The sequence below is a fragment of the Apus apus genome, chromosome 6 (assembly GCF_020740795.1).
Source record: "Apus apus isolate bApuApu2 chromosome 6, bApuApu2.pri.cur, whole genome shotgun sequence".
Lineage (NCBI taxonomy): Eukaryota > Metazoa > Chordata > Aves > Apodiformes > Apodidae > Apus > Apus apus.
This window is the reverse complement of record NC_067287.1, coordinates 15,318,866-15,385,545: the sequence shown is the minus strand read 5'-3', so window position 1 is coordinate 15,385,545 and position 66,680 is coordinate 15,318,866. Positions and strand designations below refer to the sequence as shown.

The 66,680-nt window shown below is 39.1% G+C and overlaps 1 protein-coding gene across 2 annotated transcripts; it reads right to left on the bottom strand.

Moving 5' to 3' along the window:
* Positions 1-21,174: 21,174 nt before the first annotated feature.
* XRCC5 (X-ray repair cross complementing 5) lies at positions 21,175-66,278 on the bottom strand. Of its 2 annotated transcripts, XM_051623875.1 has the most exons (21): positions 66,220-66,278; positions 65,727-65,840; positions 64,976-65,159; positions 63,635-63,683; positions 62,045-62,167; positions 59,029-59,220; positions 55,995-56,109; positions 54,187-54,325; positions 52,304-52,416; positions 50,173-50,235; positions 49,354-49,491; positions 47,884-47,974; positions 46,567-46,700; positions 42,833-43,029; positions 38,595-38,688; positions 37,415-37,484; positions 30,948-31,057; positions 30,327-30,423; positions 28,129-28,196; positions 23,438-23,509; positions 21,175-22,644 (listed from the first exon to the last, which is right to left on the bottom strand). In XM_051623875.1, the coding sequence occupies exons 1-21, from the start codon at positions 66,235-66,237 to the stop codon at positions 22,630-22,632; spliced, it is 2,196 nt and encodes a 731-aa protein (XP_051479835.1). In that variant the 5' UTR covers positions 66,238-66,278; the 3' UTR covers positions 21,175-22,629. The 2 variants fall into 2 exon arrangements, with proteins under 2 accessions (XP_051479835.1, XP_051479834.1); XM_051623874.1 differs by lacking the exon at positions 21,175-22,644 and having other exon boundaries at positions 22,719-23,509.
* Positions 66,279-66,680: the final 402 nt, after the last annotated feature.

Sequence of the window (66,680 nt, the reverse complement as noted above, 5' to 3'; positions counted from 1 at the left end):
TAATGGATCATTTTCAAGGCTATGAGCAGAGGAAAAGGAGGGTAAATCACTAAATTCTCACTTTCACATACAACCCACATGTTTGTCCTTTCCATTCAGATAAGGTTTCATGGTGGTGAAAAATACCAGATCTGGAGTAGTTCCTGTTTGCAGCTCATGGTGTGACCCTGGAAGCTACACCTGTCCTCAATCTCCAGTAACCACCTCTACGAGCTGAGCAATGCTTAAGGCTATTTCAACCTGCCTTTATACGTATTTAATGTAGGCATCTACAGCTCACCCAACTTTATACATCTAAAGGTCACTTGTCAAATTCTAAGCTGCCTTAGTAATCATCAGAGAAAAACAGGTACCTCCTAGGAATTATTCATCCAAATTGTATTCAGCATCAAGCTGCCTACACAGTTGTCTAGTATGATGTGAGATGCTTGACTGGCCTCCAGTGTCTCAGATTTAAATGAACACCCATCTCTAAAGTTAGGAAAAGAGCACCCACCCCTCATTTGCATGTACTGGGTAGCCAGCAGTAGAGTCAGTCATCTGTCCCCTGACTTTACAATCAGAGGAAGTAAATTAGGCTGTTTAGGCTAAATAGATGTGGTCCCCAAAATGCTGGTTTCTTCACTTATCTTACTGAAAAAGGGAGAAAGGGATTTGTGAGGTTCTCCTATCATCCACAGTCAGTATGAGATTCCCACCACCAAACATCTTAGCCCTGCAGTTAATTATGCTGAGCTAGAGCTTATTACATCTCATTACATCATTACATCTGTTGCTGTCTCCTATTCTCAACTTTTGTTCTGAATTTGCAAAAAAGGATTAAGTCATTCAGGGTGTCCAATTCAGGGGATTTTTTAAAGTGGAAGCCCAAAATAATACTGTTCAACTTTCCCTAAAAGTAAAAAACCACTTTCTAGGCAAATTTAGGGCCCTCAAGTTACTACTACCTCCTGAAAATTCAGGCCTGAATTTCTAAATTCTAAGGGGAAATCCAGCATTTTTTAAACAGCAAACAGCAGGGCTGTGAATGAAGACTGGCAAAAGGCTATCTCTGAACAGCAAGGCAGCTAGTCACTGTCACCATTTGTGACTCGTGATGCTGCAGAGAAGTCTTATTACTGTGTGTTATGTACCAGAAACATCTTTCAGAGCTTTGAGGGATTGTTTTGTTTTCTGGTTTAAAGACTAGAGCGGGGGGTGGAAACGCTAAGAAAACAGAAAAGGGAAGGTAGAGAGAGGCTAAATACCCAGGCAGAATGAAGCAAGTATAGCCACCATAGTCAGCAAGCTGGCCTGATGGAAAGCATAGCCTCATGCTGAAGGACAGTCCCTGGATTAGAAATCATCCCTGAACATGTTTAACTAAGGCATCTGCCTGACTGTCAAAGCAAACAAGAAGAAGCACACCGGGGTGTGTTGAGGCTTTAAAATGGTATTTGTAAGGTTGAAGGAGATCAGGGACTGAATAAACCAAAGCTGTTGGTGCCCATTATATATTCTAAAGCAACAGATCTATGAAAGGGAATCATTCATGACCCTGCACAACAACCAACTGATGTTTCACAAGGAGAGCTCCACACCCAGGAGACATTCCTTTCTCAGCAACCCAAACAGCAGTGCTCCTCTCCTATCACTTGCAGCCTGTCCCTGTCTCCCCTTCTGGAAAGCCAAGTCTTAATATAGCCACATGTCACTGGCTTCACATCAGCACTCCATCCCCACCAGCAAATGAGGCCATGGCTCTGAGCTCACAAGCACAGGAACAATGGTGGGATCACTCCTATACTTTGCACAGACATCAAAGTGGACAAGCAATCCTGTTCCTTGTCCTCCGTTTGATTTGAACCCATCATGTTACACTAAATCTACAGCCCAGGAGGCATTTGGTACATTCACAGTATATTTCTAAGCTCACTGTTTTGAAACACAAGTAAAAAAATCCTATCCCTTTACCTATTAAAAAACAAAAAAAATCCACTGTTGCCTTTGGCATTTCTCTCCACAGTTCTTCCACACTTCCTCTGGGCTTGTGGTGGTGGTGGTACTTGTTGCTGGTACTGAGATGCCCGAGATTAAGGAACTGTCTAGCATTTTGATTTAATCAGATAGGAGAAAAAAACGTGTTCCAAAGTCTATTAATAACTGGCAGTCAGCTCCCTCCTTCCTTCCCTAAATTCCCACAGAAGGAGGTTCACAGGCAGATCCCTGCAAGCACAAACTAGCAGCCTGACTGGATCAATAACATCCATGGAGCCAGAGATTTGCAATGAATTCTGGGTAATTAATCTGCCAGGGTAAGTCTATCTTAATTAAGAAAAGCTAAGCTGTTCTTTACCAAACCTTTTCTTAATAAAGCAGCAGTACTGGTTTGGCTAAGGATTTTACTCTAAGTTTTAATGGGTTTTGTGTTCCTATTCAATGTTTTGAAAGCAACCATGCATGCAGTGATAGAGTTTTCAAGCAGCAGTCAGAGTTTTAAACTCTTTACTTTGCCTGCTTGACACCAAATTAAAGATGAATGATCTATTGCTCCTGACCTGTGTTAACTCCTGAACTATGAAGGGTACTCTCATGGAGACAGCCTGGGCCAAAAGCATGTTGAAGGCTATGCTAACAACTTAGCAAGATAATTCCAGTGCCTGGGAGTGTTTCCTGGGCATCCATTCATGATGGAGGACATGTCTCAAACCACTTTGGTAGGGCATCTTCAGAAAGACTCCTCATAAAATGGCACTATGTCCCAGCAAAGACCTGGTCAGCTGCGAGCAAAATCCTCCTGCAGCAATTTGCACACCAAATTATGAGGGCCTAAGAAGGAGTGTTCTTTTTGTTTCTCCAAAGCAAGACAATGGTTTTCCTCTGTGAAACATGTGACAGTTAATGACATTTCCATCTTGACACAACACAAAGAGCCAGGAGACCTGACAGGTCAGGACAGGATGTTTCTGGAGGCACTGGGTAAGTGGCAAAGAAACTCCAGAGATTCCCAAAGGGAACTTCAATCTCATCAGCCCTGCTCATCTTTGCAGGTCAAACTCTCCTCACCTGTCTGAAGCCAAGGAGGGCCTACATATTTATTGGCAAAAATTAGCATTTTCCTTAATGGTAACCTGGATACAGGGTAATGATGGTGAAGACTCATGAAAATCATTTCACCCGTGCTATGGGGACAGCATGATGGCAGCTAGATTAAAGATGTCCTTTATAAACAGTCACAGAGCAAGAGACCATGATAATGAATGAGTTAATTACACCAGCATTTGAAGCTAATACTACACATCTGCCACTTTGATTAATTAAAAACTCTGACAGACAACAATGAGGCTCTTCTCAGGTCTGAAAGCAATTAATTGCCAAAGTCCTCAATAAATCTAACAGCATCACTGACTGAACTGGCAGAAGAGACCACTTCCTACAGCCCCAGAACAGAGGCAGTAAATCAGATTATGGAGTTTGAAGCATCCCCAACACAATACATTTATCTTTTGATGTAACACTGGGAGCTGGGGCCCAGCAAGTTTAACCTCTTGTTTAACCTCTTTGTCTCTCCCCTTTCTTTTCTCTCAAGATCAGAGGAAGGGGCAGTCTCAGTAAAGGACATGAACTACTGAGAAAATTATTAAGGAAACATTGGCCCTTTTTGTCCTTCATCCAGACTCTATGAGCTGTAATGAATGGGTTAAATTTTTGTTCTCCACAGACCAGCTGTAACCTGTCCTGATGAAACAGGATTTTGGAAATGCAATGGGGAGACTAACTCTTCCAATACTTTCCCTGTTCATCATTCAAAGAATGACAAAAAGCAACACCAGCTGCCCAGAAAGGGGTTGCAAATCAAGTTCCCCTATGGGCAGGTCAAGGAAAGACTGTGAGAAACCAGACACAGATCATGAGGGTTCAGGAGCAAAGGCAGGGCATGAGGAACAGAAGATTAAGCTGATCAAAGGGCATTCTACTGTGAGAAATCCTAGACTCCAGAACCGCTTTTCACGGTAGGCAGAAGGTGAAAGCCCCAGTGCACAACCATTTAAAGAGAGGAAAATGTTAATGTACTGCAGGGAAAATTGGCCACAGCCCGCAGGTAGGGCAGAACTAGTGCCTTTCACTTTTTGCCCTCTGTCTACACTGAACATGAGTCTTGCAAACTAAGCCCAGATGGGATACAATGGGATTTTGAGGGAACACTATGAAAGACCACTTTAGTTTGCAGCAAACAGGGCTAGAGGACACCAAACCATCTTCAAAGCCAGTGCAGCTTAAACATGTATTTTGGAGACTCTGCACTACAACGTGCTGCATTTTCAGAGAGATGGGGGAAAAAAAAGCCTTTCCTTCAATTTTTATCCTACTTATGCATTGTTAAGCAGCATTTCCATTTCACCTTGAACAGTTACAATTGAGAAACTAAAGCTCCTTCATTCTACAGATCCGAGGCAATGATTAATAACAATTATCAGCAGTGATTAGTTAATACGACCATAATACAACAATCCCACTGCCTGTCAGTCAATTGCAGGCATTAGCTCATTGAAGCATGACAGCTCTTCTCATTAAAACACTGCCTGGCTCCTGAGGACACGAGGAGAATCCTCTCTGCAGCAGCAACCTCAGCCGAGTGTGATGCTAACTGCAACTCCCCATGCCGGAATGGGGCAAGAAACACTGAGTTTAGAAATCTTGAAGTCAACACAGAGATCACTGCTCTATCATCACATTAGAAATAGGGTAACTACACCCTGCTTGTATGGCTCTTCCTTATTGTTGAGTTTTTAGTTCAGTATTCGCAAAGGAACCGTTTATGAAAGGGCAAAACAGGGTAAATAAGCAGAGGACAACAAAAAGGGTTTATTTACAGGGCTCCTGGTTCTTCAAGTGTTGCAAACGGGTTCGCTATGAAGAGGAGCTTTTAACGTGCACATATAGTAAACAACAGACCCCTTTTCCAGTTACAGAGGAAGAGGAAACTAGTCAAGGAAAGCAGTGGACCTGAAATGGGGATGGTAGGAAGGCGCTTTCCAACAGATCAAGTGGCCATTTGCAAGTACTAATAACCCTTTGTCTCCATCTAAACAAATGAGAGTGAGAGACAGATGCCACATACATGCCTAGATTTCCCAGGAGAAGAATGGAAGAGAAATTAGGACAGAGCAGATGTTCAAGAATTAAAATTTTTGAAGAGTAACCCAAACACACAAGGAGCTGTTACTGCTCAGATGAGCCCCAGCTCAAGATATGCCTGTACCACACAATACAGAAGCATGCAGATGTGCCCTAGGCATCTCCAAACAGCCAACTAGGTCAGAGTCATGCCAGTATCTCTTCATAGCATCACACTCCCCTGAGCCCAAAGGGCGAGAGGAGATAATGCAGCACGTCCCTGCAGATCAGTTGATGTGACAGATAGGTACAGACATGTACATCCACTGCAGAGTGAATCCATCATTCAACCTAAGATCTGGGTCAGATTTTCTGACTCTACCTGCAACTCAAGACTCCACAAAAAAACAGAGGGACAAAGATGGGAGGGTGTGTGGGGGGGTATGGTGTGGTTTTTTTCACGTTTTTGCTTTCTATCCCTTTTAAGTATCACACTTTTCACCTATCTTACTCTCCAAAAGTCCCTTCCCTGTTTCTCAGCCCCAAAAAGACTGCACATTCAGGAAAGGAACTGAGAAGCCACTCTCCAAAGACAGAGGCTTTCTTGTCCCAGTTTCTGGTTTAAGCCCATTTCACATATTGACTTATAATGCTTAAGCCATAAGTCCCTCCAAAAAATCAGCTTATAAGAAATAAGTTTTCTAAACAAAATTAAAACCTTGCAGCATACTGCAAGAACCATCATTCCAAGCTCCCTGCAGTATTTGGCCATTGCTAAGTAAGATGAGAATGTGGGTATAACTTTAGCTTCAAATTGCTTTCTTACTGCTATCAGTTCAAGTTAAGCCCCAATGTTATTTTTATCCACTGTAAAGTCCAGGTGTTAAAGAAGCACTTGGTGTAAGATGCCACACTGCAGAACACGTGTCATACTGAATTAGCAATACTCTACTACACTTCTGTCCTATTCCTCCACAGACAGACAGGTAGTAGCAGTGTAATCTGAAAAACAAAAAAACATGATCACTTTCTCACTCCTATTTTATAAGCCAACTAATACCTCCACTTACATAGCATAATTGTCATGGACAATCAAGAGAAGCGCTAATTAGACTGGCACATTAGACACTTGTTAATTACATTCTCAGTTCTCAATGTCAGGAAAGTCTCTCGTTTGTACCTTTAGAAGCTGTAAAGCGAGGAACAACGCTTCTCTGATGCTGTGTAGTTCTTGCATTGGCTAATGAGCTACTGCAGTGTAGCTGCCTTGTTTTTGTTGGAGACTAATGTATGCATCTGGATATGCAGATGGACTGATTTTATCCATAAGAATATATAAAATAAGCATCTCTCTGCTGTAGTCAACGAAACTGTACAGGTATGTAAACAAGGAAAATTGAAATAAAAATGCAAGGCATCATTCCTGGCATTTTAGTCATGAGCCAAGATCACAGATGGTTTCAAAGTACTCATACATCTCTGGAGCTGAACATTCAGTTTGGTCCAGGTCAGCTGATAAGAACTCAGTTCAGGAGACAAAAACACCAGGGAGGGAGGGAGGGAGGTTTGAGGGAGTTAGAGCTAATATTTTTTATTCAGGCTCAATTTTAACTTGAACTGATTTTCCCCTCACCCATATATGTGGTACATCTTTTAGTATCTTTCTCTCTAATAAAATTATTACATTTTTCTTGCACCTCTCCACCCCATGCACTTAACACTGCATTTTCACACCTCTTTCACAGGGGGCCTCTGAGCCACATACTCCTGAAGCAAAAATGAAAGGATGGCTGTCCAAGAAAATGTAAGAGATGTGTTGAATGTACCAAAAGACTCAAGAACTGACCAGTAAGTTGCTCTCAAACAAGGGAGCACTGAAAGGAGGAAAAATCTAGGACTAGAGTTAAGTTGATGGAGTTAAGCTTTTTTCAGTGATGACCAGTGATAGGAGAAGGAGTAATGGATACAAATTGGAGCATAGGAGGTTTAAGGTGAATATCAGAAAAATTTTTTTTACTGTGAGAGTGACAGAGCACTGGAACAGGCTGCCCAGAGAGGTTGTGGAGTCTCCTTCTCTGGAGACATTCAAAACCCGCCTGGACGCCTTCCTGTGTGATGTACTCTAGGTGACCCTGCTCTGGCGGGGGGGTTGGACTAGATGATCTCTCGAGGTCCCTTCCAACCCCTATGATTCTATGATTCTATGATAGAGTCAACATCCCTCTTGCACAAAACTGAACAAAGCACCGGGTGTCTCAGCAATGGCAAACAAGCTCATCTGCTGAGCAGCACTGAAAACTGCAGTTAAAGTTCCGCTCAAAGCTCTGCTCACACCACTGACCTGAACCACTTGCCCCTACGGGTAGAGGAAAAACTCGCAGCAAAACTAAAAGTAGAACCCAGAAGCCCTAATCACAAATATCACCAATTAACTATCAGGACATAAAATATGGCTCCTAGCACATAAGTTCTTTGATCTGCTTTCATGTGCTTTGATTCAGCAGGCAGAGACAACACCAACTCCCATGACACGCTCCCACACCAGTGTTTCCACCAGCCAAGCCGTGGCAGACAGCAAAGAGCATGCAACCAACCTCTTGCACTGAAGTACTTGTGTCTGGAACCTTTTTGCAAGTTCCTTTGGAATTAAGCATAAATACATTATTAGATACCTTTGATAGTTTTGGAAATGTTCTTCTAAACACTGAAAAAAGCAATCAAGTGAGGGCAGGCCTAGTTGAAAGGGTGTATGTGTGTTCCCTTTGGAGCGAGGATCACAGGCTGCTGCCTGAGACAGCAAACCCCAGCATGCTGGGCTACAGGAGTCACCAGGGAGCAGCTGCACACTGAAATGCCCTGAGCCAAAAGCAATAGGGGCTTTCTGTACTACTTGCTTTTTAACTGCTGCATCTTTCCTGAAAGAAAAGGGCCACACACATGTTGGCTTCTGCTAACACATCAATCCACTTAACTACCTTGAACAAAAGTGAGAAGGTTTTTCTTTCTGCATTGATAACGTGGGGGAAAAGTTGCCCTTTCCCCAAGTTCAGAAGTTTGCATCAGCCTCAGCCAATCCATGCCAGTGAAGGGGATGAAAGTATTACTCTAACTTACACAAGAGATCAGAGGTAAAAGAAAACACCTAACTGCTCACATCCATCTTCCATGTTCTAGCATGCAAGCAAAAGTTTGTGCACAGCCATGGATTTCTAACCTCAGAAGCAGCAACTGATAATTTGTTCTGACTCTTCTCACACCCATTAGCTCCTTTGGCTAATCATGGATTTCCCAGGAAGCTACTCATAGCACTGATATCAAGGCTTCAGGACATGGGAAAAATCCATCCATTTCCTCATAGTTTTGATCTAAACTGTAAGGAAACTGGATCCCTCCAGATCTGCTGCCATTGCTGCTTTTAATTATGGAACCTGAAGCACATAACTTGTATTTCAAAATTAGGGCAAAAAGATCACTATGAGTCCACCAAAGTGCAGTGAGCTCCTCACAAGAAACATGGTGTTGATTAAAAACAGATTGTCTAGGTTTCAAGCACTGTCTGCAAAGTGAATCAGAACTTAAAGGTGTTACTACAGACCAATGCATGTGATTAAAATCAGCATTTCTCTGGCTGTGTCAACTGTCTCTCAGTTACAGCCTATATTTAACAAGAGAGGCAGCAAAACATGCTTACTTTCAAAGTGCATTTCATGAGATTTTGCCATCCCATCCACACTACAGGTGCTCAGACAGCAGCAACAAGATGAGTTGGTAAAAATGTTTGGCTTGTATTAATCTCAAAAATTAAATTGGAGAGTTATTGAAGGCTGGATTGTGACAGGACAGGACAATACTAGTCTCAACATAGGCACACTTTGGACCCACAGAGACACATTCTGATACCAAGAACAGCAGGGGTATTTTTTGAGTCATTCAGAATCTGCCTTGTAGCACCTCGTCACACTCAGCCTCCCACGCCTTCTCCACCATTTGTCCAACCCTGAAGTGCAGGGAAAAGTTTGGATTTTTGCAACATTTGCACCCCTGAAGGCACAGGGCTTTTCTCTGAGAAACCAGCACTGAAAAGCATTTGCTGGTAGAGCAAAGCCCACTGCTGAACACCATGACTCCAGAGACGGACCAGTTTCTTGCCTTTTACATTCCAAATGGAGCTTAAAAAGCCCCTTGGGGCTTTTGTCACCACATTTGATGATGGGCCAGGTATGACTCTGGACCAATGGCACACAGGAAGACATGTCACCAATGTCGCCTCCCTACTGGCTTTGACTTGCCCAGCTCAGGTGTGCAGAGTCAGTCCACAAAGGTCCATGGCAGGGATATGACTTCTGCTTGCCAGCCGTAGAGCCCTACCTGAAGGCTCCATCTTCACTCCTCTGACAGGCACAGCTGGAGTAAACAGATGCCCTAGATAACAGTACTGAAGTTACACCTGGATTGTACAGATACTCAGTTGTTGCTTGTACCACTGAGTTGTGCACAAGCTGAGCTCATGCCAACAAAAAAGGACAGTCCTACATAAAGTTTTCTTAGACAACACCACCACCTTGCTCACTACTTGGTCAACCAAGTGCAGGTGCTCTCTTAGTTGCACTACACAAATTCAGACATAGCTCCTTTCAGGCAACACAGTGACCACTCCAAAAGCACCAGTAGCATGGGGTCAGCTCAATGATATCTCTTCTGTGGAGCAGGTGGAATCAGTATCCCATGAGCTGGCTGAAGCTTTTGCTTCAGGATCAAGATCCTAAGTTGGCTTCTCTGCAGCCTGCACTAGCTTTTGTTTTCAATAGCTTACATGGGTTATGCTTTTTCCTTCCTCCTGCTGATCTACAGATCAATATGAACCTCTTTATTCATCTAATTATAGCTGCAGGGGGCTCCTCACAGCTCGAGTCCATTTGTCTCCCTGTGATGTTAATACAATCAGGCACAAAGATCACTTCATTAAAAGATCATCTATGCTTGATCTTATTTGAGCTATAAAAATCACTTCATTGTCATACAAACCGTACAGCAAAAACTGCAAAGCTGGACAACTTGCTTTAGTCCAGGGAGCAGAGTTTAACTCCAAAGGGAAGCTGGAAGAAGAGCAGTCACCAAGAAAATGCAGCACTTCCACCATGATTCAGATGGAGCTACAGGCACCACAATCTAAGCCCCAGTTAGCTTTCTACTCCAGGCCCCAACTCAGCCAGTATCTTGGCACTATTTAAGTACTAATTTAAGACACTACTACTTGCCTTATGCTTGAGTTGGTGGGACAGGAATGTAAACATCCCTCAAAGCCAGCCAGCTTGGTTCAAGTCAGCAGCAGAAGTGATTGAACTAGCCTGGCTGGCACTGCAAAGCAATGAGCTAGGTTCTACCTCCCACGTCCCTTCTACAACAGAGCTGCAGGTGGGAAGGATGACCCTCCAGCAAAAAAAACAGTCCTGCAACAAGGCAGCAGCAGCAGCAGCAGTCTTCAGCCACCTCAGCCAACTCCAGAAAGGACACCCAACCCCTGCCCAAGGGGACTCATCCACTGCATAGATAAACAGGCACTCTGCAATCAGGCATTGGGGGGGATATGTGGAATACATTTGTCCTGGTTTGAGCCAGGATGAAGGCAATTTTCTTTTTACTGATTTTTTTTTTTTTTCTCCAGTGAACTCTCTTTTAAGCAGCACACTTGCTGAAACTAGCAGCAAATTTTCCAGCTGGTGGGCTGATAACACCCAAATGTTTATAGATACTGCTGAGAGATCAAGGCCACTTTGCTTGTTGAATTGGCTGCTTTGGACACTAAAGGAGCAGAAGAGCCGTATCTGCAACCCTCCTACAGAGAGGGGCAGACTAGACAGATGGCAAAATTAGCCAAAGAGAGTACTCCATCCCATAATATACTTGGCACTCTGTATAAATTCAGGATCATAGAAGTTCAACCCTTCTTCCCTTGTTCTGTCCATGGCCAGCATTCAGGGAGAACTCCATCTATCCACCTCCTTTGTTCCCTAGGCCTCATAACTCTCCCCTCAGCTCCTGTCTGCTCTGCCACTCTCTCCAGCAGCTCTGGGACTTTTCGGAACAGCTCCCAGCTCAGGAGATGCTGTGGGAGTTGCTGGGGGTGGGTGGACATAATAGGCATTTTGCATATTCCTGCACATATTTGTATATATTTGTACGTATTTTATCATTAGTATTTCACTAAAGCTGTCTAGTTTTCAATCCAGAAAGTCTCTCTCCTTATTCTCTCTCTCCTCTCCCTACCTGGGTGGAAAGGGGAAGGGATGGAGAGCATTGTTGTCATGGGTTTAATTGCCAATCCTGAGTCAAACCGAGACAACGCTGAACATAAGATGCCAAGTACCTGTGGTAAAACCCAGAGCAGTAAAATGATGTATTCTTTTTCCAGTCCACCTCCTCCACCTCCCTACTACATATCCCTCCTGAAATGCAAAATGCAGAGTTTGCCTATCTACAGAGCAGACAAACGCTGTCCTCATAGTGAAGGGGCTCTTTTCTAAGTAGCTGGTGGCCCAGAGGGGATGTTGTCTGCAATGGAGGCTGAGAATGTCCCAGCAAATGCAACTCTAAATTGGTACTTCACAGTTGCCCAACAGATGTAGCTTCCAGCTGGTCACCCAGTGGGTATTACACTTACACAAAAAAGCACATCTTCAGCAGTAAAGTCTAAGATTCAAGATTAACAACCAAGAGGTATCAGGTAAAAGGATTTGAATTTGAGAGTCAAATATTGCTAGAAAATCCTTTAAACTCTTGACTAGGACAGACAGAAGGGTAAGGGAACAGCACAACTAGCCTGTCTTCACTTATTTTCTTTCAAGTTCAGCCTATCTTCACAGACATCATCTGACAACACCTACTCTCAGGCCTGCGGGTGAAGAATACTCTTTTTTAATTCTGCAAGGAAAGCAATGCAGCCTTGGGACATTTGAGCATGCACACAAAATACACAGGCAGAGCACAGCTTTTGCCACTGACTGTGTCCCTCTCCAACTGGGACACCTTCAAAATCCTCCAGAGAGATAATGTTGCCCTGCCAACATCTGTATTTCTACCAATACTGACCCATCTGTATGAATGTTGCTTCTCTACATTATAAATCACTCAGCTGAAAAACAGGAGCAACACTTCATGTTCTTTTGAAAACCTCAGTATGAAAGAAGCTGTTGCAGCACTCGCTGTGTCACTACGTTATCAATAAACACACAAAGTCCTGAAATCTTTTTAGCAGATTCTCACTGAAAAAAAACCCAAATAAGCACCTGTACAGGCTAGAAATTCAGCAGTGCAGGAATCCTTGGTTCATGATTCAACAGAAATTTCTGGACATGAAATAAATACATATACTTAACACCAGAAGTGCTTATATAGCAGCACCATAATACAAGTTCTCACCTTACCAGCCAGAACAATTTCCAGGAGCTAGTGATCACAAGAAAATTCAGGGAGATATAATTAGGTTATCACTGGTTGACACGGGCCCTAGAAAGTGGAGATTAGTTGTACAGCAGGAACAAGATGAAAAACTGTAATGGAGCATCCTAGCACTAAAGAAGACAAATTGGCAAGAGATGTACCATACAGCACTGGAGAAATAGATACCTCCCCAAAGAAAAGTGGTTTGAAGCCTCGTTGGTACCCTTCTGGAGAGGTCGATTTTGAAAAGCCATTAAGTCCAATGGGTTTGAAAAGTCTCATTCCTGCCCCATGACTCAGATGGCAATTTCCTGCAACCATTGGTTTTGCCTCCCAAATCTGGAAGTGCAGCAAACAGTGCTGGCTGCAGCTGAAAGAAGCTGTAAGAGCTGAGAATGAAGCACAGCAACAAAACAGGCTGGAGTCATATACATACATATACAAACATATATACATAGTCATACACATATACAAACAGTCATGTAGCTGGAGTTGGAAATTGCCAAAAAAGCAGTAGGAGTTAGTGAGCAAAAGCCTGTAGCCAAGAACGAAGTGCTCCGTACACAGTGCATGTGAAGGAGGCAGGGGAAGATGCGCAGAAAGCGCAGTGCATGGGAAGAGACAGAAAAAGAGAAGTCACAGTACTTCCATGTGAGGTCAACCCCCCAGAAACCATCCTGTCTTTGCTTCCTGCTGACCAGCAAAGCAGCAATGGTTACAGCATGAGCCTCCATATCTTCAGCCTATGGCAGCTCGTAAACCTCTCATTACTTCTTATCTCAAATTACAGTTGTTGGATCTCTGCATTCTCAAACATGGTTGCAAAAGCAGCATGACAGCAGTTGTACAAGGGGTCTAATGTGCTGACTAACAGATATGCGGCAGACCCATGGCAATGGTAAGGAGGAAAGAGCCAACTTAAGGCTCAGCACACAGAGCCAGAACAGCTCTATCCCAACCCACCTCTGCTAGTCTGGAGTGATGGCATTTCCTTGTCTCTTCACATTAAAGCATTAAAGTCTGGAGCTGCTCAAACACTAACTGGCAAAGCCACTGTCACTCAACACATTGCTTCTACTTTAAAATCTCAGAGAGAAGTGTCATCCAGTTGAAGGGGTTGCTTTGTTGTCTGTTCCATGCACAAGAGGTGAACTACGTGAGCACATTCTGTGCCCAAATGCCTGCTGAGCTACTGATAAGTGAGTCTGTATCTCAGAGTTCCAGTAGTAAATATAAAATACACATTTCCTCTCAGGGTGTTAACAGTCAGCTGGTCAGCAAATGAGCCTGTTGATCTCAGGGCACCAATAAAAAAAAAATAAATACACTCAACCTGTGGCACCTCATATGGCATTCATTGCTTCTTACCCCAATTTACAACAGCCTACAAAGAAAGGGAAAGGTTGTAAGCCATCTATTTCACATTTTCAAAATTAATTTAGGGGGTGTCAGTGCTTCTGTTCTGTGCTGCTATGAAGCTGTGGGCTTATATGGGAACATAGGTCATGTGTGCATATGCATTCACATGTTCATAGACATCATCACATTGAGGCAAACTTTCCCAAAGGAAACGAAGAAAATTAAAACCTGACTCGGGGTCAACAAAAAATTCCCCTCTGCAGCTGGTTTCACGCCATCTCTGAGAGCACACAGGAAATCTTCAGAGACTTCAGGAAATCTTTGTACAATAAGGACTTACAGTCATGCATAAATTATCTTCAGGCGCATTTGTTCTTCTAGGATTTGGAAAGTGAAGTTGATTGTTTTTAAAAGCCAAACAATGCAGAATTGCACCCCAAAAATCCCAATCATTCTGCAGCTGCAAAGTGAATCACAGCAGCTTATTTTCTTTAGTTTCACTCATCCTATGTTTTTTGTACCAGTCTCAAACAATTTACAGCCTGGCCTAGAGTAATTTTCAAGAGCAGATACTGGCAACCTGAAGGCCAGATTCCATCACATGAAAATTCCTGCACAAGAACTTCAACGGTTAAGAGAAGGAAACAATTTCCTTTGAGTACCTAACATATGCTTCTTCATGTAGCCATGGCTTGCCTTTCAATTCTCTTTACCCCATACTAAATCTCTGAAATTGCTCACAGCTCTTCTGTGAAGAACTGGATTTTGCAGAGTGATCTTCCCTTGAAGAATATACAGCTGTCCAGAGGGTGAAGTAGATCCTGCCTTCCAGCACACACCCCATAACATATATGCAATAATTTGGTTCCCTTGATTTCCAGTGGTCCGCTTGGGTACGTATTGCCCTTGTCATGTTTCAAGTTATACTGACCTGATGTAGGAAACGGCCATTCCTGCATGTTTGTCTCTCTTCATGTTTGTTCTTTTTCACACACCCTCTGTCTCACTGCAGTTCTTACATCTGAGTCATCATCAGCTTTGGGTTAATGTGGATTATACACAATCTCATGTGTAAACCTTGAGCTGTGAGTCATTCAAATGGTAAAGTCTCTGTGGCTCCCATTTCCTGAGGACTGCAGAGAAATCTCTCCCGGACAAGCTACAACCCAATTACATACTGTCTTGCTGGACTAACCCTATTTCTTTCCCATCGATTTTGTCACTGCTGCCTGAAGGGAACTTTGTGACCATTTGCATTTTTAAATAGGTTGGTGTGTGTGTGTCTGGGAGAACATAAGTAAATGTTCATTATGTAAACCAGCTCATTCACTCTGGATTGTGAGCGATATATAGAAAGGCTGGGTTTTTTTCCAATAATAGGCTTTTGAAAACTCATCTGTTTCCTCTCCTTGCTTTTCAAAGTCAGTAAGTGGAATAAATGATTGTCCATTTCTCCAAAATATCTTGGTCTTTGTCTGTTTACTGTCTGTCTCTCACATATTCTTGCTGACTGTGAGACACTTAATGGAATTCCCACTGCTCCACTTCTCCTCAAGACTAATGATCATGTTCTTCTCATATCCCAGGGAGCATCACAATAACTTGCTTTTTGTCTTCATTTATGCCCCCTCCCAAAAAAAAAACCTTTTGCCATAAAGCTTTTGCACTTACATACACTCTCTATATGAAGTCTCATCCAACAAAAGTTCCTCAAAAGTCTTTCAACTGCCTTCTCTGTGAGGCACCACGAGGGAACAACTTTCCCCAGTTGCAAATGGAAGATAATCAAGAGGCAGAGGGTTTGAGTAACTGACCCCAAACGAGTCTTAAGCAGAGCTAGGAATAAAATCTTACTGTTGCTGTCCTTCACTAGTGAACCAGAAGATTAGCTCTCTTACTGTCTTATGAAGTAAGACAATGAAGAATTTTTAATGAAGCTATGGGGAATGCAGCCTGTTTCTGTGATTCTTTAACTTGCAGGTTGATTTACTAGTAGTATATCACCGCAGGATTCCACCTGTTACAGAACACACCTTATCTAGAATACCTTCTTTATCTCCTAAGAAGCCTGACCATCAGATCTCAGAAAGTTTTGAATCATTCCTTTTGACAGAGCCACAGACTCCTTGCAAACAACATACAACAAACTCAGTGATACATAAGGTCCTTGCAAGTGCAGGTATCCTTGAGTTGTCTTTGTTTTCTAACAAATACTAAAGACAGAAACATTCCCTATCTCTGTCCCTTCAAGACCTTTCTGCAGTAAGTGCATGCTTCCAGATGTCATGTTACTGTCTACAAAGTACAACCCATACCTGATGTTACCTTTGATACATTCCTCCACAAGAAAATGAATTGGCAAGTATAGCTTCTAGAAGATGATCAGAATGTTAGTCAAAGGTGGGATTCAGGTAATATATGTTTGTGTGCTACCCAGCAAAGTTTCTGACAGGTGGATCAAAATTGCTTCGGCAATGTTCTTCCTGGAGAGCAAAGAGCCTTTTAAATGTTGAGGACAAACTGAAACATACTATGATTGGTAACTGCTTGTACCCATTCAGATCAGGGCTTTGCACACTGGCCTGCTTGGGATCAAAGAAAAAAATCTCTTTCTGTCCTCCTTTTCAGTAAGTAAAGGGTCCCTAAGCATTCTGATACAGCTGCTATAATTCTCATGAAAAGTCAAGATGGTGCAGGGGGCTTATATGCTGTTCCTCACATTGTGGATGTACCTTACTCCATGGGGAGAGAATATTCAGCATTTAACAACTCACATTAGCAGTCTGGAGAAGGAATTCTCATACATCCAAGCCATAAAAAACTATGAGGTACTACAGCTATTTTACCTTACTCTACCTAGCATTATGTCTGATCCACGTGCTTCAGGCAAAAATATCTGCACCACAGTTGGTCTCCTCAGGGGCTTGGGCTCTCTTTGTGCATTATCTCAAACAGCAGACACAAAATGTTTCTAGTTATACTCCAGTATTGGAGGTATTTCTGTTTTCTGTTACTAGCTTGAAAGCTGCAACATTGACTCCCTTCTGGAGGAAATGAGAGTTATTACTGCCTATTATTGTGCTTCTAAATAGGAAGAAAGGATGAGATGGGGTTGGAATCGAGTAAAAATATGGAAGAAAAAAATCCTTTGGTTTGATCCATTGAAAGCAACATCAAATATTTCTACAGTCAATCTACCAATTCCATCACAGATTTCCAAAACTGTCATTAGGTCCAAACGGCTGACGTGGTGGATACAGAGGAGTCCTAAGAATTAGTACACCAGTAAATATATGTATGACTAAATTTAAGTACTTTTTAGTGCTCTGAAATAATTGCTCATTAGGTAATGGCAACAAGTACAGTGAGTACTTCATGCTGCTAGTAAAGCTGTGCTTTTGATGGCACCAGAAGCAACAGGATTAATTTTTACTGTGTCTCAGTCATGTTGGAGTCACAAAGTTAATGGGAAGAGGCAGCAGATTAATTCCTGTGCAACTTAAATCATTGAAGTACAGTAAATATGTCCTGAGATTAAGTCAGATGAGTGAAGGGCCTATTTTAAAGCACTTTTAGGTTACAGATGCACTAATATTACATCTGGTCTGTAAAAACCAGACAAAGGGACAGGTTTTCTAGTCCTTGTTTAGTTCTTTTATTGTCATAAATGGAAGTCCTATTTCAAAACAGTTCCAGGGCTGGGAGGGAACTAATCTTTGAACTTATCAGACCTTGCTGTATAGAAAAACATGGTCAAACTTTAAGCTGTGTTCAAATGTTTTTTAAGGGATTTTCTTGTAAAGTATCTCTGCTTCTATATCAAATTTTTATGTAAATTTCAATGTGTTTTTTTCACCCTCTGGGAAATGTAAGAAGACTTAAGTATCAGAGCCTTGGCTTTTTTTTTTTTTTTTCAGTTATTCATATAAGAGGATGATAGTATTACAAAAGAAAACTTTACCTGTTCTGTTTTTCTTTATCTGCCTTTATTTATTCCTCTAACATTTTCAGTTTCAATAATTAGAAGAGTCCAAACTGGTACAAACCTTGTCCCAGAGCTGCTTGGCAGCCGAGACCTTCAAAGCTGTGCACAGAACTTTGTATACATAAAACTGACCAGCTAGAAAGACAAGCAGCCTCTTGTGGAAGTCAATGCTGTAATTTACTATCATCTTCCCAGTGCTTACAAAAAAAGCTGTTCTTTTCAATGCAGTAGATCCTAAAGGAATTTAGAAACACAGGCCTGAGTGGGCCTCTAGTCCTGTGCCAGCACTGGGAACTTTTATGTTAAATTCATCTTTTTAACCTGCATCTCAAAAAAGGCATGAACTTGTAGAGGTTTTCGACATCTTACTCCTGTTCGTGCTGTCACACATTGTGCTCCGTTACGTTGTCACATGCTGTACTAGTACCAAGAAAAGAAGAACGAGGACAGAAGGGGAAAGGAAGCAAAGCTTTAAGTTTAGTGGAAATTAGTTTTCCTGTCACAAACCAAGAGCTAAAGTGAGCTACTTATTTCACGTGGGGAAGAAAAAAAGCTTAAAAAAATTCCAAAGTCCCTATTGCTTATAAACTCCAGCTCACGTGCCAGCCTGTGGAAATGCGACCCACAACTTCCTCTTTCCAGATTCCTCCCGTCCCAAGCGAGAGGGAGAGGGAACGCCTCGCTTACCTCGCACCGCCGGGCTTGTGGCAGGGACCAGCGACCTCGTCCTCCGGGCGGGCCCCGCCGGCGGCGTTCGCGGCCTCACAACCTCCTCCGGTTCCCGCGCCTGTCAAACCTCCTTCCTCGTCCCCTCGTCTCCGAGAGCAACACGCTCACAGCCAAACGGCCAAGTCTGCCAAACCAAGGCGTCCGGAAAACGAGCAAGAGGAAAGCCTGGCAGCTGTGCTGGCTCGGTTCCGGCAGGGTTTCGGTGGCAGGGCAGGGGCTGCAAGAGGCAGCTCCCGAGGCCGGCTGGTTAGAGACCATGGATGCGCCTCCGGGATCAACACGTGGAAGGAATCCCGTCAGAGCCGGGCTCTCCAGCACGCAGGGGAGAAGGAGCTGTGCTGGAGAGGTGAAAGCAGCGCCGGGGCCAAGATCCCCAGGTTGCTGAGGAAGAAGGTGCCCGAGCAGAAGTTGTCCCGCAGCGCGACGGCAGCTCCGTCCCGGCCCCGGGCAGGGCCCCGGCGGCGGCGGGAGGGGCGCGCGCGGCCTTGGAGCCCGGGACTCGGGCCTGCGGCCCCGCAGGAGCCTGTGCCCCAGCAGCCGTGGCTCCGGGGGAAGCCCAGGCTGGAGCAGCTCCGGACCTCACGGGAAGGACTCATGGAGAGGTTCGTGGAGGACTCTCCCCTGGGAAGGACCCCGCGGGGAAGCAGGGGAGGACTGTTAAGAAACCCATCTTCCTGAGGAGGGAGCAGCAGGAAAACACCAGACTGAACTGACAATAAACGCCATCCCGTCCCCCACAGCACAATTAAGAGGCCACAGGGCAGCAGAATAGACTGCTTACATTAGGAGTTACTCGATGGTGTCATACTTCTCTGCCTTCCAGAACTCTCCGAGCATGCTGGCACCGCACTGTTGACCTGACAATTCAGCTCCAGCCCATCTAGTGCAGCACAAATCAGTCTTCAACTATGTAACATGCTGGCAGTCAGCTTCCACTACTTCTGTGGAATTTCACAACTGCTCGAGAGCACAAATGGGGTTTCTCAGTATAAAAACTACTTAGGTTTGAGAACTGTGTTTACAGACACTAGACCCAACTACTCAGGAGCAGAGCAAATCACTTCATTAGCAGAACTGAATTAGTTTGATTACTTAAAGATTCCTGGTACCTTGTTACTGGAAGCACCTTCATAGCCTTTATGGCTATGGAAAAGTGTGTTTTTTCCTTTCTGTGGAGTATTCATAGTTTCATGCAAGGGCCCCCTGCTCCCTCCCATATTAATTATGCTTCTTGGTATAATACCTGACATTCCACCTCTCTAAGTCCATGCTACAAAAATATCTTTTCTAGTCCACATTCCTGTTCTATGTGGGGAAGAAAAGAAGCAAGAGGATCTGAAGACTAAGGAACACATGATATTGCTGATGTGACATGATGATTAGCCTGCTGACAGGTACTCTGAGCTGCCAGGCCAGCCAAAGAGAGAAAAAAAGCCTGAACTCTCCATCCCTTTTCCCTTTCACCTCTTCCCAGCATCAACTGTCATAAACTTTTAAAAATCTTTTAAAACATAATGCTGAAATCACTGTCCTTCCATTAAAGCTAACTGATACTGCCCACTCAGGTAAATAGATACCAGAGCAGTAGATTAACAGGAAGACAGACATCAATCATAACCTTTGATCTCTCAGCAAACAAGGTTAACCAAGGTTACTGTCCCACACTATCAGCACTCAAAAGAGGTTTCTGGAGAGGGATTCCCTCCAGGGGAAATGAAAATAAATCAGTAACATAAGAAAATCACAGCCATTATATTTTCCTTTTTACATATTTTGATAATTTCTCCAGCTGTGAAGTACAGACCAAGGGATGTTCTGCTGCTTGCAAGAAAACAAATTTGCTTTGTGTTTCCTGCATGTCTGCTTTTGAATTGGACAACTCTACTGCTTCAAAGGCTGGCCAGTATTGCAGTTCAGAACCAACATCCTGATATAACTGAGTAACTAGGTCAAACTTTGTAACTGAAAATGTGAACTTAAAGTGAAAGATCTGTTCCAGTCAATCAATAAGAATCTGAAAGCTGGTGCTTTGCCAAAGAACAAATGTAAAACCACTCTCACTAAGACACATCACAAGTTTCTGATGACTGATACCCAGAAGGCTGCACAGAATGAAATACACTTCACTTACTTTCTAAAAATTTGCTTTCATTTATTTTAACTATGACTCAAACTCTCATTCCCCTCTTCAGTACTAGCAGCTGAATTACTATACTGAGCCTAAATTTGCTGTACAGGCAACAAGATCAATGAAATAATACTCCATGAGCTAAATGTTTATTGCTGGTCTAAAAATGTGATCAACTGATTCAGATGAAACAAAAGCCCTAATTCTGCATCCTGCCTGGTCTTGACCAAGACTTCTCATCATCATCTCATCATCACCATTTACCATCAAAATGGTAAAAATTATTTTATTGGGCTGCTATGAAGTTTAGAGTTCACAAAGAATAGAACAGTAGTTACACTCAGTTTCTTTAGAGAGATTTTGATGTTCACTCTTTGCATTTTCTGCAGTAGTTAATAATCTGATTTTAGCAAACAGGGTTCTGAGGAAGACAAAAGCCAGTTTTAAAATATTTTATTGATCAAATTAATAAAACTTAAGAAAACCCCAAAACAGTGGTATACACTTTGAATTGGCCTTAAAAGATATTAAAAACAATGGACTAACAAAATATATCTTATTTACAGTTCAGAAAAGTATCTTCTGGTGACAAATGCTCTAAAGGTCTGGAAGGATCACTTCTTGCCACCTGCATTTGAGAAACCCTTTCAAAGTCTGCATGAACTCAGTCAGCACAGGATGTAAGAGAGAAGAGAGGAGGTTGCTGTGTAGGGAGGTAGGGACAAAAAGCAATTGCTGTTTCTCACACATTAGCTGTTGTTCAGTATAAAGTGCAGATATTCCAAAACATTTTTTATAAGTACAGGTCATGATTTTTTTTCCTTTTTATGATCTTTATACCATTTATACATTGTCAATAATAAAAGAACAGCACTGAAAAGAGAGAACATGGTTGTAATAAACAAGCATCTGTGAAGGTGTCATTAATATCTCCCCAGATTTGTAATCAAACTTGAGTATCTCTTTCTAAGCAGTATTGACTACTTTGGATTGTTCTGTGTAGACAGCACTCCATTTTGGTTACCAATGTCAACTATTACCAATTGTCTATCACAGGTATACATCTTTCATGGATTCTTATGCTCTGTGATAGCAGTTATCTGCAGGGTATGACAAGGGGACATAACTGATTCATTCATTCCTGTAGCACCAGCAGAATCTACAGTAACTGCAGTAGTTAAAAGTATAAAAAAAAATATCAGAAATCCCAGCACATGAAACAGGAAAATGTATTTTTTTAAAAAAGGACAGAAACGGTAGAGCTGCTGCTGAACTGACAAGACAGACAGTACAGAGATTACCATAATTATTGATCTGAGCACAGTGTGGCAAGATCAGCACATTTGGTTGTGTATTTCAAACTATTACTTTGTGACTTGCTGGCCTAGAGTTTTTTTCCCAAAAGCATCTGTGGAGTTTTCTAATAGGAAAAAAGCATGAAAATAGAGACTTTTTCCCATCTGTAAGAACATATGGCATTACCTCCACTAAAGATTCAGCAGTACCTGGTAACCTCATGGTGACATTTCTATCTTCCTTCCCAGGCAATGTAACAAGAATTTCAGGCGCCAGCACAGACGCTCATTAAATTTAGTAGCGTTTTGCTGAAAGCAATACCAAGGATAAGCTAGATTCAGTGTGCTAAAGGAAAAGAAAAAAGATGCCTTAAAGGTATCATTACTTCACAAGAACTTGATATTATTTCAATCCTCTGTTCTAGTTTGAAAGGTCAGATGACATTTATACCAACTGCAAATGTCTCTGCGATTTCTGCTGTCATTAAAGAAAATAAAGATGGATATACTGTCTTCTCATTAGCATCCTGTTTTGTGCCTCATCTCACAGAAATCCTCCAAAGCTTGGCTTGTTTTAGTCACCACATAACACCAAATCACATCATGTCCAGCTGCAAACAGAAGAAACAGATTTGGAAGAAGCAGCATTGAATTCAAGTTATTTCTTATGCCCGTTTAGAACAAAGCAAAATTGGAAATCCTTACCATATAAACTACATGGACTGCACGGAACTTCATACTAAACTGCTATAAAGTACAAAACCCTAAAAATCTCATCTTCACATAATCATATGTGCAGCTTATAGATTTTAAAAAGTACAGTCCAAAAGTAGAAATCTGCCTGCTATCAAAGCTTCTTTAAAACCATCTACACCATCAGCTTAGGCATTACAGACAGATTTGTAATGACTCAGACTGTAAAAAAATAGCTAAAATATTAATTAAAAAACCTCTAGAAATCCTTGAATTTCAGCAAGTATCTATATTGAGAATGTTAATTGAGAAGATTAAAACATCTTTTTTACAATTATTTTCAGTTTTCAACCTACATAAATAGCTGTTCTAGATCTACAAGGTTTGTTAAATACTATTATAGTAAATTACAACAATCTGCTATCAAATAAGCAGCCTTCTGGGCTCTTTTGAAACCCACTGGAGGACACATTTAACCTATGTAAACATTCATGTTGCTACATAACAGTATTTGCCATCATGAAATTACATGCCTGGTTATGTTTTACAGTAGCAAATAAGTAATTTCATGTGGCTCCTTTCTGAGTCAATTCTTTAGGTGTTTTCTAAACCATGAACTCTAATCTACTGCTTGAAGGACTTGCTGTCTTTCCCTGCACCTTTCAGTTACAGTTTAATTCTAAAGCAACATCATGTCTTTATGGTACTCACCAAATCATCAACATCACCACCTTCATCTGTGGGAGGCACAGGTTCATTTTTCTTTACTTTTGGAGCCAAGAACTGAAAATACAAATGTATTTATGTGATATTTAAACTCAGGCCCTTAATGTTAGATTAACAGTACGTCTCCTTTGTATATCAAAACAAATCCACCTGTAATTAAAAATGATGAAGAAAGTTTGTTCTGGTTTTCATCCACCAAAATAATCTTAAACTACAGGACATTTCATAAGACTTACCTTTAATGGATTTTATGGTGAAGTGTGTTGAAACAGACAGATAGATACGTTTTTTCAAACAACATATGTAGAACACCTTACCATAAGGATACTGCAAATATTAGTCCTTAATCTCATGGGAAGGTGGGGAAAGTTCATAGAAGAGAAGTCCTTTGATTCTAGCTCTAAGCAAGACATCTGTTAAGCCCACAGAACAACCTCAAGCACAGAAGTACATGAGGTATCAGTGGCTGGACCCTGGGACTCAAACACTTTCCCCTACCCACCTCTTATTTTTCACTGTCAAACACAGGATTCTGGACTAAATGGAAATTTTGTCCATTACAGTATGGTGATACTCATGTTCTTAAAAAAAAGAATTTCAAGAGTAATATTGTATGTAGCTACAAAATATAAAAGTGCATCAAGCCATCCCACCCCTGATGTGAACGCATAGGTAAGCTGACCACTGGCTTGCTTAGGAAATTTCTAAAGTATGATATTCTAGTGCTGTGTGGAACTTGCAAGTTCCCCATTTACTTCAATTAACATTTAACAAATGAACAAAGACATGAATTAAAAAAAAAACAACCCTCAAACACACAAGATGGTTAGAATGCCAGTCTCTAAAAATAGAGAATTCATTACATAAAATTCTAGTGCTGTGGCTACTGATACAACTCACCATATGCCTTTCACTTAAAGCATGGCATCCATAAACAGAAGATAAAGGTAAGTTGCCCAGATACTGTAACAGCTGAAATCAACCACACAGACAATACCTGGAGTACAAATCACTTCTGAATTATTTTTCTCTTAGCCTAAGATATTGAATTAAAAAAAAATTAGCTAGAATGGTGGAGAAAAAAAATTAAGTAATTGTCCCTGACTTAAAAAGTCTACAAGTTTTAGTTAGGGTCTGTTTACCAATATCCTTACTATAAAAATCTTAAGTTTTCTTTTTCATATTAAAATGCCCCAGAACAAGTATACAGAGCTGGAAACAGCCATGCCCCACATAAAAAGATGGCTGTGAAAGCTGGAGAGGGAGAAAAGCCACATCATGACTTTGAGTGCCATCATCCTTAATTGAGAAAAAACTTTGCTATAACTAGATGATGAAAGAGAACAGCTAGTTAGAAAATAACCATATTAAACAGGCTATAAATACCTGTTTAGAGTTTAGGTAACTCTTGTGCAATCAGCTGGCTCCTGAAAGCAAGCTGCTGTTTTCCCAAGGACTTAACTGTAACAGCTGTGGAGGTTGTGTAAAAGGCAACGGGATCCCTATCAGAGCACTACCAGGCTCTGAGACAATTTACTTGTAACATGTTCTGATCCTTCTCTAGGGCAATAGGGACAGCTTTAAACAAGGGGAAAAAGACAGAATTACCTGCTGTATCCTATTAGTGGGAAAGTACCAGATACCATATCCACTAGGATGAAAAGCAAATACATTGCTTTTGGTTAACACCAAAACCAGAGGATGTAGACAACTTCTTACCTACTTATCTCACTACACAAAGGTCAGATCTTTCCTACGTCCTAAAAAGAAACATCCAAGAGCATTATAGAAAGCTTACGTCACAGATAACGCTCATGTTTTAACATGCTGACGTGAACTTCTATAGATTTTATATCTGCAAAAAAAATGAGAAGGTGACAGGGCCAGAAGGAGTTAGAATTTTAAGATGCTGTATGTCTGTGTATCTTTTTTGCTGGAAATGTTCTCAATCTAGTAGTAATATAAAGCACATACTATGAAATTAAGAGCTAATGACACTGTCCACTCTGAAAGGCTTTTTGTCCCAGATCAAATTTAATTTTACACAGTTAATTAAGAGTCAAATGGTACTTCTGGAAGTAGCACTTTTTAAAAAAGTTTTCAAAATTGGGTAAAGAAAGCTACAAGCTAAATAAATGCATGATGGAGATTTGCAATAAATTGAAACTTTAAGTTTCCATCAAATGCTGAACATCCAAAGTGATTTTTTTTTTCCAAAACCTATTTTACATTTATGCAAAAGCAAATTACATATAATAGTTGTTCTGAAATCCATTATCTTCCCCAAAGTAACCAGAAAAAGCACTTGACATTTCTGCTCTTTTAACTCTGCTCATCCTCCTGCTCTGAAGAGTATCTCCACTATTGTGAAAAACCTCAATTACCTAAACCCATTTTTCTCAGTGACAGGAAAATATTCATGGGTAACCTAGCTCAACCAAAAAAAGAAAAATAAAGACTTCACCTCTCTAATTAGTGGCCCTTTTAAGTCTTCCTTTCTCCTTCAAACAGGAACCCTATAACCCTGAAATCTTATATTCAAAACAGCCCCGAAACTGCTATCAGCTAGTGATCTGCACCTAAGAGAAAAGGCTTGTGTGTCACGCAGGACCACATGGACAGCCAGTCCTTTGACCTACATGCTTGCATTTCACCTGTTACAGAGGTGAAGAAAACTTGTCTCTTACTCTGATCTGCAATATTTTAAAAGATTCAATGTAGCTTTTTAGTGAAGGGTATCATCTTCAGTATAGAAAACAGATGAACTGTTTTTGCAAATGAAAAATACTGGCTTTGAATCACTCAGGAAACATGTGGCAAGGTTTAACTGGATCAAGGAGGACAAGATTTTAGATCAGCCCCATATACTCAAGCTAAAATCTTCTATCCCTGCAGTTCTTAGTCCAAGAACATGCAGCCTTCCAGTTTCTTAAGTAAAAAGTCACATGAACCCTCAATAAACAATGCCAAATCAGAGGTGTGGTTTTGGATCTGGAAGAGTGTATGGGGAGGCAGTTCTCTGGTGAGTAACTGGGATTGCAAACCACCATTGCAAGCAAAGACATGCAACCCATTTATTCTGAAAGCCAAGGTAACTGCCATGTTAAGGGATTCTGTTGCAGAACTGATTTCATGCAATTTCTCTTATTCCCCTACTTTAAAGGGAAGTTATGGCTATTGTTGGACATTCAATAAATCACAAAAGAATTTCCTGTATTGCAACACCTGGCTGACCGTAGGGTGACATTAAAGAGAAAAGTAATTTTCAAGTCAGTCTACTAATGTGTTGCTCCAGCAGCTGCCAATCTAATCCTGGCTACTCTGTAATTTGTGCTGCATTCCTATGCAGGCACATTATTTTTTAACCACCCACAAGCTCACACTTAAGATTTAACGGTACACTGTAAGGTCTTCATGGCTAGCAGAGATTTCCCTTAAGGAACAGTGGCTATTTCACACAGCATTAGCACATTTTGAGCATCAATGGTAGTTTCAGACTAGAAAGTGAGGTTCTTAAGAACCATACTGTCTTAGGAAGTTTCCAAGTAAATTCATAGCATTTGGAACATGTAACAAAAACTGATACTCTTTAAAATCACCACTTGGGAAAAAGTTGCTCTACACAATTATTTGTGATGAGAAACATCCAGTAGGTCCTTCATGTCAAGAAAAAAACATTCTGTGATTTCTACTCTGCAGATATGCCTGTTTTCTGGACTCTTAGCTTGTTAGCTTTCCATTTTCATGACATTTCTGTGCCCTCTTCACCTTGAGGTAAATTGTTACAGATGGAAAAAGCAGTTTCTAAAATACATCATCTTACCCACCGTTAATTCACTCACAGAGAACCTACTTCTATCTCCTTCTGGTGATTGCTAATGTGAGCCCTGTAATACAGGGACCTTCTTTCTCCTCAACTATTTAAGATAATGGCAAGCGGCCTGGTACAAGAATGCCCACCTTACCCCCTCCACACAGATACAATTTTTGAAAGCAAGTCTGAATTCTGCTTCCTTTCAAACAGGAAACATCACTCTGCCTGTTAGAATTCTCTCATTTGTAACTGTGACATCCTTCATTCATCACTGCAGTTAGTGTTGTATTCTGTAGAAAGACTACCTGCAAATATTCCAAAACTTTTGCTTCCAAATAAATCTAATAGGATCACCAATAATAATAATGCAGAGGAGCTGCATAAAGTGGAAAATACTGGTATCACCACAGATAAGGATGAAAACAAGACATAACTTTATATTGCTAGAGTTCACAATCACTTTGGATCCAAAGAGGTATCCTGAATTTTGAACTCTTGTGCTAGCAATAAGATCACATTTCTTTCTATGAAGTTCAAGTAGTGATTTTGCTTGTATAGTCTATTGCTCTTCCACTGTACTAAGTTCCTGAAATCCCTATTCTTTGCAGAGGACACTTTCAGGTAATTATGTCAATACATGCTAATTTCTAAAGACCAATTAAAACAAAATGCTGTGGTACACACTAGGGAATTATTTTTGCTCTGAATTGGGGTAGTTTCAATTGTGTGGCAAAAGGACACACTTCTTTCTTCATATAGATCCCATATTGTTCACCTAAGGTTTTATCCACATCAGCATCTTCTGTTCCACAGCAAAAGCTCTAGACAAATAGATGCTCATTAGAAAAAAAAATATATATACCTTTTCAGCCTCTTCACTAGTCACTGAACTTCCTTCTGCTTCATCTTTAGTGATCAAAGAAATTCTGTCTAAAAAGAAAAGAGATAAAAATATCATTAGAAGGCTTCCCCAAAACACACAACTTTAGAAATGAAAAGTCTTCCAACTTCTAATTGTGTCGTCATCATCACCAGAAAAATAAAAATATTGCCCAAAGGAAAATTTGACTTGCATAAATGAGTCAACTGTGATACAAAAATAAATTAATGAACATATTAATAAGCTTGTGGAAGTATCCATTTAGGAAACTGCTAATATTATGACAATCAGACTAATGAGACAGTGAAATCATAGATCACAGATGAAATGCTGAAAATCTATCAGAAATTACACTTTTATTCATTTACATCATGCTTAGGTCCATAATAGCCTTAGAAAAGTTAACTCCTAACAAACAAAACACTTATGCTGTGATTACCTAAAGTCTGACTAGCAAAGTGCTGGTCCTGCCCCCCCCTTAGCTCCTTGGTTGTACCAGCATTACTGTTGTGTGTAGTGACCACCTTCCCCCAAAAAACAAACAAAACCACAACTCAATTACTTTTTACCCCAGCATTTTTTCTAGTCTAGCTTGCTTGTGCCTGAATAAGGCAGCTGTGGATGTGAGAGCAAAGAGCCATAGACTGAGAAAGGTTACAGCAGCAGCACAAGTGCAATGCCACCTTAATGTGCCCATAGAAATGCATGGCAGAGCTTCATGATACAACCGGACTTGTCAAACAGGCCTTGTTCCAGAGCCACTAATTCATTAATTCACATACATCCTCTTCTGTCGAGTGCAGTTGCCCATGACAAGGCCCAACACATGCTGCATTTGGCAGAAAAGAGGACATGGCTCCCGTGGCAAGAAGCAGGGAAAACATGACTTGTGCTTCTGGTAGCAGCAAGCAAAAACAAGTTGAGCTACCAAGGGAGAGGAGCTAGGTTATGCATAAAGCACCATGATTTTGTCATATTCTTCACAAGAATATGATCTATTTTGTATGAAAATATAATCTGTTTGTATTCAAATTTTTTTCCCCTCAAAAATATACTCCAGTTTGAAAAAAGCCCTGGCTTGGACCAGAACAAATTATTAAAATTCCATCATGACTTTGGAAGATCCAAGTTTCCTACTTTCAAAGTTTGTATTCAGACTTCTCCAGAGAAGGTCCCCTCTACTACTACTGGATAGGTTATTCTTTCAGGGTTGTCTTGTGCTGTTGTTTCAGGTTATTAAACAAATTCCCATCTTATATTTGGAAAAAGTTGGATGAAGTCAACATTTGGAGTTTGTCACTTTAAAAGGTGCTATACAAATCCTACCATTGCATTTTATAGCATGAACACTTCAGAGATACAGCTGGGCATTTAACAGATTTTCTTCACAGTGGTTCCAATTAAAAACAAGAGTATGACGTAAAAGATGTTTTTTTAGTCCACCATGTTTTGTATTTGTGAAAATGTTCCTTTATTTATAACTTGAGTAGTCTCTGAATGTCTCCTGGAATTGCACTGCCTCGTATCTCCCAGTTTAATCATAGGTAGGTGTCATATTACCACATATTCTGTCCTTCAGGTTGCTTAAATACAAAATTATCAGTGACATATTTCAATGCTATCTATGCCTTTTTTGAAGCTTAATTTGGAAGAATCTTTTTATATCTCTGCTGCATGAGATTCTTCCATTTATTTTGAAATTCAGCTGAAAGCACATCATCTCCTTACCCTGTAACATTTAATTTGTCTCTCTTCTTCCACAATTAATTTACCATTCCAACACGACCTGGCAAGGCTTTATGGATATTGCTGATATGAAACCATTAGTGCAAAAAAAAGAAGTTGCAATGTGAAAGTTTTTTGGTTTGTGGTGGGTTTTTTTGTAAACAGGCTGCAGGAATGAACCATACCAAAATGCTGCCCTGGGGTTTAAGTGTCTATGGAAAACAGTCTTTTCTTACATAACAGATAATACAACAGATACAGATAAAACTTAGATACAGGGGTTTTTGTTAGTGGCTTTTTTGGGGGGTGGTGTGTTGTGTGGTGGTGTTGTTGTTTGGTTTTTATGTTATGATGGTTGGACTTGGTGATCTCAGATCCTGTCCAACCGTGACTATTCTGTGAATCTGTGATTCTATAACCAGAAATTATTATTTTTTTTTTACATGACATCCTACCTTGTATCATGATCTCCCAGAAATCAGCTAAGGCTTTATCTTCCACCTTTGATTTCAGAGCCTGCAGAAAATCATTAAAGCACTGCACCTTGGACAGCTGAAAAAAGTAACAGCAATGATAACTGAGAAATATTAAAGTAGCTTACTAAAAAGTGCTGCAAACTTAATTCTTTTTGAAGTCATCTGTCACAGTGAACCCAAAAGTCAGTTCAGACTTGGGTTTTTATCTCTACTAAACCCAAGCTTTATAAGGAAAGGTGAGCCAAGGAAACAGCCTTTTAGAAAGCTAGAAAGACTTCCTTGTAACTAGCTTTATTTAAGAAGAAATGTGTATGATTGTTTTGGTTTTTTTACAAGCATCAGGTCACAGGCCTTGTATTTTTCATTTTTACAGGAAAACAAAAAAAAAACAGCAAATACCAGAGAAGCTACTCTTCATTCCAGTAAGAATAAAGAAACAAAATGCAAATCTATTTCTAAGCTTTCAAATAGCATAAAGATTTTAATCTATTAATCAATTCTTTTTGCTGTAGCAAAGAATTATCAAGTTTCTAATACAGCAAATAGGCCCATCATGTCTTTCATTTGAAAGAGATGTGAGTCTTCATGTATTAACATTACCTTAATGGCCTCCTCTCTGAAAACTCTGATGCAATTGATCCCTTTCATGTAGTATTGTGAACCTTTATTTTCTAGGAACTGATCAATGCGGTTTATCAGCTGCTGACTCACTGAAAGACAAGGAGAAATAAATAAATCAAAGAATGGACTTTGAAGGCAAAAAAACCCGAAAACTCCTTTATGTCTCTCTTTTTCTATTCCACAAGCATCCAAAGATGTATTCATACCCATACTGCCTCAAGTTAGTCAAGTTGATAATTGTTATCTGAACTACTGACAATTACTTCAGCCTCTCTGGGAAAGCTAGATGTACTACAAAGAAACTCAAGCATGGCCAAGGCAAAAGTCTTCCCTGAAAGACAAGAAAGCAAGCACCAGCCTAGCTTGTTTGATAGAAAGTAAAATGAGAACATTTGGGATCCTAAAGCTGAGGGAAGTTATGTTATACAGCACAAAGCATATCCCCTAGACATCCTTTGAAATACATGCATATTTCAATAAAAGCATTATATTTACAATGAAAGCATATTGATGTCAAAACAATAGCTGTAGGGTGACTTGAATTAAAAGACTACCTTGTTGTTATTGACATTATCCTGTCCCTGTACAGGTAGTTTGACAATTTTTCAACAGGGCAATGCTGGTTATGATTATGGAGCTAAGTATTATAAACTGTATATGGCTGACAGAGAGAAGCAAAGGCAAACAATAAGACTTGTACCAACAAGATGGGGAACACCCGTTTCATCCTCACTGTCATGTTCCTAAAAGCTAGACAGCTGTAGAACACTGCAAACGTGCCAAGTGAAAATGTCACCAAGAGCTCTGCAAGCCCCAAAAAATTATGCTGGATTTTAGTACTTTATTTTCTTCATGTTTAGGTGAGGAACTGTCCAGTTTTACCCTCTGGCAGACACCTCAGCCTGGGAAAAGACAAGTGTGAGGAGCATACACCAGTGCTCTATAAACTCAGAAGCACCGTGAAAAGGATTAATAGGGAGGGATAAGTCCATTGCCTCTCTCAAAATGAGAGCAAAGAGTTGGGTTAAGAACAAAAGAAGTACCTCTTCTCACAAAACCAGTTAACCTCTTTACCCCAAGCTGCTGTAGAATGCTGTTTTACCAGCTTTTAACAGCTTAAAAAAAAATAATAATGCTTGAATAAATCCTTAGAATTCTTAAAAGAAGGAAACTATTGAGGGAGATTAAAGGTGATGTTGCCATGACAGAAAAAAGCAGAACAGCATTTTGCACAAGTCACAGCTTCTGCCTGTTCTGTTCCTGTACTGTTAAAGACAGGTTACTGGATTACCTTCAGCCTGACCTACAGCCCTTACGTTCAGATGCTACAGGCACAGATGTCACTATTTCAGCCACGGAAATACCAACAAAAAACAATCTGCCAGAACGATGGAAGAGACAAGTGTATGTAAACACACCAAGAAGCAGACATCATTTAAATACTGTATTCCATCCTGTTCACTGCAAGCATACGTGGTGCTAGCTGTTACATCTATGTCCTGTGAAACACCTAAGTGCACTGAATCTGAAGGACAGCATCTCCAAAAAGAGTGAAACAAGACAAGTTTGATATTCTTCTGCTAGCTTTTGAGTGGGAAACTCTACAAAGTTTCTAGATAAGGAGGCAAATAATCGTTCTGTCCAACAGCAGCTATCACGCAAGAAAATGTGCTTAAGTGCCTGCTGCTCCAGAGGTGATCAGCTCATTCTTTTAATTTATTGTACCAGTAGCTGACAAACTAAATAGAAGTCTCACTACTTAAGCTCTCCAAGTTAAGTCATTCCATTTTTTTCATGGTTAACGATTTTCTCATTAAATGTTCTAATTTTTTATGAATTGCACTAATAAAAGCAAGTCCTGCTGGTGTTTTCAATGGTGGTGGTGTTTTTTTTAAACACTGCCTTTTCATTGATGTGTTAAATTAAAACCCCAGGCACTATGAGGGTGCAATGAAAGCTTTAATTCCAAACAGTAGGCTAGAATCATTCTGACAATAATCAGACACTCTATTTCTTCTTTTGCCCTTTTTTTTTTCCATTCCTTTTCCATTTGATTGCACTGACAGGCTTCAGAAGAAAAGACTTTCTTGCTACTGACTGTGAGCTGCCTCCTTTTGAAATCTGTTCTAAGGAACAATAAACCCTACAATATTTTACAAGGCAGTGAAGGACCATAATATATGCAGGAAACAGGCTACATGGCAACAATATTTTAAGTCAGATTCTTCTAACATCTTAAAACAATTTGGCTAAAAATGGGTTTGTCCATTGGGTCTCCCTTAAATGACAGGCCAAGGACTAATAAATCTAAAAGAGATAAAATACTATATATATACTATATACTATATCATGCTACTTCTTTTTTCTTCTCTCCCATCTTCACTCATCCCACACACACGTAAGGAAGTGACCCAAGAAACGTCTCCATTTTGCTTTAACTGGAATTCCAGCACTCCTAATAAGCACCATGTTCTGCACAGCATCCCAAGAAATTTTAATCTTCTGCTTCCCACTTCTCGTGCACCCGATCGGTTAGATAACAAAAAAGTTATTAAAGGCTGGACAACTACAGGTAAAAGAAAATAAAAATATTTGAACAGAAGACCTTATAGTTCTAACAATTTAATCCCTTTCCCACTTGCATTCAGATACATTCCCTACTGTAAAATACATTCACTAGTGCTGTTGCTTCCTTTGAAATATACCATGAACAATTATATTCACTTGTTATCTCTGAGTAGTTATACTACAAAAGTGTAGTTATATTTTCATGTTTGGTCAATTCAGACCTTAGTGTTGATTCACATGCAAACCAGATTAAAGCATAATAGATAAAGCTGTATTATAATCCCAGTTCAACTCCTTAGGGATTCCCCTTTCCCCACTAAAACACTCATCAGGTTAAAACATAGCTCTTCCCATAGACAAAAGACTCCTGTTGTTATCAGTCTTTTGATTTATCCACTGTTGGTTGTAATGATTTGTGTTAACGGACAGTGCTTAAAGTAAGCCCAACTCGTGATGAATTTTAAACTACTGCTCTGTTTCATCTTCTTGTAACTGAATAAAGACAGTTTCTAAATTTCTCAACAGAAAAATGCTCTAATTTTTTTTAAGGACTTCTGCCAGCTTTAAGCCAAGAAATAAGTATTTTAAGATCAAGAGCTAATGAATTACTCTGGTGTCCTCTGAGGCACTGTTCAAATTTGAAATGGTCTTTCTAAATGGCCAGTGGGTATGGATCAGAATGACTTAAGCTGGATGTCTGAAGGACATCTGGTCCAAATCCCTACTCAAAACAGGGTTGCTATGGAGCAGGGGGCTCAAAGCCACACTGACTTGGGTTCCAAGTAGCTTCAAAGACAGAGTTTCCAGGTTCTCTGGGCTCCTCTTGTGTTTCACTGCCACCATTGTGGTTTTTTTTCATCCATAACATGTAATATAAATTCTGTTTGTTGCAACTCAGAGCTTTGCACCTCACCTGATCATTGCGCCCTTGAAAGACCAATCTGGCTTCACCTTCTCTGTGAAGAAGACTTACAGGAAACTTCATAGTGACTATTTATACTCAAGTATTTAGTTTGCAAATACTCTTCCAATGACTGAATCATACCCATTAAACCAGTCATTGCATTGGGCCTACCTAGCAGTAGAGTATGAACAGTGTCTGAAATACACAAAAACTTCCAGTAAGATAAAAACGCAGACAAACTTCAAAGACATGTGCCAACAAAAAGTAAATACTAGAGCTTTTTTTTACTATCTTAGGTCTAGAAAGGTAGTTAACTATATACATTTCTACATAAAATCTTGCAATAAAATATCATCCTTGCTGCAATTGTCTAATAAATTCCCATTGCAAATCTCCTATATGCAATTCTTTTATGCATACAAAGCATCCAGTGCAAAATCTGTGTTTTACATTTCACTTGGGGAGCTATCTACATGCTATGACAAACGTGTGACTCCTCAAACACTACAGAAGGTCTGCTGAAATATGTGCAATTACTGATTATTTTTTTAAAAAATGCCTAGGAATAAAAATATTAACAAACTTGATATAAATATATAAACAAACATTTGGTTCCATTTGTCTCTGGACATTTTTTTTGTTAATGTCCATAAGCTGTCCAGTTGCCATTGCAGCTCTCTCTCTTCACTATCAGCCAAATTAAAAAAAGAAAACCTTTTTCACTTATAGGACTTCAGACAAAGTTCACAGAGAGGAGTCCTGTAAGAGGCAACAAAATCTGGTCTATAAACTTGCACAGAAAATTTACAAATCAAAGAAAAAACTATGTATGTGTCAATCTATTTTTCACCCCCCATTAAGCTACCCTATCTTCTACAGAAGTAATGAAAACACAAGAGCCCATGTCAGACACCTTCTGCTCTCTAGAAATGCAGACATGGATGGAAACCTGCAAATAGTCAAACAGGATGAACAGGTAGTCATGTGGCTACTACTCCTTTGCCATTACAAAGATGGCAAGCATTCACTTTAGTTCAGAATTTTCTCTGCAGCCACAGCAATGAAGAAACTCATTGTACACCCTTGAGAGCAATGATTAGATTCCACTCAGGCAAACTAATCTATTTTATTCACATTCATTGACAAAAATGTCAGAAGCTGTTACCAGAAGACTACTCTTTGTGATGACTGTGCACTTGTAATGTGCTCAAAATAAGATCTGCAGAAAATGACATCTCTCTGGCCATGAATGCAAACAAGTAAAGCAAAGCTATCCTGGAGGGGAAACACAATACTAGTTACATGAGCAATCAACATCAACCAGTAAGTTGATACTCTCACACAACTCATCATGTACACCATAAGTGGGTTCCTACTGTAATAAACTACATAGATGTCAATTAAAACCAAAGTTGATTACTGTTTCAGCAATTGAGCTGCCAGTCTCAGAAAACCTATCCCTAAGGCCCCTGCCAGTGTGAAAATCTTGGATTTTTTTTTAAAAAAAAATTTATTTACACCTTAGGGACCTAGTTCTCACTACCAGTGAATACATGGTCTGTCAAGGGACCCAGCACTGCCACAGGCTGTCTAACACACAAAGGCTTATCCTAGGAACAGCACAAACCCCGATCATCAAATCAGAGCAAGGCTGCTGAAGGCAAGGCACTGGTACTCATTTTGGATCATAAACATACCACCTGCACTTCCTACAAGCTGTTTTAAAAAAAAAATCCCCTGCCACACTTTGGTAAGTTTATAATTTTGGTAAGAGACTCACTGTGGACTGAAAAGGATGTGTGCCATTAACCTGCAACATAATTAAAAACACATGGTACTGTCAGTATTTAAAGCACAGCTCTTCCTGCTGCTACAGCTTCTCTCCCTAGCAAAAAAAATCCACCCCCAAGCAAACAGTTCAAAGTCCTTTCTCCTGCTTACAGAGGGACCCAGTTGCTATTTTGTGGGGAGAGGAAAAAGAAGGAATTGCTGCTTTATTTCAAAAGATAACATAGGCTCTATTCAGTTTGTAAGACTACACTGGATGCTCTTTTCATATAAGCAAGAAGCAACACAGCTACAACACAATAGATCTCCTGTCTGAATTCTGACACATACAATGTAATTGTTTGGGTTTGTTTTTTTTTTCTCAATAAGCTATTTGAATGACACAGATTATCCTTTCCTGAAAAGGTATCTTACATTTCCAGTGTTCTAGCAGAGGAAAAAAGGTTGTATCATTAAATTTGATGCAAAATTATACTACAACAAACCTTGAAAAACAATGAATAGTTTTAAGGTAGAATTTACTTTTTACATAACCAGAATGCAATACAGCAAGCTATTAAAAACATGCTTGTAATGTTTTATGTATTAAGCTACCTAAAAGGCTCTGAAGCAGAAAAAGGGTTATGCAGAAGAAAAAAAATATGCAGAGCACGTTTTTATTTATAGTGGCTTCTCTCTCTCCTTTTAATGGGTGACTGCACTACATTCTAACTACACCTTATAATTACAGAGTAGATCACACAAAATAGGTTGCTGAAAATTTCAGAACCCATCCAAACATGTACTGCAGTTATCTCCAGCACAGCTACCAAGTGGACATATTTAAGCACTCTTTAGTTAAACCACCTTCACAAGGGTAATCACTATACATTTCGTCTTGAAGCTTTCCTAGATGATTAAATTAATTACCATAATGAAGCAGTCAACTGTTTCATCGTCCCTGTATTCTTACTGCATCTTAATATATCTGAGATTTCAGAATGCAATTCCAAGTATTTTTCAAATGCAGAAGGCAAACATTGACATGGGAATTACAAACGACACCTTTGTTACTGAGCAGCATTAGAAGCTAAGCAGTAAACTCCAGATGGTCTCCCACACCACCAGAAACTTATATTTAGACAAATGTATTGCATTGACAGAACCCTGAAGATACTACTAAATATAATTAAGATAAGTCATTTACCATCTTTGAAGTCAGCACTTCTTTGCCTCACCAGAATTTGGAAGTCTTCTGCTGGGTTAACGCTCCCAACCTACAAAAGGTCCAAAAATGATACAATTGTCTGCCAAGATCCATCTCTTATTCTTAGAAGGCAACAAGAAGCTTTAAATTTCTGTTTATTTTAATAAGGAAACAGAAGCTCTACAATTCTCTGCATGCAGAGTCCTAACATGGAAGTCTCACCACGTGGGGTAAGGCACAGCACTGCTAGCAAAGGTTGGTTATGACATGAGCAAGATGAAGTTACACTTGCTGTGCTGCACTCTCATAAGCCAACCATATTCTCTGGGGTTCGGAGGTCAGAAGCACAGTAATTCAGGTTATCTGCTAGTTCAGCTTTGAGACTTTCTGTAGCACAGACCTCTCACTAATCCTGACAGATGCTTAATGAGGAAAGGGAGCTCCCAGGCATGTGGGTACAGACTAGTTGAATTGCCACTCCAATAGGAAGCTCAAAATGAAAAGCTTGCAGTCAATTCACCTGACCCTTTCTGGCCAAGCCTGACATCTTAAAGCTGAAGATCCAAATGGGCATAAAAGTGCAGAAACCTTACAAAGAAACTAAAACCAGATTAAATATAAATAAACATCTACTGAAAAACAGTTACAATAACTTTAGGAAAAAAATTACATTGCTTAATATTTCCTTTCACAAATTAAAATTCTCCTAAGTTTATTTGAAAATGTTATGCTTTGCTGTCAAAATAATCCTTCAATCTTTCAGTAAGGTTTGGTCTCCTTGAGCTCCTTTCAAATCTGGCAATGCCACATCAGAAGTGCACATTAGAAGTACACAATATTTAAATATTTTCAGATTTAAAAACTTTTACAAAATATTAATCATGCATTTAAAAAACTGATCATAAAGGATATTTTGAAACCAAGTTATCACAATTAGATATTAAAACACCTTTTTCACTGTAATTCAAAAAATAATGTAAGAACCACAGTTATGATACAGGCTTCACCTATCCATGTGCACAGTATCTGGAATTAAATTAAAATGTTCAACCTATCAGCAAGATTAAGTCAAATTTATTATTCACAACTCCTTTTATCAGAAATTCTTTATAGTTACTATAATACACTTGGAGAAATTAATTTTCTCCTTTAATAATCAGACTTATAAAAGTAAGCTTACTGAGGTGACATTTCCTTCAGCAAGTTTCATGATGCTAAAGCTACCTTCCTCATCTTCAAGCCTTGGTTTCTTAGCATTAGGTCCATCTTCACTGCTGCAAATAAGGACAAAAATTAATATAAACACTTAGAGTAAACAAACTGTCCTGCCTACTAAGTAGGGAGCCAGTAAATTAATGAAATATATACTGAGCACTGGACAAAACTTTAACATTAGACAACTACTCCAAACAACCTGGTCTAGTGAGATGTGTCCCTGTCCATGCAGGGGGGTTGGAACTAGATGATCCTTTCCAACCCTAGCCATTTGATGATTCTATGATGATTCTATGGACTGTTCCCAAATTAACACTAAAACATGCCTCATTTTTCTGCTCAGGCTGCACAGAGCATTTAGTAGAAACAGAGATCAAACTTTATCTTAACATACAGTAACAGCAGCACTTGTTGAATGTGCAAGATTATTCATGCTAATTTCAGGAGCGAATTGACTCATACACATCTCCTCCTCCTTTCTAAGTACGTAATATTTCCAGTCATTTCATTTGGAACCTGTATATTGAATTAACATTGATAATTGACAGGATATTGTGACATCTGATCTTAACATGAAATGGCACTGCAACTTAACATTTACGTAAAAATCAATTCACTCTTCAAAAATTACCTGCTAGTTCTTGTCTTGCAATTGATAGCTACTACAAATCTGTTTACACAGTGGCTTTCAAGTCTCATGACCCATATTCTCCATCAGCACACAACAGCTTTATAAACTTCCACTTCCAGCAGTCAAAATTCTCTAGACAAATCCCAGTTAACTATGCAAGAACTCTCAGGACATTTTAAGCTATCTCAAAATGCTTTCAAAATACTTTTATTTTTTTAAATTTAATTGTGATTTTAAGCTACTTTCTAGCTTTGCCCTCACAGTTAATATATACCAACATGTACATTCAAATCAGGAACTTAACTGTAATATCTAATGTGCCAAACTTTAGAGCACGTCTTGGCAAGAGAAAAAAATCCAGCTAATCAGAAACAAGGAAGAAAATCAGACTCTCTTCTGAGTCATTTAACATGACAGCCTACTGACATGGAAGAATCTATTTCAGTTTAAGTATCATAGAACCATAGAATCATTAAGGTTGGAAGGGACCTTAAAGATCATCAAGTTCCAACCCCCCTGCCATGAGCAGGAACTGAAAGCTACTCAATCTAAATGGCAGTATTTGTGTTCAAGGAAGCCCAAAACAAAGTAAGAAGTTTTTCCTAAAAATTCTATGACTGCAGTGAAAAGACAAAACTGCTTGACAACGTAGGGACAAAACCAGAGATCTTGGACTAGGTGCCATTTAGAATTCCATGAGATTAGAACTGATTTCTAAAATTGCATTGCATGTTGCAGAAGCAACCAACCATTAGAAAACACATGTATGGTCTTCCTTTTTACATTCTATAGCACACTCCTCACATACTTTATAATCAGTGTCTATCCCACTTCATTTCAGCAGTCTTCTCTGCCTTTTATTTAATTTTGGCACAATTGAAATGAAATCCCTCCTCCTCAGCAACTCCTGTCCACCAACATTACCTTACTTGTCACTCTAGGAGTGATGTTGTCTTTGGTTATGCCTCAGAACAAGGGCAGGATACCTTCCTCCATTCTCAACATTGCTGACTCTCTGGCTGACCTTGCACAAGCTGCTTGATTGTTCTGGACAGCCAATATGCCTGTCTGTAAGATGGTGAAACTGCTACTTATCGAAAACCAGTAGTTTCAGAACTTCTACCTTAACCAAAATTCTTGTATATTTACGTGGTTTGATGAAAGGTGCAAAGAACAATTAAAATTATCTTTTAGAATGTTTTGTTCCAAAGGTCTTTTCCACTCAATTCCAATGTCTTGAAATCTTCTTCTTCCTGCATTATAATTAGTAATTTGAAATGCTTTGGAATTGGAGGAAGAACATAAATTATGATGCTGCATTTAACTGCCTAGGACCAAATACATAAGCTATCATTAATCAGGGCAGTACAGCAGAAACTAATGAATCCATATCCATTTATACCCGCCAAGGATCTGACATTTAGAATCTGTTACTTGTAATGCACTGATTAGCAGTATTTTTAAACTGTAAAACATGCAACTACTGTAGAAAAAAAAAATACAAGATTAAAACACCCACTTCTACAATTTATATAGAAGCTTCTCACAGACTGCAAAGCTGGGTGAGGTAACAGCCTCTCCAAAGCCAACTTAAGAAGGAAAAATTAAAATGCTTTCTTGATTTTTCAAACTACACAGAATTAGCAAAAGTGAAACAAACTAATGGTGAGTATTAAAGTCTGTATCAAGGTGTTATGCCTTGTTATTAGACCTTAAGAATTAAGCAGAGATGAATCAGGTCAATAGGATAAGTGACAAATTAGTTTTAGAAAGTAAAAACAATGGTCAAGAAAGCTTCTGAGCCAAGTTTTTCAAAACACTTCAGTGCAAATTATCTAGATCTGATACTTTCAATAAATTGAATATTATCTGATGTTTAATAGTTTCCTTAGTCATTGTTGCAGTGATTTACTCTTCTTTATCAAGTGATTTAATTGTAACACTTCACTTTTTCCAAAGCACAGAACAAAAACAAAGTTAACACTTCTGTTGTAGTACTGACAGTATCACTGCTCCCATTCCTTACTACAGCAGTATCAGGGTTTTTTGTATTTTTAATCCTATTGCCACTAACTCTTCTTTGCGTATTTGAACCTGTATCCTTTTGCGCCCCTTACAAATTTTTAAAATAAGTTTAATACCCTACACCAAATTGTACCTTAATTTCTTCTATCTGCTTTCATCACTCATTTAAAGGAAACCAGTTTTTACAGAAAATAGCTTTCCTTCTTGTCAAATTGATACCTTTGGGGTGATATGTTTTTAAGCAACTACCAGTAATTAGTCACTGCTTGTTGTTTTTTAAATTCTATCCCTAGCTTGCTTGAAACCAAGTTTTGCTCTTTTTTAAAAAGTGGTTCTATCATTAAAATACACATTTTAAAAATGGGCACGGAGCAAGGACAAGAGAATTTAATCAGTATGAATTTACAGACACACCAAGGCAAAACAGGCACACAGAGCTATTAACAAAATAAAAAGCAAGTTTTTCCCCAGTCTGCATACAAAAATGTGGTCATTATTTCAGAGCAGTAAAGTGAGAAGCCCTGTGTCATGTCTTCCCAAAGACCATGTGCTGAGGAGGCTCTAGCCAACCCAAGCTCAAGGATATGTGAAAGCTTAGCTAAGAAAGGCCTCATATTGGCTTAAAGACATTCCTATCACTGAAGGACTAAGCCAAATATGACAAAAGAAAAGGAAGGACCTGAGAACTCTCCAACACCCTGGGGACTCACTAGTTATATTGTAGGCATTCAATAAATTCTCAGCAGTAAATTTTGTTTGAGCAAATTGGCAGTACCAATACATGGCAATTAAGCATTTATTATTCATATTTGCAGCACAAATAAAGTAAACACAGTATCTATAGCAATGACAACAAAAATATCTTTAAAACTGTTCAGATACTAGATGTTCCAGGAAGAGTCCAGGCAGTTTGATTTGTCAAGACATCCACAGTTACTGTACAGCAGGTAATAATGAAGCCACTTCTGGTTTGGAATTCAAAACAAAAGCTACAGAACAACCTAAATCAAGCATGCTGAGAAGGAATACTCAACTTTGTAGCTAATTTAGAGCTCTGCAGCATTTATTCTTATTTAAATTAGACTCTGTTATTCTTATTTGAACTATTTCTTAACTACCAGTAGGACAAACTGCGTGACCAGGAGACAGAAAGCAATGCAACAGGTTACCCAGAGAGGATGTGCTGTCTCCATTCCTGAGATGTTTTCAAGACCAGACTGCATTACCTGAGTTACCTGTTCAGATCTCACAGCTGACCCTGCTTTGAGCAGCAGGTTGACCAAAAAACCTCCTGAGGACCCTTCCAACCTAATCAATCCTGTGATTCTGTGGCAACAAATACAGACGTGAGGAAGCTACAGACTGGTTCCTTGTGTGTCCAGGAACCCCACTATCCACAAAAAACCCTGGGCATACTGTGCCACCACAATATTCTTCACCCATTAGTATTTTTTCAGTGCATAACTCATTGATCAAAATAGTCTGAGCAGCAAAAGCAATCTGAAGTGTAAAAAAGTTTCAAAACAAAAAATCCAAAGACAACTTACTTGTCTTTGAAGATGTCTTGAGCAGTCATCTCTTCTTTTTTCTTGCCAACTTCCTTTAGAGGGAAAAGTGCTTTTACTTTTTCAAGAGTAGCCTGACACCTTTCTTTTACCACATGGGGAATCTCCAGCATCTCTAAAAGGTGCTGTTCAACTGGCGGCAATGGCTCATTGGGGTGAAAAGCCTTATGCTGCAAGCACTGCAAGAAACAATTTGAGCAAAGAAAACTTTCTGTTTACGTGCTTTTATTATAATGTCAATATGCCTGACATCATATGGGACATGCAAAATACCTTACATATTAAAGAAGCTACCTTCATATTGCTAACATATATTCCAGCTCACAAGCGGGTTCAAAATCCTAGGATGAGCTGATTAAGGAGATTAATAATGATATTAAACAAGAGTATTGACGCAGATGAGTGTTCCCACTCTCAGTGGAATGAGTTCCACAAAAATTATTAGGAAAATCTCAGGAATGAAACAGTCATCTGCATCTATTCAGCTTTTTAACTTCACTTTACCTTTAAAATGCAGTTCTACTATGAAACAGTCAGATGAGAAAGATTTCTATACCTTTCAAAATTAGGCAACAAGATATATACTTCAACTATGTATTCTATTATGATCACAGTTTATATTCCCTCAAATATTTCTTCTTGGTCAACAAACTCAGCATACATACAAGAGAAAATTTTACCAGTTTAAGAGCAAATGGAAGGAGAGAAGTTAAAATGTGCACAGGTGAGGCAGAGAGCACCGATATGTTTGCAAATTAGCTATGAAAAGAATGAATGAAGGCACCTGACTGATGCACAAACGTAGAACAGATGGTAGAAGCTATAGAGGACAAGACTTTCACCAAAGTGTAAAGACTGTGCACGCAGTCAGAGAACCAGGCAGAGGGAGAGAGATGAGGTTCATGAGTTAATGAGGCAGGCTTTCAGAAATTCCATAAATGTCGTGAAGTGTGGGATATCAGCAGAGACTTCTCTGTATGTGTGTATATACACCCAGATAACAGTGCATGCAAACACATACATACATGGGATGTATGTGGGAAAATAAGTTTTCCAAGCCCACTGTAATGGGTGAATTAGACACAAGTGTGAAGATAACCAGTCAGTAAACTAGGAATACAGCAGAGATTTGCTCCCCTGTTGGCTGTCAAATAGGACATTGATTCAAAAAACAAAACCAAAGCACAAAAATAAAACCCCTATCCATGCTGAAAAGCTGCCAATAAAGAAAATCCAGACCATATGCTACACATCAATACTGATGTGCTTTCATGCTGCCATTAAGATTCCAATCCATATTAGAGCACACTTTCAAAAAGAGGCAGTCATACAAGGCTACTGATTTGGAAACACTTGTAATGATTTAAGGCATAATTATTTTGAAAGAGTAAAAATACTAAAAAATAGTATTAAAATAACATTAGGGGGCTGAATTAAACTCACAAAACAAAAATCTTAAGTCCCCTGTTATGAATGTATTTTTCAGGCTTTTGTATCTGAAATCTGCGTGCAGCTGCAAGAGCTGAGCAGACTGAGCACCTACAGCCTCCACAGGATCCTGTTTTTAGAGGAGATCTCAATCTCTGAAACATGAGATGGCAGGTACCACCAAAACTCAGTTGCTAAACAGATACAATGTGGGACAGACTTAACTTGAAATTTTGCATCCCAAACAATCCATTTCAATCTTGCTTCCTCTTCCTTCTGTGCTCAGCAAGAACCACTCCTACATTCTCCTGCAAGGAGGCAACCCACACTGGCACTGGTTTCCAGACTCACCACTCTATTCACGCATGTTGTCAGCAACATGTTAGCTCCTCCTTGCTCTTCCTGATTTCCTCACAAACCTTCCCCCAGGTCTGTCTCAGCAGAGAACAATCATTGTTGAGCAGTTGAGTTTATGTGGCTAAAATAAATTGTACTGCATTCCCAAATGTCTTATGTGCTTTAAATACCTATATTTAAGAGGAACAACTGAAACAATGACATTGGAAGCATGCCACCACAAAAGCTATGGCAGTTCCCTTATACTTTTCTGGAAGGAAGACACGAAGTTTGCAACTCTGGATATTGCTCATCTTCCACTCCAGCAAGAACTAGCAACTCCTGTTCACACATGGTCATTTCCTGATGCCCACCACCACGTCAAGCAATATAATTTGGTTTAGATTTCTGTTTGAATTCTGGCTCATGACTTGTCATTCCAAATATCTTCATGAGGCAACAGAGCAAAGAAATGAAGGGGGAGTTCATAATTTTTCCAAACCACCTATAGGTCCTTTTCAGCCCAATCAATTTACTGGCTACATTTAAATATTATTTATAATTTTTCTTCATAGTTCTTAAGGAACCAGCAGTGCCATTTGGTCTGAGAGAGAAATATTAAGTACCTGGAACATTCTTGCAGCAAAGGCAAGAACTATCTTTCTGCAACTTACACAGATTACAGAAGTTTCGTAACCCAGACAAAAACATGAGGCAGTGTGCAGGCAAAAGGAAGCACTAAAAGGACCAGTAATTTATACTGTATACTGCCTAGCACATTAAAATAGTCAATAAATACTTTTCCCACCCTTACAAAACACTAGTGTCCTCTAAGGAAACTGATGACTTACAAGTAGTTCCACTCTCCTAGAAGCTCTTGACTCAACTGCTGAGACAACACCATGATACTGTTTCAGAAGACAAATGGACAACTAAAACATCTTTCATTGACAGACGACATTCCCTGAACCAAAATAATGTAAAATTGTATCTAATGGTATAATAGAGGAAATTCTATCTCCTATATGTTTTATTTACAGGAAGAAAATACTTGTTTTGTATTACCCAAGCTTTACAGCTCTTCCTAAAATGTCAACCCATTTTAAGCTCTTGCCCAGCAATAACTTTCTACTGACCATATCTTGCAGTTACACACTGTCTTGTCAATATGACTGGCAGAATTCAAAGAGAACAAGTTCTTCAGGTGTCAACCAGAGTAGGATTTTAAGAAAGTCAGTTTCAGTATGTTCCTGAAACATAAAAAACACCTTCAGATCTTTTGCTTAGTTTACAATACTGAGGTAGCATGGCTTTTGGAAGCTAGGGTAAGTTTTCTTAATTTTATAAAGCATCCTCTTCCTATAAAACACAATTCAGCAGTTGCATGAACTGCATCATAATTTTCCTTATTTTTGCATTCGCTGTGTCATTTTCTTGAACACTTGAATTCTAGTGGGTAATTAAGTCTTTCATTCTCACAGTAGCAAGAAAAATGTTCATGATACGGAAGGAATGTAAATAAAAATGTAGACAGCTTGATACAATAACTGTAAGAAGTGTGAACTGTTCTGTTAGTCCATAAAACACATCAGCTCAGACACCCAAGTGGCATATTTTAAGTGTCAACTTTAAACATTTACTACTGATCAAGTTCACCTCAAATTGATCTATTTTAGAGCCACTGCTAGAAGCAACAACGCACAGAAAAATGACTCTGAGTGCCTGTACCTCAGGTATTATTTTCCCTTGCTTCCTGGAAACTGGAAATTTTAAGAATAAAATCTGTCAGGGACAACATAGAAACCACTGGCTACCTCATACTTAAATGCAAAAGAATTTATATTCCCACCTTCACAATGCACATCTTTCCAATGAGAAAGAGAGAAAGACAGAAAGGAGAAGAGTCTTAACAAAATAAGGTGGTTTTTTTAATGCCATATCATTCTTCTCACCTGATACAACCTCTGAAAATGAGGGTTTGGGATTTTGCTGGGCTTAAATAGGTCCTCAAAACTTTCTCCATCATCATCTTCATAAACCAAATTCATAGAATCAATCAGAGAGTCAACAGCAGATAACTGATCCGCTAAGGCAGCAATTACATACAAAGAAGAATTAAATACTGGATGAGTTTCTTGAAACAATTGATAAGATTCACTTCACAATGTTGAGATTTTGACCAAGTCACTGCATGTCACACAACACACTACAGATATAGACATGTCAATAAAGAATATGGATAATGGACACTGTAATAAAAACCCCTGCTTTAAGGACTACAACATAAAGTCATTAAGCCTTTCCTCCCCCCAAGACCTCAATTATTGCTGCCTTTCTGCTTCCATTTTTCAACATGTCTTTATTTGCAACAGAAGGTTTATAGGCCACTTAGAAAATAAGGAGAACAGTTGGTTTGAAAAACTAAATGGCATAATATAAATTTTAAAAGTTATGATTGCAAATTAACACAGTTCACAATAGCCAACCCTTGCTTTGCTAAGACAGGTTTTAGATTTGTTCTCAAACTGCTACAAGAAAATGGAAACTGTTTCAGAAACAACCCGATGTGCTTTATACACCCTGATGCGCAGATGCCCATTCAATGGATCTCATAACAAATTAACGTCGTGGGAGTGGATTTTAAACTACCTCCATTTACACTCATTGCTGTGCAAAATCCTCAGAACAGTGAGTCAAGCTTTGTATGGCTCCATGTTCTATGGCTCTCCAAAGACATCCTCCATCTGAATCTGAACACTTTAAAAAGCAACACTCTGCAGTCTTTGTACATTATATTAACAAATCATACTGCAACCAGTTACAGGGCAGCTTTATACAAACAGAGCTGATGCCTTCCAGATGAGTTGGTCTTGAGGTTTGCAGACATTTTTTTTAAGTTGTCCTGTTAAATGATTTCAGGCTCTGGTTTATGGAGGTTTTTAGTCTGACAGGATCTCTGTGATAGACATCTGGAATTTACTCCTCTGTATCCTTAGACCTTTGAACTCACTTGTTAGACTAAACGGCCAAACCTTGTGGGGAACTACAATATATGATTAGCTAGCTAGCTAATCTGGCAAAGTTTGGATATAGGCTTTACACTTCAAGATGACATCACCATAATGTATTCCCAAAGGACTGGAGTTTTTTTTCCCAAGTCAAAATAGTGGCAAAGCTTATGCTTTCATTGAAAAGCCAAATATTCTAGCTCTTACAGAGTGTTTTAAAGGAAGACAAGTAGCTTACTTTGTTGAGTTGCCCAGTCTTACCTGTAGGAATGCATTTTTTATTGTTTTTCAAGGATGAAAATACGTACTGTCTTAAGTCTTCCATGTAGGGTAGTTGCACATAGATGAGACACTGAGAAAGAAAAAAGAAAACACAAACAACTGAGCTCAAGTAAAGAAATCCAAAGTATCCCAAAGTGCCCTATCAGGGCAATATTAGCATAAGAAAAACCCAAAGATCTGATATATCTGTGTGTATCAAAATAATTCTATTTACAGAGCAACACAGTTTAAACCAGAATAAAACAAGGCATTATTTTATAATATAGTGATGGCTACACGAATAATTTTTCTACTGGTGGGATAAAGACCTCCCAGGTCATCCAATCCCTTTTTCTTGTGCAGAATTCCAATCAGCCCACCTTTAAATGCCCCATACATTGGTGCTTTGGGAGGCTTTCTCACAGCTTACTGTGTTTCAAAGTGAAAAGTTGGTTTTGGTTTTTTAACATTCTCAGCCCACTTTTTTCTGTATTCAAATACCTCCTCCAGTTCTTACCACTCTAAATAATTCCTTTCCATCCTTTATGTTTATACTCTTCAGAAGTCTGACGATTGTTACGTCCACCCCCAGCTCCATCATTGCTTAGCCATGCTACATATATTTAGCTCTTTCAATAGTCTCTTGTAACTACAATCAGTGGAAACATATGCTGCAAAAAGTCTGACATACTGTGTTGCTTCTGGATCTCTCAGAATTAAAAATATTGCTTCAAATATGATTCTGCTGTGTACATGACTTTTTTTTTCCTAAGAAGCAGACTTCATTTTTTTCTCATGCTTTTTATAATAACCTTTTCAAGGAAATAAATATACTACTGTTTTCCCAACTCTCCATAGGAATTTAAACAGCTTTAAATGCTGCGAGTCCTCCCCTCAGTTCCAGTTGAGTAGGAAACCTAATGATAACAGCATAGTTGGACATGTTTGAAATGCCACACCAACTATCAAATTCAAATTTTGTACTATCAAGCAACCCAGAGATAAACCTGCAGTTTAATACAAGACTCTAGTGCAACTTTGCATTGTAAGCAGAGCAGCAGGTAGTAATGCAGCAAGAAAGCAGTGGTAACTTCTAACATAAGTATGTGATTACAATGTTTCTAGATACAAAAAAAAGATTTCCAGAATATCAAAGTTAAATTATTACCCTGTTACTATTAAATAAAAATCAGTATTATTTAAATTGGTGATACAGAGGATACTAATAGAAACTTATGGCATTATTTTTCCATGTATTTTTAATACAGAATTTTCTTAACACTATTTACTATCTCCTTGTCCTAAAAATTGGTACTGTTTCCTAAAATCACTCTGAAAAGTCACATCGTTTTTTTCTGGTATTACATAACACTGCAAACTCGTATGGTTCAATTATGACCACTTATTAATTGGTATTTGTAAAGCATCAATACACAGGCTCTCTACAGAAAGGTAAGGGTGAAAAATTACCTCGTATGCATCCTTAATATATGGAAAAGCTACCCCAACTTGTGGGTTGCATCTTCTATCATAAGCATAACGCACTACAGCTACCACGTTCAACTCATCCAGTGCATGAACAAGGGCAGAAAAAGCAACTGCTGCATTCTGGGGAAAAAAAACAACCAAACAACAAAAACAGTAAGAGAGTCCTGAAAGTTGTCTGTCTGCTAGAATACATCTTTTGCAGGGAATTAAACAGTACTGATTTAGTCAATACTAGTTCCCATCTCAGCTATAACTCCAACACAAGCATTTTTCATGTTTAAAAATGAAATGTGGTGACAGCGGATCCATTCAAAGCTGAGCAAACTTTAGATCCAGCATATTCTACCTTTTACACCAGGTGTGATGGGCTCTTCAGAAGTATTACGAGAGAGAAAGAAAGGGAAGTAAGCCAGACCCCTAAAGGAACACATCACAGGACTCCAGTGAGGTTTTTACCTCTAATCTTAAAAACAATTCAGAGATCTGTTCTAAATAACAGCAACAGGGCACACTACTGCTCTGCATGAAAATGGACTCAGTCACCAATTCCAAGTTCCCCGTATCCTTCCACAAACACGGTATTTACCAGTTTCTCATTATTAATGAGATATGGTATTCATTTGGGGTCTAATCCAACCTCTTTCCACCCTAACAGGCAATAGAACAAGACCTCTGTAAGCTGCATTAAACATACTTATTTGTTTTATTAGCACAGAAAGAAGGGACAACTTCAAGTGTCAACACTATTCTTCTCTGTTCCATGGCAAAACACCTTCAGCATTGAACTTCAGGTCACCTTACCTCATCATCTTTGGCTGCAAAGACCTTCAGAACCTGGTTGCCCATGTAGTAATGCCTCTGGATCTACAGATTCAAATGGTCAAGTGTTAGTCTGATCTAAAACAAATGTTATTAATTTGACTGGACCAATTACATTATGAAACAACTAACACATTACTCAAGTGAGAAGGCACAATTTAATTACTGTGCATAGCAGTTAAAACCCTGTATAGGTTTCCTACCTCCATTTATCACTCAGTATGGACAGTCACGTTCAGCAGGATATTCTAATATCTCCCTATTGACAGGCAGGAATTAAAGACTATGGTACCTGCAGCTGTTACCAGTCTGAATAATCCTGCAGTAACTCAGAAGTCAGCATGGAAAACCATGGGAGTTAACAAAAGACCTAAGCCTGACACCACAACAGTGCTATTAAATTTTCCTAGCAAAGGTATGTCAAAAAGGAGCTGAAAAACATTGTATCTTTAATTAATAAAGCTACTTCAACAGCAACCTGGAGCTGTGGTGGCAAAGAAGCACTTCTGTTAGCATAGCTTATGTTGCTCATGAAAATCGCTAACCCAAAAAAACCCAGAGTTTCATTAGGGGACATTGTTGGAATAGCTGGAGCTACAGAGGCTGAGACACACACTCAGAGAAACACCATAATAGTGGAAAACCTGTGACAAACACTGCACACTGCTACAAACACTGGTTAAAACAACCTTTTTTAAGAAAAATCCCTTCAAATTATACTGTCTCCAAGCTTACCTGGAGTTTCGCTGTTTAGCAAATTACCTTAATACTATTGAAGTCAGTGATAACTTGCATCAGAGCAGATCTACTTAAAGCACCATTCTTCAACTCAGGTTATTCTACCTGCAATTATTCTTTGCCTTTAAACACCCAAAATTTTGATTTCAGTACACTATAAATAACTAGACATATCATCAGACCTTTTTTGTTTGGAAGAAAATGATCCCTTTGTAATATTTTCAAGTATTATTTCTTGATTTGCATGGCATTGCTTATGAATTAAAAATCAAAGTTTCAATGGTCTCTGATCTTTCTGGAGGGATGTGAATAACTCAGAAAAATAGTATGAGGTGGTTCTATTCCTTCTTTAATTATGTATTTGGAGCTGTTCCAGTTTCTGTAGTTAATAATAAATTATATTTTCTTCAAACTTCTTAAAAGCAACTACTTATTATAAAACATACATTTGGATAGTATTATGATTCCAAACAATAACATTCAGGAGCCAAAACATAGGAAAGTATGATTCTTGAAAATTCCAGTTGTAGTTGAAAACTTCTATCTATAGAGTGTAATTCTAATTTGGCAATCATATGTGAATAATTTTATTCCCCTGAGGTCTATGCATCTACTATTGGGAATAATCACTCACACTCATAGTTACAGGACCAGAGCAGACTTTAAGATGTAATTCCTGTTTAAGATTAACTCCTATTCCTGATGAATTCTACAGCCAAAAGAAGCACATGATTAAAATTATCAAAAGGAATAAATATTTTGTGCACTGAAAAAAAATATAAAACCAGTCTGTAAATCAGTTCAAGCATATTTATGTGAAAAGTATCCCTACAACTAATTATATTCCTACAAATAATTATGTAATAACTATGTATTTGAAGGTATTACCACACTATCTGGTGTGAAATGAGAATGAATGCAGACAGTTCTCAGGCTTTATTATTTCTTTCATTTTGACAGAGAGGCTTCTTCTGTTGAAAAGAACACACTCAAGACTGAAAAAAGCCCAAAAAGGCTTCTGCAAGACCTGAACAGAAGACAGACCATCTGCTGTTGCAGATCTGCCATCACTATTTAAGTCTGCAAGATGAAATGAGACTACAATACCTCTGTCTCCACTTTGAACAGATACGAGCTGAGTGGCTGTTGCTTCACTTGAGGGCCCAATGGCCACTTTCATGAGCTTCTTCTCTCCTTTACAACATTACATACTCTTTGCATTTACTAGAACCAGCAAGCAAGTCACCCCTGATGGCAGATGTCGCGTTCCCAATAACACAACCCAGTGCAACACAACGACTTCAGTGAATTCAAACTGAAATCCACTGTCTTGAACAACCCAGAAAGACAAATGGGAAGAAGTTTAGTAGTGTACCTGAGAGGATCTGCTGAATCCCAAAACAGAAAAACATTTTGCTTCTGTTTTGTATTTCATTTGCTCTTCATCTTCCTTGGAAAAAGGAACTATATCACTCCCGTAGCGAAACCCTGGAGAACAAGAGAAAAGCATCTGGTAAGCACATGGGTCTAAAATTCTGTCACTGAAATTAGTTCTTTGAATACTTTACCAGTGCATGCATGTCCCACAGCTATGCTCCACACTCAAATTACTTTCCCTGTTAACAAAACAAACCACTCACCCCAAAGACACATTTTGTACTTCACGAACAGCAGTTGCACTCCTTGTACATTATTTTATGCAACACACCTACCCTCAGAGAGAGCAGGAAAGAAAATAAGTGAACTGAACTGTCTTTCTATAAATTTCTGTGCTTTGCTTCCCATGCCTTACAAGGATATGTCCACAAAACAGGAAGCTGTTAGCTTGTCAGAGGTATCATCTGTTCCAGTTGCTTACTCTCCCACTTCAAGCTACAGTATCTTCCCTGTAATATCATCACTTTATTATACTGTCACAGTCTAAGGATTATATCCTCAGGTGTGAAGAAAGCAGAAGGAACAGAAGTAAATCTCTGGATGGAAAACCTATATGCAGATAATGTTTGAATGCAAAATATTGTCTAATTATGACATTCTCAAAATGTCCACAGAAGTCCATGAGGCATCAGTAGCTCTTTAACTGCAAGAAATATCACACTATTGATAAAGAATTTTTAATCCCTTTTGTTCACATTGAATTATTTGTCACTTCTTCATATTAGTGTCTCACTACTGTTCACCAGCTTGGGCAGTCAGGACATGAGCAGAAAATGGCCATAAGTGCTTCAGAATAAATGAAGTACAGAAAGTGAATTATTTTAGTGTTGCTTTTTTTAACTAAAACTTTTAAAATTATAAAACATACACAGACTACCAGCTTTTAGCTATCGTTTCTGCTTTAAAAACAAAGAATATCACACTGTAGTTGGGACACTTATCTGCTGTTGCTACAGAACACCTCTGATGACCACAATGGAAAGAAATTAAAGTAAAAAAACAGTATTGCTCTTCATTTTTTATTTATTTGACAGCACTTTCTATACTGAAAACTGAATAGTTCTGCCCTTTTTAGTTCATACATTTCTCCTATTTGTGTGGGATTCGAACAGCACATGAAAGAAAAAATACTAATTTATCTATAAAATTGCAAAAAATTAAACATATTTGCTTAATTCCATTTTCAAAAAGTAGACTATTTCATGCTGGTTTTGGGCCCTTCGGTCTTCTCAGGAATTTCTACTCGGAAAGAAGCTGAAGGTTATTGTGAGAAACAGTAGCCTCTGTGACGGCATCGGCTCGCGACAGATACAAAAGTAGTGTTCTGCATATCACTGCTTCAGATTGAATCTGTCATGGAATTTCAACAGTCAGTAGGCTCTTAAACACTAAACTTTCCTTTAATGTTTTGATCTTCCCAAGTGCAGAAAATATAGAATAGTTGTTTATCTAGAAGAAAAAGCAGTGTTACAGAGGTGTTCATGTTATCAGGACAACCGCAGATTTGAAAACAGAAGAGGCAGCAGCTATTCACTACAGAACTGAGGTACAGTCCTCCACAGAATACAGTTTAGGGAGCTGTAGTGCCTTCCAAGTTTCACCTGGTATTATTATTGTTGTTCCTATTACTAGCAAAAGTAAGACTTCTTAAAATATGTGAAGACAAAGAGTCTCACATAACAGTCTCTGTGTTCCATCAGCTTACAGAGCTTACATTCTAAGATCACAGCTAGGCTTCAAAGTATAAAACTAAAAGCCCTTAGGTGATTTAAGAGTATGAGACATCTTTGGTTTATCTTCAGGGTGCACATAAAGCCATACCTTGAAGAGTATCATCTTTCTGAACCTCTGTCTCATCATCATCATTCAAGCAGTAAACAGTTTCTCTTTGCACATCGTCTTTTTTGAGGGTTTTAGCATCCACAACTGTCCAAACCTTTTTCAACTTCTCTTCTGTGACCTTTATATCAAAATTCAAAGAAAAGGAATATGTAACATTTCATTGCGATCCAGAGTGCTCAGCAGAACACGTAAAAAAGTTATCAGAACAAGTACTGTGCTATTTTGCCAATAAGGGACTGATAATGACAGCCCCAAATACTCATCTCTGGCTGCTACCACAGCACACTCAGCACAATATTTCATCTGTATGAGACCTAACACCCGACCTGTACCATATTGACTGCATCTTGTCTTCATCGGACATTCAAGTCATTTGTGGACATCTTTTAGTCACAGGATACACATAACTTGATTGCTCTGTATTTTACCTCCTTCACCTACAAAAACACTTCTAATAAAGCACTAAGATATATGTTAAAGATAAAAGAAGACTCAATGTTCACTTAGCTTGTTTGCCCGAGTTTTGCATCAGGGTTACTACACTACAGGATAAAAATACCCTGTTACTGCAGCTTTCCTAAAAGGCAGAAAAATATCCCAGCTCCATTACGGGACTGGGAGGGGAAAGATGGAATAAGTATCTGCAATGAGTGAATGTTTCATAACTACAGGGAAAGAAAAATGCTTTATTTTCTCTCTATTTAAGTGAAATCGATGGTATACTTAGTGAATGGGAAATAAAATGGAGAACTGGACAGAAAACAAAGGACAGAAGAGATTACATCAGTAGATGTCACAAATCTCCTCCTAGCTCTGATCCAACTGCTGTATAACTTCAGGCTAGTCACTTGGTTCATGTTCCTTACTCTCCCAAGCTTCATTTTTTTTGTGTGTAAACATCTTTGGGAGGGGATTCCTACACTGTATTTGTACAGGTCTGGCACATTATCCTAATGAAAAAAATTTTGACTATGTATACATAGAAAGCTAGGAGCAGAGACCTTTTCAAGGCTAGTATGTAAGAAATCAGGTATACTTCAGCTTCTTAATACATCCTCCTGAAACTTTGCAACATCGGCCAGACTCTTAGTCTTAGGTTCAAATAAACCAATCAATCTCTATCTCACCAGATCTGTCAATGCTGCCACACTATATAGTTACCTGTTATTCAGTAACTGAAATTGTCCACATTTTGTGTTTAAATACACTTCTTCCTAGCAGTGTGTGAAGGACACAAATTGTACATGAAACAGACCGTGCCCAAGCTCTGCCAAACAGTATAAAGCAAACAGGCTGAAAAAATATACCATTTTTACAAGTCTGAAGTAACAATAGATGTGATTTGAAACAATAGATGGTAAAATATTGACACCTACCATTTTACATACACATAGGCATAATTCCTCTCATGCCTAGGGCTGAAGAAAATATATATTGTCTCATCAAGCTGCAGACATATCACTGAGATGGAATGGAAAGCTTCACGCAAGTGCAATATTCTTAATCAGATTTATCAACTTCAATACCATTAAGTGTCACTGTGTAGATAGCATTTGCTTCTATTTCTGTACATCATGAATTTTAGTTCTTTACCATATGTGTACGATATGGTGAAGTTAGAGTTGCTGTGGGAACCCCAGTTTCAGCTGTACTAGCTTCTACACAAAATTTCTCCCATAATTATTCTGGATGTTTTTATCCTTTATTTTCTTGGCTTTAACAAAGAAACACAGATGCATCTAATCTATTGCCAAAATACACTAAAACATACAACTTTATTAACTTACTGATTTGTAGGCCACAATTCTTATAGATAAGTTAGAACCAATAGTGAGCTGGCAGGGCCAAGCTGTAGGTCTTCTTTCTATTTTCTTAAACATTGAAAGACGCTCCAGGCTCTCTCTAAATGAAGGAATCAGGGGAAAAAAGCAATCAACTCTGGTGAACTGTAATAAAATATTACAGACAATACCCTCCGTTCAAGGAGATGCAAGAGTCCCATTGTTTTAGCTCAGACTGCATAAAGTGTTAGAAAGTAAACTGTATGAATAATCATGCCATTAACTACTGCCAGAAAAGAGAATGAAAAGAAGAGGTGGTGTGAGATTCTTCACATCTCGAGGCTTTATGATGGTGTGACATTAGGGCTTATAGACAATATATGTCATGTGATGCAACTACACAGTTCCTTATTAAGCATTCTACATTCATCTGTGCAAGCCCAGTTAGGGCACATAGTTAGCTGAACAACCTAGACTAGAAAAGGCTGCTTCTCTAAGCAGTAAAATGCTTTCTCCAATGGAGATGAAGAAATAAAGAATCCAATTTCAATTAACAAGATTTTGTTTGTGTGGTAATTAACTTTTAACACTTTTTTTTTATACTAATGAACTCATTATTTTCAGGGCATTCAGTTAGAGTGAAGCAAATTACTTGGAATATTTCTAGCCTAAACAGCATGTGTGCAGGTTCATAAAACACACAAAAAAAGAACTGTAATGATTTTACACTTAGAAGTGTTAACTCAGTTGCACAACTTTAAACAATGAAGTCCAAAAATTGAAAATTGTCAGTAGGTTGAAGAGATTTCTAATATATTAATGGGAAATCAAATAGGCTTGCCCCCCAGAACAGCTATCAGCTAATACAAACTGTACCAGATATTTTGCTATAAATTTCCAGTGCAGAGAAAGCACTTTTTTTTAATTGCACAATGAAGCAAAGATAAGAGTGTTAACCTCAATTTTTTCATATGTTGATAAAAGCCCCAAAATCTACCTCTCTCTTGATTAAAGCACTTGTCTGGCAGAAATTAAGATCAATTCCTAAAAACATTTAGTAAAGAATTCAACTTGGAGGTCTACTTTTCAACATGCTTAGGGTGAGAAGGGTTGGGTTTTTTTAATTCTAACAGAAGCATAATGAAAGGAGAAAATGCCCTGGGATTTTTATGATGAGATAAACTGTGTATTTGCTTTATTATCTTTTTTTCCCTTGGGGAAAGGAACAAAGGGAGGAAAAATTACTTTTTCTCACAATATAGACATCAATAAAGGATTTTTTAAAAAAGAACCTGTTACTACATCATTAAAATGACAGCAACATATACATTCAGTTCTGATGTGAAAATCAAGTATCTAAGTGTGAAATGCCTAAAAATGTAACTTAAGCTCAATTTATTAACTCTAACCTTTGATTTATTATATTTATAGAAGACAAATGCTTCTAGTTATCACAGAGGACTCAGCCAATAAACCCCTAGTAAATGCATATCTCAACTTTTATTTTAAAAATATGCCTCTTCTCTGCTCTCTAATCTCTTCCTCCAAAACTAGAGGCAGCAGAAGTACCTCTTATCCAAATGTCAGAATATCAAACCCTAAAACAATACAACAGAATTTTCTCCCTTTCCTGGCATGACTGATTTATTGTCAGAAAAGTTAAAGTGTTTGTACCAGCGGGAATAATTAATATAGGAAACAGAGAGTGTATCTGAGCTAGTAAATTATCATGACAGATTTGCAAGGCTAATTTCATAAAGCTTGATAAGCAACTTAACTGCATTTAAAACCACACATAAACAACTAAAGATTTCATCTATTAGTCAAATACCTATTTAACCAAAGATTTTTTATTTCCCCTGAAAGCACAGAACAAAGACAGCTTATACAGTAGCAAGAGCCTGCAATAAACAAAATATAAAGAGAAGGAGCTACATAGTAACTTCATGCATATGGCTTATCCTAAAGGATAAAGGGGCCTATAAAGATGCTTTTCTGTGCAGTTTTCTGATGCAATGACAAAGCCTGTTTTTTTCTAAAGACTCAAACTGCTCCATTGATAGTATACATTCACAGTGATACATGTTTCTTCACTAATCCACACTAATGCTCAAATAACAGTTTAACTGGCTGCTGAGGTACAAAGCATTTCAGTTCGGCAGGGTAAGGGAAGGAAATCCCAGAAATAAAAGGAAGAATTATCAGCATGCAAACCTACAGGTAACTCATCTAAAAATTACACTTGATAATCACACTGCAGCCATGGTCTACTCAGTTTCCTGAAAAAGGCGTTGTCTAAAAGATTCCACTTCATAATTGTAGAATAGAACTACTAAGACAATAAAACCAGACTTTTATAAGGCACATAGATGCATTTTGAGTGAGTGTCTTTGCATTTCCCCACTGAGACAACACCTGCGTGGAAAAGTCTTGGGTATATCATTGGGTGTATTTCAGACACAAACATTTTTATTCTTTCATTTAGGAAACAAAGTGAAAAAACATGTTTTAATTCTTACATTAGAAAAGCTGCTAAAAAAGTAATACTGCTTGGCACAATGACACAGTAGTCTGTGATTAAAGAGCAGGATTCAACAAACAACATTGCTTAAAACATTTGTCAGGAGTTTGATAAATGAGTGACGTAAAAGAAGTCTCAGACCAAGAAACAAAAGCTACTATTAAATGCAAATGTTTTGCCTGCACTGTCATAAATTCCAACTCCTTCCAAAACATGCTTTTCAAACCTAATTTATAGAAACATTCTCTTCAAATCCTACTAAAGGTGGAAGAAAATTAATATTATTTTTTTTCTTTAAATACAGATAGAGAAAGTTCGTTTTCCATTGAAATCTGTAAGCTTTTCATTCTATTCTAAAGTCACTACAGAAGATGTTTGAAAAGGACTGAGTGCACAATAAGTTATGAATGTCACTGGCTTCAGTGAAACTGGAAGTCAAGTGACTGATTAATTCCATATATCGAGGAAGAAATCAGAAAGTAAACTTACAGTGCGATAAAGACGATTAGCCATGTTTACCTGAAAGTATAGATTTCTTCCAGCCCTCCTTCTTCATCCAAAGTATGCATCAGCTTCCTCACCACATCAATGCCTTCCTTCTGTTGCCGAGTTAAACCCTTTCTTGGAAAAGAGTTTCTGCGCATTTCAGAACAGACACTGGCACTTGCAGCATCTCCACCCCCATCATCAACATCCACTGTAAATGGCAGGCTAAGAACACAAGAAAAAGCAGTTAGTTGGACATTCTTCTTAATTATAATAACCAACCAAAACAAAAATTGCATCAGGATCAGCAATTTCTATCTAGCTGCAGTCAGATGTTTGCAAAACACGTGAAGCAGTATTTCAGGTCTACTTGGCATTGATAACAACACCTTGACTGGAATGCTGCACCAGTCCTGGCATCACACAGCAACAAAGAGGTCCACATATGGGAAGGGATTAAGGACTAAAGACAATGATGATTAGAAAAAAAGATCTATGAAAAAAGATTGAGCAAAATAAAGCCTGTAGGGAAGAGAGTGAGGGCATGACAGTCTTAAACATAAAAGGCTGCTGCACAGAGAAAGGGAAAAATTGGTTCTTCATATTCAGCCTGCACTCAAATTGCACCACAGACTCAGGTCAGACATTCAAATACCTGATAAAGACATCTCTAAACCAACTGCCTGAGGAGACAGAAGAGTCTCCATCACTGGAAACCTTTATAAAAAGATTAGAAAAACAGCAGTCTGCAAAGACATAAATACAGCTGACCCAGTCTGAAGTAGAGGATTGCTCTAGATTACTTGTTTAAAGGCTGTTCCAGGCCTGTAATTCTGTATTGGCTCTAAATGTTAGCAAATGGGACTTTCTCTGCAGTGGGGCTATTAGGAATTTCTAGAATAAATTTTACTCTTTGAGATTTTAATAGCTTACATTAATAGGTGAATTTTGAACTGAAGATGACACATTTTCCTGCACTTCAAGAATCGGATTTTAAAATTTAGCCAGGGGTTATAGATAAAATGGTTTCACTGCTCTTCAAAATATGAGAGTTAACCAAGAATAATAACCACAGAAGAGAGAGATGTGTAAAATTGTCCTCTCTGTTCCCCCAACAATGCCTGCAGATTTTTCACATCTTTCATCTGATTCAATTTGGAACGAATCACAACTTTTACCACATTTCCACAAGGTAAAAGAATCTTAGCACTGTATTATGTTTTCAAAAAAGCAGCCTCCAGACCTCCATCTTACTTTCACCTCATTAGTCCTCACTAAACTCACCTGTGGAGCAACATACAATAAGCAGAGTTAACAATCTGCACAACAGAGACATATAGTAGGATTCAATATCAAGTTTCAGCAGTATTTGATACATTTCTAGGAAGCAGCATTCACAAAGAAAAACTGTATTTTAAAGCTGTTAGAAGAGCAAAAAGCTTCAACCCCCTGATACATAAAAGTTAGATTACTTAATTATGCAGTACTTAGAGACTCCTGTGATCAGAACTGTGTAATACCCAAAGCTAAGCAGCGCTCAGCATGTGCTCAGTGCTTGACAACAAGGAAAACCAACTAACTGTCACAAGTTACAACCTAATCAATAAAAAGGGCATAAGAGATAGAAGCATGGGGTATAACAAAAGGACAAGGTTTAGCAAGACATTGTTTTTAAAACAGTATCTTGAGTATTTTACATTTGTACATGTATTTCTTAAATCATCATTTGCTCCTGTGGCTCTGAGACAAGGTGTAAATCTGCACCTGATGCTGTAACAACATTTCCCTAGTGCTTCTTCTGTTAGCCATGGGGCTTTTTCATTGTGACATTACACAGAATAAGTAAAGACATATCAGAAATCTCACAGAATAAAACTACAAGGTTAATTTGTGGTGGTAGCATCTGTGCTAAACTGTACAGCAAACTACAGAGACAAGGTAGCAAGGTCTAAACAGTCACGAAAGATCTAGCTCTGACTGGCAGTATGTTCATGGCATTGTGTCTCCACTGCCTCCAGTGCCAACAATAGCTCAGATAAGCTAGAAGGGGCACATCATGGCATGTGGCAAATATACCATCTTTTGCTGTGTAGACAGAACCCAAAAGTAGCCCGAGACTTTTCCATTCAGCTTCTCCCATGTAGAGGCAAAAAAAAAAAAAAGTGAAGGATCAGTCCATGATTCTCAGTCACTCTTTTCTAACTAATCTCTCTTGCAGGTGAGTCTGCAAATAACTTTAATGAATTTTTCAGGTTCACAACATTGCCCCTTGCAGAATAATGGATCTAGGTTAAAGAAAAAACCCAAATAGTCAGAAGTAAAACTACAGCTTTAATTTTCTCCTGCGAAATTGTTATAAACAGCAAAAATGAACATTCACACTTAAGTTTTGCTTTATAATAAACTGGCCTATATATTCCTATGTTACTATCATGTGCAACAACTAATACAGATCTCAGCACTACCACTGATTGTTCAGATCAATGCTTAGACCTATACCAAGACAGCCAAAAGATTCCTGTCTTAACATGTAAGACATTGCTTCCATTTTCCACTTCCATATTCCAAGCCCATCATGGTGAATATAACCCTTCTCTTCAGACTTGCTTTTCTACTGAGACTAGAATCAGACTATAAACATCTGCAACACTACCTTGTTAATTCCTCCCTTACCTAAAAGGATCTAGGCTGTTGCTGTGACAAATCTACTGCCTTACTGAGGCTATTTCTGGCTCATTGTTTGCCATTTCTCTGCTTATATAGAGATCTTTTGTATCCTGTTTTAACTTTGGCTCTAAGCTTAACTGGAAAAGAAGCCATCATTTTACCATGTATTTGCACATGACTTAATCAAGAGGACTTGGTGTGTAACAGGAATTAATGGAATGACTAACTGACATCAGTAGTTGTAACAATCACATTACATACTGGTACACCTCTATAGAAACAATACTCCAACAGATAAATCACCAGCCCCTTCAAGATCATTATTAAGAATTATTTCCCTTTAAAAAATGGTATCATGTCTAACAGCCACTTCCATACTTACAAAAACTGAAGTGAAATTCCTGTTTTCTTCAAGTTAGCAATGATAATTTCCAGTTGATCCTCACTGACGGGACTACTAAGGTCTGTAAACAGTTCAATGTGTCTCTTTTCAAATTTCTTGCCTCTTAAAACACAAAAACAACATTTACATGTATCAGAAATATTTAGAAGGCCTTTTTCTAATTCCATACAAAATTTAAGCTTTAATAAAGTAATATAATTGCAAAAAATAAACAAATCTACTAAGTTGTTCTATAATTGCTCATATTATTTATAGTAACTTTTTATCTCTATATGATTTGCCCTTCTCGCTCCTAGCCCCTAGAATTGAGGACTGTAGTCCTGTGACTGTATAAATCACTAACTACATCTAAATGAATGGAACTCTGCCAGTTTTCAACAATGTAGAGAAAATGTTCACAAAACATGTTTGATTGTTTACGGATTACACTGGATATTTCCTTTGCAATTGCCTGTCCCTGTGAAAATGGAAAATATATTTTAAATTACTGCTGCAGGCAGAGGTTCCATTGTAGCAAGCTAATTCAGTAGATTCAGTGGATAAGATGGACTTTCGAGCCTACTCAGTAAGCTAAGAAGTAGTAAAAAAAAAAAGTGTCAACTACAGAAAAAATTCAGTTAACCCAATTTGGTTTTCACCAGAATATTCAAGCATAAGAGTGATTTTCTTGAATTTTTACCCAGTAGTATCTTCTTAACTGACTGGTAGACTCTGCATCAAAAGGTTCAGTGCATAAAAGCAACTTACCCAGAATATAACAAAAGCAGTTGGTCCATAGATATTGAAGGTTATATTGCCATAAACACAGAGCTTTTAATTCACAAATTGCCTTTAACATATAAAGTGACACAGGTCTCCATGCTGATTAGATAACAAAAATTAAAATTGCATCACTAAGTCTAGTCATCTGCATTCACAATTCTAACATGTTCAATCTCTGTTTTAAGAGAAAGTAGGGCTACCTTCCTTTCTCTGGACCAAACAGCCAGATTTCTAGTTGTCCATTCATTGACAACTTTGTAACACTTGTGCCAACATTTTGTTTCAGGTAATACGGTGAGGTTTTTTATTGCACATTTACCTCCCACACCCTGGTATTTACAAACAGCCCCCTTATCCCCAACAGCCTTTAAGCTGCTGGACTGAACAAAGTAATCTTTCTAGTTTTTTCCTTTTTTCCTTGCAAGATAGGCCTTACCCTTATAAACTCAGTGGCCCTTTTCCATGCATGTTAGCATCTGAATTAATGTTTCTTTGAAAACAGCTCTTGAGAAATCTGACACTAAGTGAAGTCTTTGTGCCTTGTATAAAGGCATTAATATTCTCCTGAACCTACTGCAAAGGTCCCAATTGCATCAGAAAGCTTTTAGATTGTCTGGAGAACCTAGATATCTCCTGGGGATTTTTCAGGGACAGACTCCTATAGTGTGGTTTTATTATTTATTTATTTTAATAAAAAGCATTTTTCATGTTTACAGAATACTGGAAATGTAATACAGATTAAGAAATCAGATCAGCTCCAAAGTGCAAGGTCAGAATTCTGTAGAAGGCTTTGGGTTACATACTCACATTGTTTCCTTCTGAAGCAAGTCCATACACACAATAATTGCATCCAGAACTAAGCAAATTTAAGAAAAATCTTATGTCACAAAATTGTTTTTCCTATGAAATATTAATCTGTTTTCACCCTCTCCCAAACACTGACAAACATGCATTTTATTTAACAAGGAAATTACTTTCTGACACAAGTGCTCTTCAAATATCTACTGTGCAAGAGATTCTTATATAACCTGTTCTGCGATTTTGTCTCTTTCCCAATTATCTGATCTGATGTTTAGAGCCCAGTCTTTTAAATGTCAATGAGGAGGCTTAAGTCCAAGGAAAGAGCAATCTACCCCTTCCTATGTTACTTTGAAACCACAAACTGAATTCACTTGCATTTTTGATACCATTTTCTCATGCAAGTTTTCCTTCAAAACATCTTGCATCTGGCAATCTCTTGATAATTTCTTCCACATCACAATTTTCATTGGGAGTGTATTTTTATCAGTGTGTCCACTGACTGGAGAAGGATCATGCTAAGACACAGGTGCCTGGCTGCACACTTCTCTGAAGCAGCTCTGACAGTCTGAACTGAGATCACTACAATCATTTTATGGCCAGAAAGAGGGAAGACAACATGTGGAGTTAGAACAGTGTGTAAATAAAACACACAAAGGGACACTGTAGAGATTGCCATCTTTTAAAAAAGTCTTGACCTTATGCAGTTCACAAAGAATACATTAAAACAAAAAAACATTCAAACCAAGAAGTGCCATTTGGTAATGTTAGAAATACTCTAGATAGAAAACAATCTGATAAACCTCTATTCTGCTTTGTCTGGCTTCTGGTACTTCGGCTGATATATTTCCTAAGTAATATTTTCATTTGATTAAAAAAAAAGCCTAAACAAAGTTCTGCAACACTATTTTTAAAAACACACACCTTGTTTTAGGCCTAAAACCCTTCAGTGAATAAGTTTTTCCTAATAACCAATCTAAACCTCCCCTGGCACAACTTGAGGTCACTTCTTCTTGTACTATTGCTTGTTACTCGGAAGAAGAGACGAACACCCACCTTGCTACAACCTCCTTTCAAGTAGCTGTATATTATTGCTATCTTTGTTCCTTTTAATTAACAGAACAGTTCATAAAAGTAGTGATTCCCCAGGGCCAAGACTCCATCTGCTAGCCTAAAAAGAACATAAAAAAGCAGCTAATCTGCTTTTGAACAAACTCACAACCACAAATTAGCTGAACTTTAACAGTAGTTAAAACTTCTACGTGAAATCTGAGTCCATTTCACAACATTAACTCCCTGTCTCCTACATATCTGAATCAGTTCAAGCAGTGTTCTACAAGGAAAGGATACAGTCTGCTTGTTCAGAGCCCGGTTTGATCACATCTTCAATGTCTTTCAGCAGTTCAAAATCTGCTAGCATTAATGACCTGTGTACAGTAATGTTTTGGTATTGATCCCCACTGGCCAGGTCATTCTTAGTATCATCTGTGCCAAACAAAACTACAGCAACTTCATCTTTACTTTCAGCAAAAACCTGGAAACAGAGAAAATACAAGTATAAACACACAGGTAGGTTCATACAACTGTGTTAGGTAGGCTCAAACAAGCTGAACTAATCTTGAAGCAACGTCAAGTACAGTGAATTCCCTTTTTTTCACTTTTTCAGTGCTAGCCTATCAAAACATAATCTTACAGAGAGTTCACTAATTAAACCAAGACTGACATGAAGGTATCTGGCATAAAACAAGTAAAACTGGCTGACTCACTCAGCCAATGAGTCTTCAGTATGATAAATCTTGAGAAGGTTGAAACACTTTGGATGAAGAGTCCTTTTTTTTTCCCATAGAAGTTTCTACTGCCCTGAAGAAAAAGGGTGACCAACCCAACTGCCCTGAAGAAAAAGGGTGACCAACCCAACTGCCACATCTCTACAAAAGCACAGCTGTGACAAAGGGCACTGTTACTCCTGCATTAGCACGGACTAATTCTGACGCATTTCTCACTGCTTTCAATTATTAGTAAAGGAGGAAAATATTTCACAGATGCCATTGCTTCCTCTCCCTTTGTAACAGCTTTTAACCACACGAAAAGTCACACATACCTGTCGCTGCACAAACTTTGTCATAACCTTCTTCGCTTGTTCAAGCGGGGACTCCTCTCCAGAAGCAGAATTGCTCATGGCAAAGCCCACATCCAGGCACAGCACTGTGGCTGCCTAGGAAAGACATCACCAAGTAACAATGTCAAAGGGCCAGTACTAGTTACTTAAAATCAGACGTACGTCCAGGTCCTTGAACAGAAGCAGGTAAGGCTCTAGCCCGTGTCGGAAGAGAACCCAACACGGTTCGCACCCACAAGACTCCTTAGCCGCACCAACCCACCCGCACCCGCCGCTGGGCAGAACCATTTATCCCGCTGCTTCAGCAAGAGCATCAGCCCTGACCGCTGCGGCAGCGGCGCCGCGCTCAGAACCGCGGCTGCCCCGGGGCAGGAGGGCCGAAGTGCCCTCGCACCAGCCAGCGGCCCGGGGGCCGGCCCCGCGGCCAGGCCCAGCCGGGCAGCGCCAGGCCCGGAGCCGCCCCCGCTGCCCGCACCTTGCCGCCCCGCGCCATGGCGCCGCGCCCGGGGGCCGTGCAGCCCGCGCAGCGCTCCGGCCGGGGACGCGCACCCGCCGCTCCGCTGCCCGCCGGGAACACGGCGGCGGCGCCTCGCGTTCCGGGGCAGGGGCGGCGCTTCCCAGCGGCGGGAAGGGGGGCTGCGGGAAGAGGCGGGCGGGCAGGGGGGCTGCGGTCCGTCCTCATCCCCAGGCTGCAGCTGCGGCGAGGTGCGGCGCAGAGTGAGGGGACACGGTCGCCTCAGCCGCGGCCTGGCGCCGGGGGCGGCTGCGGGGCAGGCTGGGTGAGAGGAGGGGAGATGCGGGATGCTCCCCTGCTCCTTCTCCTTAGGTCCCCCCGCGCTCCCCCTCAAGGCGTCACGTCTTGGTGTGGGAAGAGAGACCAGATCCCTGAGGAGAGGCCGCGGCAGAGCCGGTGTCTGTGGCCAGAGGCCCTTGTGC

Excerpts from the sequence above, each read along its gene's own strand:
- XRCC5 (XM_051623874.1), bottom strand. Across the intron at positions 56,110-59,028 it reads GAAGAAATCTATACTTTCAG|AGAGAGCCTGGAGCGTCTTT; the intron begins GTAAACATGGCT and ends TCCTTCATTTAG. Across the intron at positions 52,417-54,186 it reads GAAAGATGATACTCTTCAAG|GGTTTCGCTACGGGAGTGAT; the intron begins GTATGGCTTTAT and ends CTTGTTCTCCAG.